The sequence below is a fragment of the Megalobrama amblycephala genome, linkage group LG8, assembly GCF_018812025.1.
Source record: "Megalobrama amblycephala isolate DHTTF-2021 linkage group LG8, ASM1881202v1, whole genome shotgun sequence".
NCBI lineage: Eukaryota > Metazoa > Chordata > Actinopteri > Cypriniformes > Xenocyprididae > Megalobrama > Megalobrama amblycephala.
The window spans coordinates 15,324,866-15,396,350 of NC_063051.1; the positions used below are offsets into that span (position 1 = coordinate 15,324,866).

General features: G+C 37.0%; 5 protein-coding genes across 13 annotated transcripts; 1 reads left to right on the forward strand and 4 right to left on the reverse strand.

Moving 5' to 3' along the window:
- Positions 1-11,194: 11,194 nt before the first annotated feature.
- Positions 11,195-17,695, reverse strand: znf326 (zinc finger protein 326). Of its 3 annotated transcripts, XM_048199620.1 has the most exons (14): positions 17,568-17,618; positions 17,053-17,086; positions 16,670-16,716; positions 16,478-16,550; positions 15,893-16,247; positions 15,648-15,810; positions 15,479-15,495; positions 15,364-15,409; positions 15,184-15,265; positions 14,719-14,866; positions 14,509-14,608; positions 14,228-14,358; positions 11,662-11,757; positions 11,195-11,575 (listed from the first exon to the last, which is right to left on the reverse strand). In XM_048199620.1, exons 3-14 carry the CDS (start codon positions 16,695-16,697, stop codon positions 11,468-11,470), a joined length of 1,347 nt encoding a protein of 448 aa, XP_048055577.1. In that variant the 5' UTR covers positions 16,698-16,716; positions 17,053-17,086; positions 17,568-17,618; the 3' UTR covers positions 11,195-11,467. The 3 variants fall into 3 exon arrangements, with proteins under 3 accessions (XP_048055577.1, XP_048055575.1, XP_048055576.1); XM_048199618.1 differs by lacking the exon at positions 17,053-17,086 and having other exon boundaries at positions 17,568-17,695; XM_048199619.1 differs by lacking the exons at positions 17,053-17,086; positions 17,568-17,618 and adding an exon at positions 17,441-17,526.
- Positions 17,696-18,399: 704 nt separating this feature from the next.
- On the reverse strand, positions 18,400-29,311 carry lrrc8db (leucine rich repeat containing 8 VRAC subunit Db). Of its 3 annotated transcripts, none has more exons than XM_048199614.1 (2): positions 29,021-29,311; positions 18,400-23,578 (listed from the first exon to the last, which is right to left on the reverse strand). In XM_048199614.1, exon 2 carries the CDS (start codon positions 23,574-23,576, stop codon positions 21,051-21,053), a length of 2,526 nt encoding a protein of 841 aa, XP_048055571.1. In that variant the 5' UTR covers positions 23,577-23,578; positions 29,021-29,311; the 3' UTR covers positions 18,400-21,050. The 3 variants fall into 3 exon arrangements, with proteins under 3 accessions (XP_048055571.1, XP_048055573.1, XP_048055572.1); XM_048199616.1 differs by lacking the exon at positions 29,021-29,311 and adding an exon at positions 28,683-29,006; XM_048199615.1 differs by lacking the exon at positions 29,021-29,311 and adding an exon at positions 28,435-29,006.
- Positions 29,312-32,965: 3,654 nt separating this feature from the next.
- On the reverse strand, positions 32,966-49,066 carry lrrc8c (leucine rich repeat containing 8 VRAC subunit C). 2 transcript variants are annotated; one of them, XM_048199621.1, is made up of 3 exons: positions 48,822-49,066; positions 42,581-42,722; positions 32,966-36,981 (listed from the first exon to the last, which is right to left on the reverse strand). In XM_048199621.1, the coding sequence occupies exons 2-3, from the start codon at positions 42,716-42,718 to the stop codon at positions 34,741-34,743; spliced, it is 2,379 nt and encodes a 792-aa protein (XP_048055578.1). In that variant the 5' UTR covers positions 42,719-42,722; positions 48,822-49,066; the 3' UTR covers positions 32,966-34,740. The 2 variants fall into 2 exon arrangements, with proteins under 2 accessions (XP_048055578.1, XP_048055579.1); XM_048199622.1 differs by lacking the exon at positions 48,822-49,066 and adding an exon at positions 41,833-41,902 and having other exon boundaries at positions 42,581-42,717.
- Positions 49,067-59,266: 10,200 nt separating this feature from the next.
- On the reverse strand, positions 59,267-66,306 carry LOC125273869 (E3 SUMO-protein ligase ZBED1-like). 2 transcript variants are annotated; one of them, XR_007186129.1, is made up of 2 exons: positions 66,112-66,306; positions 59,267-60,134 (listed from the first exon to the last, which is right to left on the reverse strand). XR_007186129.1 is itself a non-coding variant. In XM_048199629.1 (2 exons), the coding sequence occupies exons 1-2, from the start codon at positions 60,539-60,541 to the stop codon at positions 59,898-59,900; spliced, it is 537 nt and encodes a 178-aa protein (XP_048055586.1). In that variant the 5' UTR covers positions 60,542-63,458; the 3' UTR covers positions 59,267-59,897. The 2 variants fall into 2 exon arrangements, 1 of the variants encoding a protein (XP_048055586.1); XM_048199629.1 differs by lacking the exon at positions 66,112-66,306 and adding an exon at positions 60,242-63,458.
- A 74-nt stretch (positions 66,307-66,380) lies between these two features.
- LOC125273868 (kynurenine--oxoglutarate transaminase 3) lies at positions 66,381-71,311 on the forward strand. 3 transcript variants are annotated; one of them, XM_048199627.1, is made up of 14 exons: positions 66,452-66,470; positions 66,544-66,598; positions 66,672-66,736; positions 66,817-66,961; positions 67,041-67,190; positions 67,276-67,362; positions 67,446-67,571; positions 67,643-67,763; positions 67,849-67,925; positions 69,302-69,391; positions 69,473-69,659; positions 69,774-69,847; positions 69,936-70,022; positions 70,193-71,311. In XM_048199627.1, exons 3-14 carry the CDS (start codon positions 66,678-66,680, stop codon positions 70,250-70,252), a joined length of 1,263 nt encoding a protein of 420 aa, XP_048055584.1. In that variant the 5' UTR covers positions 66,452-66,470; positions 66,544-66,598; positions 66,672-66,677; the 3' UTR covers positions 70,253-71,311. The 3 variants fall into 3 exon arrangements, with proteins under 3 accessions (XP_048055585.1, XP_048055582.1, XP_048055584.1); XM_048199628.1 differs by lacking the exon at positions 66,544-66,598 and having other exon boundaries at positions 66,381-66,470; XM_048199625.1 differs by having other exon boundaries at positions 66,424-66,598.
- Positions 71,312-71,485: the final 174 nt, after the last annotated feature.

Sequence of the window (71,485 nt, forward strand, 5' to 3'; positions counted from 1 at the left end):
TTTAAAAATAAAATAACTGATCAAATTTTTTGGGTTAACTACAATTTAAATATTATAAAACAAACAACAAAAAAAGTACATTGGATTTACTATTCAGGCAGATAAACTTGTTAACTTCAAAGTGATTTGAGAATGTGTCCAATAGGAATTAAAATACTGGAGCATTCAGTAATGAACACAGAAGTCAGGCTGCTCTCCTAATCAGGAGTCATTCAAGGCTTGATGAAGCAACAGCTTTATACTTCACGCGCGGCCATCAGTCAGTCAGAGATAACACTAACCCGAACACTCCTTCTTCTTTCCCTCTCTTCCTATCCTTCAACTCTTTGGTCTCTCTCTCATGTTCTGTCTGGCACTCAATCTTTTCACATCAGCAACACTTAGCTTCCAGGCCTCACTAAGGCATGAGACTCTTTGTATACTTGACTGATAATAAATTTATGAACCAAACCTTGGAGGGAGGAGTATTAAACGAGCGAACGAATCGCCGCAGTTCACTTTGCCAAGCCGGCATATCCTTTTCATCAACAAAAATAACTCTTCAAAGGCAGTAAAAGCATGCTTAGAAAGTAAAGGGCCATTTGAGTGAGTATAGAGAGAATTGTAGAGGTAGGGGTGGGACAGATATGATCCAGTATGAAACACCCCCACTCTCATCTAAAAGCTAAACCCAGCCTTTGAAAAACATACAGGGCCTTTAATAATTCAGTCTTTAGAGAGATTGAGTAGCTTCTTTAGCGTAAAAATCTGCAATCTCCTGACATAAGATCAGCCCCCACGGGGGCTTCTTGCTGAGTCTCATGCAGTCTCCTTGAGTTCTCACATCACAACTGAGCACTGCGTTCCAAGACAGAATTCTGCTCTTACAGCATTCCCAATATCCCGCTCTTACAGCATTCCCAATATCCCAAGATTACCTTCCAGATCAATAATTATTGTTATAAACATTGACACATTTCACAAATAAATGAGTAACAATAAATTCAGTGAAAAAGTTTAATTTATTGACAATTATTGAAGTTGACTGCCAACTTAATTGCTGTGCCCCACCAATACTAGGCTGTAAATATTTTACAAATTTGCACCCTAAACACATTCATATTTTATCAGGTTTTTCAAGCAGTTTATTCTCAAAGCAAAGTGTTGGACTGCATAATTATTTCAGTTTAGCATGTTTTTCTTTTTTCTTTTTTTGACCTATTACTTACATAAATACAAGAATTTGAGTTATTGCTCCTCGGAGGGCTAATTTGAGCTAAGGCATGCATTAATTAATATAACCTAGATGGAAAAAGGATATCCCTAAATAAGCTCTTGGTGAAAATCCAGGATGATTGCCTTCTTCAAAGGAAATTGGGACAATTATTGCACAGAAAGGTGGTTCATATTTTATGCTCTAGGAATCGCTCCCTTCAATTTGGCAGGTAGCCTGCCTCCACACGAATCTCAGGAGAACATGTTTCACATCTATCAGTAACCACAAATAATTAGATTTCATTGGTGAAGAAGGTCAGAAGATGCATGCAAAACACAGAAGGCCACATTAAGTCAGATATCAATTCAAGGACACACTACAAACACACCATGTGTTATTAAAAGGTCAAACATCCAGTATGCTGATTAGGACACAAATACATTTGCAAATGAGATATATGAAATCTTAAATACTAATATAAAAATATTCAGTCTTTATTTTTAACCCTTTCTTTCCCATCATAGTCTTACATTTTTTAGTGTTAACTGCCAAGTTTTTTCTGCCAGACCTTGTTTTCTCCTTCTTTCTTTTTCTCTTTCTTTCTGTAACAAATGCATTGTCTGCTCCTGCTAACCCAATCCATCACTCCTATTCTGGCCATGAAAAAAGCACTTTCCTGGGGTGTGTTTTTTATTTTTGCCAGCACTGCTGTTCCTACAACACTCGAGAGACCACACTGATGGACACTCTGGTCAACGTAGGCAAGGTGCTGAGGGATGGAGGAATACACTACCTACGTGCATCTCCTCCAAACCCCCACACCAACACTCCCTCCCCCAGCCCATAGCTCTCTCTGTAGACCACTTCTATGTCCCCTGTGTCTCAGTGGACTGACTCATCCTTATGATAACCTGTGCACTATTAAATCCCCCAAAGGACCACAAGTCTGTCAATGTGCTGCTGTGACAAACAAGAGGGATGCTTTCAAGAAAACAGAGGTGTTGAGGTGTTTATGAGTGAGCAATCAAGAAGCAAATAAAAGCACATTCTAACTGACAAGAATTTACAATGACAGCTCGGAATATAACTAATGATCAACAAAATTAAAAAATTTTGTTCACATGTGTAAATGCATGTAACCAAAATTGAAAAATTGAATGAAATTTTTTTTTGTTATTCTTAATTTTAATCTTAATTTTATTTTTTTTTTATTTTTTTAAATGCAGCTTTTATGTATGACTAGATTAAATGGAGGCATGATAGTAGGAGTCTACAAAGCAAATATATGATTTCTTCACATTTATGTAGGAAATTGCTAATAATTCTACAAAATACTATTCCATTGGAATTGTTTTAACAGATGTCATTTAGACGTTTTAAAGCTTGCTTTTGTGCAAGCTTTGAGTGATGTGGAGAGATGTGTGACTATGTATTTGCAGCAATTATGCTCTATTAAATCCATTCAAATTAGAGTCTGTTCCAGGTTCCCCCTGACAAAGTGAAATTTGATTTCTAAAACGTTCTCTCGTCTTTGCTGCACAAAGAAGCCATTGGGGATAGAGGGAGTGATCGCTGGAGAGGGAAGTGGGCTGGAAGGCAAATCTAGGTGATGTGTATGTTCTTAGAGTGCCCCTGGGTCTTTCTTGGGTAGGCAGGATCTGACAAAAAGATCTGTAAGGAGGAAAAAAATCCTCCACTCTGCTCAAGCATGGGAAATTAAGCCCAGATAAAGATTCTTACTTAAAACACACCCTCAAATCTTTCTCTCCTCTCTTTTTCTACATCTTTTCTCCCAACAGTCGCAGGAGAAATTACCAATTGTTTCATTAGATAAACTCCCAGAAGTACCTGCCGTTAAAACCTGTAGGTTCTGGCACTGTCCCAGGCTGGCCTCCCTCGGGTATTTGTTCAAAGGGAAACTCCATTGCGCCTCCCGGGGATGTTTAACTGATTGCAACAATGAGTATTTAGAGTATTAACTTCTGTGGGAATTCAACAAGTTTGGTTCTGTCAGAAGCTGAATTTAACTGTCAGGTAGCTTTACTTTCAAAGGGTCCTGACAGGAAGTAATGACTATTGGCAGGTGTTTTTTATTTCTTCTAACAAACATGCAATTGCCATTGGTGTGGTGAGACATAGAATTTTAAGTCAGGAATTCTCTGTTTATCTCAATCAGTTTAGATGATAAAGCAATGATTGTCAGAGATTCCAGCAATGGAAATTGAATGCCTTGTTTGACTCTTCATATCAAAACCTAGATCATAAGAAGGATGAAGGCTTTTTTATGTGAGGGAGAATGAATTATTAAATGTTTTCTGGTGTGAAATACTAAGTTAAGGTATAATATCATTTAGGGTTTCACATACAGATGCAATTCATATTGTTTAGGTTTAACGTCTTTAAATATAGCAATATGAAATTGAAATAGATTAAATTGAATTGATTTAAAACACACTTTGTGATTAGATTTAGTAATCATGTGGGTAAATGGAAAAAAAAAATCCCTCCTGCTATGACAGTGACATATGATGGAATATAACAAGAGCTTTACAAAAGAGAACAGTTATGTGTCAGTTGACATCAAATGACAAAAACCTGACTGACACTGAAATAAATCTTTGAATATGTTCAAAAAACTCTTCTGCTGAATACGGCAAAGCTATACTATAGCGCCCTCTGTCTTTTGAAACTAGTACACAATATTTCCAGCTAACAGACCAAAGTATACTACAAGTCACATTTTTGAGACCAATAAAAATATTCTCTTTATAGCTACTCCAGCTTTCTGACCTCACACAATCATCAAAGGATAGCAAACTCACCACTTTGTATCCTTGAGAGTGGAGCGCTGCATGCATGAAAACTGTTATTAGTTTGGAAGTTCCATAATTCAATAAGTTTACATTTTGAATAATTTATGATGAATAATGTAAAAGTTTAAGAAGCTATACTGCACAAATAAAAGTTATTGCTGGGAAAAAAGGCATGTCTGCATGGTGCCCTGCTGGTGTGTAATTTGTGGTGAGCTATTCTGGCCTTTTCCAGCCCTGTTTGGGCCAATGATTTTCTCTTGTCTCTGTGTAGCACTGACCTTCTGAAAGGCAGCTGTGTGGTTAAAGCAGTCAATTTTCAAGGCCCTTGTAGCTTGAATCAAAACTCCATTATAGATTTTACCTCCAGGGGAACCGGAGGCCTTGCAAGGTTTTTCACAATTTTACCTGTGGAAAAAACCTAAAAGGACGGGCCACTCTCCAGAGGGCTGCTTAAGGTTTGATGGGGGATTGTGAGGGACTGAGAGTGCCAGGTGTGTACCCCAGGACACCAGCCTCATCTTCATGTGACAAGAAGGGGGGGCAGCGCAGAGCGAAAATGGAGCTTTAAAAACATTCGAATGGCACTGAACCCTTGACATGACAAGGCCAGCACCTGAGGGAGAGAACGAGAACAGAGCTCAGAATCTGAGAGTAGCTACATGGAGTTTAAAACACCTCCTAGCAGGAGAAAAAAGAAGAGAGAGACGGGAGAGAGAGAGACGGAAATGGATATATGGCGAAGAATGGGTAAGTAACAGACGGTGGGAAAGATGGAGGCCTCCGAAGAATACAAGTAACAGTTATTAAAAAAACCAACAGTTCTCTTCCCTTGAACCATGTGTACTAACAAGCCAGGCGGGGGCCAAAGACTCAGCCAGATCCTATCAGGACATCTGTCACTTTGTGGTGACAACCTCCTTTAATAAGTGACAGGGCCTTAGTGCTCGTGGGTGCATGCTGGGGGAGGGTTCCTCCACTCTGAGCAATAGCGAGGCCACTGCATCCATCAAAGTCATGCAGAGGATGCCCTTTTTAAAACAACTTGTCCCAATTACAGCCAATAAGCACCAAATGGTGCCCGGAACACCCAGGCAGGGGCATCTGACATCAAAGATGCCAAGTGAAAATGCCGTGTGAGGTTTTTGTGGCAATTAGAGGACGTAAGCTGCATTTCATCACCAAATGTTTTCGAAATAAGTCTTAATTTAGAGGTAGTGTGTAAGAAGAAAGACACTGAGAGAGAGTTAGTAAGGGAGGGAGGGGGAGATGCCCTAAAGAAATCATTAAAGCATAATTACTGCTCATCATCTGTGCAAGTGCTTACAAAGTGCCAGTTCTGGATTTGTGCTCTTTTCCCTTGGGCAACACACACACATAAACATACACACAGACACAAATAAATTCAAGGCCATACCCTAGATAAAAGTTTTACAATCAATCTCTCACTGGGTTTAATGCCCAATTAAAATTGGAGCTTCGGCATCTAGAACAGACTTGCCCTCGTCTCAAAAGCAACACTTAACATCTTTATATACCAGAAGTAGTTCTTTTTGGTCCTTTCTAATTGAATATCAACATGCATTTATTGCACAGTCTGTCACTTGTCTGTATACAGTTAAAGCATGTGCTAATGTTAGCATAGCGATAGTTGTATTGTCATTTTATGTATTTAAATACTTTGTCTTTATTCTATAAAGATGACATCTATCTCCAGGAGACATACTGCATTTTAAACAGAGTTTTGCAGCATGATGCAAAGAAACAAATTATTCTTCTTATATAAAGTAACCTGTGAACTCAATATGATGGGATTGCCATAACAGGCGTCTGTCAGATCTGATAAGCATCAGGCAAAGGGCCCTTAAAACAGTAGAGCAGACGAACAGATTTCAGACAACTAGTATCATGGCTTTCACAGTCAGACTATTACAAGTAGGGTCGCCAAGACTAAATTGGGCAATTTTAAACCAAGCGTACTACAAAAGTAGCCCAAGAAATGGGCTAATTTTAAACTGCTGTCACAGGTTGATTTGTTGCTGCAGGTTAAAGGCTTTATATATTGCATTAATTATATTTGACTGAAATGCTTGTATTTACATTACTTGATTTACATTCAACAAATGATAAAACTGTAAAAGAGGATGAGATACTGTAGAGTAAGGGAATTTTTGTGAGGGAGGGGCACTGGTAAGGAGCCTCTGTGCAGACATACAGTATATGACAAGGACTCCAAGAAGGAGAAGAGTAGAATCAGAACAAGCTACATTCATTGTCCCCTCTCCCTAAAATCCAGGCCCCATCATCCCCCTTTATCAACCCTCTGGAAACCAGGTTGACAGCAGAGGCAACACTGTTAAAGGGGCAGATGAGACTACCCTTAGGAATTCGACTACCACCACCTTTCAACTGAACTGTGGAATGGACTTCCTCTCGCACAGGACCTTGGCAATGCATAGATGCCATTGGCGCCCCTCAGAGGTCAACACTGAGAGGATAGCAGCTTTACTAGAACAGTGGTATGGTCTGAGAAGGACTCAGTGCTAATCAGGAATGCTAACAACCACTGGAAACATAGCATGCAGAAGAAGGAGCACCTTTTATTGCAGTTGTTTATTTTCCGAATCAATTAACAGTCACTCAAAAAGTGCCTGCAACATCTAAAATGGATACCTCCTTCGACAACTAAGGAAACGCCAAGGTCAGCACTTCCTTCACCTGCATCCCCAACTGCACCCATGAGAGGATATTACTCTGCAAATACATAGGGCTGGAAGGTATATCAAATGTATACAATATATCGATATATATTTTATAAACAATATAGGATGTGGCAATACCGTTTATATTGATACAGTAGTTTGCTTCTGAAAAATACTGCAGGACACAGAGTGAACTGCAGCTTAATCCAATTTATCCTAAAGATGAGGCAAGCTTTATATGTAGGGCTTCAAAATAACTTGTTACAGCTGTAAGTTATAGTTAATGCATATAGTTTAAAACAGCTTGCCCCGTCAGATGCTCTGACAGATACTACTTGTGCTGTGTAATGTGTATGAGATGTGTTTTCCTCAGTGCAAAATTATATATATATATATATATATATATATATATATATATAGCTATAATATTTGTTGGACATTAAATGTGCCATATGTAGAATTTTAAAACTACAAGTAAGTGTATTTTTATGATAGCAGTAAAGTTACTACTGTAATTGGGTAATCAAATGTAGGATAAATTAATTGCTAAGCTCAGATGAGTGAATTTGTGTTTCTCTTATCAGTTAACCATTTAGTCTGTGCTTTTGTTTTTAATTATTTGCATTTTTTTTTTTAGAGAATTTAACTTCTGCTTTAAAAAGCATAAGTTTGCGATCGGTTCATTTTCTCTAAAGCCAATTTTCACTAAAATCCACAAAATAACATCTACCCCCCGTTTTCACAGACAAGGCCCAAACTAGGCTATAGTCCCAGACTAAAATGCATGTTTGAGCTGTTGTAACTGAAAACAACTTGCACTGAAATATCTTAACATATGTCAATGTCATTGTTTTGTCTCAAGATGCACACCAATAATGTTTTTTTTTCTTCTTCTTCTTTTTTCTAGGGTATGTTAAAAGCTACTTAAATGCCCTAATTGAACTAAGGCCTAATACATGGCTTAAGCCCTATTCGGACGGGATTAGTTTTACATGGGGAGGTGGGGGTAAAGTAATTATTACCAGGGTTTCTCTGTGATTTTAGTCCCGTCCGAATGTGCCATCTCGGTAATCATTACGGACAATGTCAGTAAAGATTACGGCGACTTGTACCTTCTGCAAAAAGGTCCGGAAAAATTATCTCAGGTAATACTAATCCCGTCCGAATAGACTCGCTGTAAATATGTATGGTAAAATTCCGTCATTTCCTGTTTAAAAGTAGTTTTCTGCGCATTTTTCAAGCATGGAAGCACTTGAAGAAACATTCATTTGTGTTGTAGGTGGTGGGACAAGTCTGTTGCAAACCTCAAGTATTTTCTACATACCATTCAGAGCAAAAAGAAGATCGAAAGCACTTGTCAGAGGCACAAAACTAATTTTATCTTTAGCTAAGTGCCTATAACCATCATAATCCAATCAGAATTTAATTAATAAGTCATTTGACCGGACCTAACTGATATATATAGTTTATATATTTAGATTATATGTGTTTGCCCAAGGTTTGCGCACATGGTATGAGAAAGCAACATATACCCACATGACGTCAGGGAGGTGACGGCGGTGCGTAAATCGAGTTACCCCTCCCACTTCTGCTAGTTTTACTGAGATGTCTTGTCCCGTGCGAATTGGCCAATTAATATTACAGACGTCCTGAGGTAAAATTGCATTACTCCACATCCCCATGTAAAACTAATCCCGTCCGAATAGGGCTTTAGTCTAAGCTCTGTCTGTCAAACCGGGCCATAATAACATAGCAAATACTTCCCACATAATGATTTATTGAATTAATGGCTGTAATAATGAGTGCAAGATTGGTATGACCACTTGGTATGTTTCATTGCGTCATGATGACAAATTATACAATTGGAACGCAGAACGCGTACATTAGTTTTACACTCCAGGCAGAACTTCACAACGCGCATATAAATTATCTAGGCTAATAAATATTTAATAAAATGTAGGGATGCTCCGATCGGTCAGCCAGATCGGTATCGGCCGATAATCGCATTCTATGGCCCTGACATAATGCCGCTTTTGACTGTTGGGTCTGCTGCAGAGCTCGTGGACTCAGCAAAAGTGAGCATTGAGTGCTCATATTGGCTGCAAAGGGGGTGCTCGCTTGCATCCTTCTGAAACCTAAAATGACAAATGGGGACTTACGGTCAGAGGTGTAAAGTACTCGAGTAATTTTACTTGATTACTGTACTTAAGTATTATTTTGAGGGATTTTTACTTTACTTGAGTACAATTAAAAATCAATACTGTTACTTAATTAAATTTTTTAAGAAAAAAAAAGTACTTTTTACTCCTTACAAGTACTTCTTTTTTGGAGATCACTTAATTCTATTTTCCCTTGCTATTACCAAACCAATTGAATTGCACTGATGCCCAGTTTAATTTAAATGTTATTTATTCAATGAGATTCGTTTTCACATTCCATGAAATTGGTCAGACATGTTAATTGGTCCTTTGGAAGTGACGTCATGTCACATCAATTACCACAATGCACAGCACCTTGACCTCAAAAAATATACATTAACAAGAAGAGACAGTCAATAAAACGTTTCATTGTAACACCGGCACCCAGCAGCAGCCCTGCGTTTCCGCCATTTTGGGGTGAAAGTGACTCGGCAGTCCATGAGTTTCTATGGCAATATCAGCTGCTTTGTTAAAAAACGTACATTAAAGCTGAAATTTTTATAATTAAATACAATTAAATACAAACAGTTCTAAAGCAGGATAAAAACTTGTATGTGGTTCATTCACTTCATGTTTTTAGAGATTAAAAGCTTAAACAAGAATCTCTAGTTTTCATTCTTGCTGTTACTTTTACTTTTTTAATACTCAAGTACAATTTTAACGTGGTACTTTTTTACTTTTACTCAAGTATGATTCTGGCCAGATACTTTTACTTTTAATTGAGTAAAATTTTCACTCAGTAGGCTACTTTCACTTGAGTAACATTTTTGAGTACTTTTTACACCTCTGCTTACAGTCTTGTGGACTCTGCCATGATTATGAAGTTCATATCCAACAGACACTTAACTATCCATATGCCATGTAGTGCTGGGCAAAAAAAAAAAATCGATTTTTCGATTAATCGTTTTTTGTTAACATGGTGGCAGATCTAACACATTCAGACAGTATTCATACTACACTCCTGCTTGATAATATTTATACTATACATATGCATACATTTGTAACTTTTTGTACTTTTGGTTCATGCATTCTAGGATTAAAGAAAAGGCGAAGGAAGCCATAAAAATAATAAGGATTTTGGTATCTGCTAGTGTGCCCCAGGAAAAAAAAAAAAAAAAAAAAACAGACTCATACTTTAGAGTAGTACTGAGCAATATAGTTAAATAATAATAATCCTGTGATTTACTTACTTTCCAAACCGTAAGCTATTAAGTTTTCTTCCGTGAATTCAAAGAGGGTGATGATGACTGACTCCAAAGCACGCTCCAAAATAAATAGCATACAAGTAGCCATGATTCGTGCGTCATTCTCAAGTCATTCGAGATTTGTGTGAAAAACAGACCACAATTTAAGTCGTCATTTACTCGAAATTATTTCCTCCCCTGCTTATCAGAATGTCCGTTTGTTGTTTACATAAGCGCAGTTCAAAAAGTGCCCTAGACACCATATAAGGAGAAAACGGCGGAAAACTGTTCACAAACCTCATTGGTTATTTTTGTCCGTCGATTTGAATATTTGAAAGGAGATTTGCTTTCGTGTACACACACCATCTACACTTGCCATTTCATTATGTTACTTGAATATGTACCAGTAGCCTAATAGAAAAAAAAATAAGCTAAGTGCATTTGTGAACTTGGGAGATACAAAGGATGAAAACTACTGCCTGGTATTGGTTTCTTCCCTGTACATAGAACGCGGTCAAAAATAGCTTGTCATCATAGCCTGCTACTAAAATAAACTTTTGTATAGCCTACAAATATGTGGATATTTTATACATTGATATTTTGTGCATTTTGTTTATGTAGAAAATACATATATGTATTTTCTACATAAACAAAAATGCACAAAATATAAAAAAAATAAGAAAATTGAATTTTAATCAAATGGAATTGCAAATAATCTTAGGGTTTTGTCATTGCACGCACCACTTCTAAAAATAACTTTTTTCTTTTTCCAAGTAGTTTCTCATTTGTCCTACTGATACGTCTTCGCAAGTTGCTTAAAGCGGTCATTACTTTTTTCCTCCAGTAGAGGGACCTTCAGTATATTTTCTAAGCAGTTGTAATGCTCCACTAAAGTCTTGTACTTGTAGATGGTCCCAGTATTCTTCCTATAGATCGGTAAAGTGAGTAATTACAGCTGTTAAATATAATTTTCACAGCAAGCACATTTGGTGTAAAGTTAAAACTTAATGGTCAACAGATCTCATCTCAGAACAAACAGTGAAAAGGCAAAATTTCCAATACCAAATATTACAGGAAGTAACAAAATGTAACACCTTCACTCAAATGTTTAATACTGTAAAGTTTAATTGCAAAATATTTTTACTACAAACATGGACATATACAACAGAGATAGTTCAACTTGACTCAAGAAGACAGAATTAATCTCAGACTGCACTGTGAAGAGTACAAGAAAAAAAAAAAAAAAGACAAGAAAATCTCAGGACTTTTACATTATAAGGTCACCTGAGCATCTGAAGTTATAGAACAAGAAACTACCGTAGAAAAAGCCTGTCCCTCTTTTCTCTTTTTCTCCATTTAATACTCCTTATATCCATTCTTATGAGTCACTGTTCTCTTCTTCATCTTCCTCCGCCTCATCAGATCTTTCGGGGTCCAGAGAATCAGAACTTGTGTCTTTGGTATCCATTGCAAATGGGTCTTCTCCCTGTCAAATTAAAAGAGAAATACCTTTACACATTCTTTTAAAAATTAAAACCTTATTTTGTTTCAACATGCCACACATGTTGTTACCTTCATGTACTTCTCATAGCGCACTTTCACATTATCATTATTTATTATGGCTTTGGCTGTGACCACGCTGTCTCTTTTTAACTGCTCCTTGTAAGCCTTTTGAGAGGAAAAAAAAAAAAAAGATATACATAGATCATATAAATAATATATACAAGCGCTGCACAAGTAATTAAAAGATCACAATCTCAATTTCAAACACCCATGCAATCTTGTTCCTAACTAACAATTCGGCTATGTCTATTAAAGGTGCAGTAAGTGAATTTTGAGAAAGACTGTTGATATTTCAAAAATCAATTCAAACACACCCCTCACTTCAAATGTTCCACCCCAAAATGTACGTCCATGCAATCCAAGAGTGGATGTCTCAAAATAATGCTTTGCAAACAACGAGTACAAAATAACAAAAAAAACAAAAAACACACAGTACACAAGAGTATATACACAAGCAAAAGTTAGTTGTTAGTCACCAGCAGCACACCAGCTCCAGACAAGTAATGACACTCAGTGTCCCGTTACTATAGCCAACACTAAAACAACAGTAAATCTTGGTTCTGTGAAACATAGCAAAAACCAATGTTACTCGCATATGGAGCAGAAACAATGCACCTTTAAATCTTTGGAAAGCCTTCAAACATTCAAATCTGCATTGGCACCTCTGCTGACCAAGAGAGAGCTTCACAAACAGCCTTTTAAACCACACAGGATCATTATTTCTGTTACAATAATTCAAATCATCACAGAAGTACTGAGATAAAAGTTTATAGTTTGGGTATAAACACTGATGTCTACGGTAGCAATCAAAATAGAGTAAATCACCTTTTGAAAATAACTTGATGTTTCAAATAAATACTATCAATTACACTGTTACACCAGTAGGTGGCGACAAGTCATCAAAACGCAGATTCATCCAATAATTTATGTGCGAGTCATTGAATCATTCATTCAAACGATAGTTTTAAAACAATAATTCATTCAAATTAGTGTTGTCACGGTACCAAAATTCCAGTAGTCGGTACCGATACCATGAAAATTTTACGGTTCTCGGTACCAATTTCGGTACCACAGTAAAATCTATTGGAACTATTTTACTATTTTATATAGCCTATTTTAAAAACATTAAATATGATTTGGAGTGTGTGTGTTTGTGTATGTATATAGGCTACCTCAAGGAAATAAATTTTGAAATATAAAAAAATAAATAAATAAATGCTCAAACATCCATTGTGTACTGTTGAAAAAACCAGCATATGCTGGTAAGGTAGGTTTTGAAGCTGTATGCTGATCAAATGCTGGTCCTAAGCTGGTCCTGGACCAGCATAAACCAGCTCAAACCAGCATACCAGCTTCAAAACCTACTTTAACAGCATATGCTCGTTTTTTCAACAGGGGTAACAGACATGCGTGTTTATTTTAGCTATTTCGTCAGTGAAACAACACACTACAGCCTGTAAAACTATGAAATAAATATCGGTAAATAATGGTAACCTAAATAATAAGAAAGTTAAATATTATTTCAAAAAGCATTCGTTTTTTATTTCCACACAAAGACGCGTCATATATAGCCAAAGTCCCGTTATTATTTTGATATAGCCGCTTTGCGCTTTGAGAGGGATGTGGGACACGAGCAGGAAAGAGACAAACATTTCTCTTTAAAAATATATCTTCGTTATCTCCTGATGTTACAAACAACTGACACATTGTTGTAAAAGGTCTGAAGAGCGTGTTTTATCCTCCGCAGGGGCAAGACATTCAGGCTATGTCTGATTTAGCGCTGCCAGAGAAAACGAAAGTAAAAATCACTGGTGTGTGAAACGCGCTATACAAATAAACTTGACGCGCCTTATAAAGTCTAATAACAAGCACAAACTCTGTTAAATAGAAACTGACGTGCAAGCAAAAAGGTTTCTGTCCTACGGTGTTTTTTCTACTTTACCACAGTAAATAATGCGAATAGCCTATAATAGGCCTAAATGCGAACGAAAGAAACGTTATAATCCGCTGCGTGAGTGAAGATTTGGGAAAATAAACACAGATTCCATGTTCAGTGGAATAACTAATGGAATATTGTTAAATTCTCTGCTAATCAGGTGACCAGATCGCGATTCGGAAAACAGAATAGGCTACGAAGCTTAAATGTATGGACTCACGTCTCTCTCATTCAGCATGAACCAAAATGTTTCCATGGCTGCGATGTCACATTTAATTGCTAACCTATTATTTCTTCTGTAAACAAAGCTTTGTGCGTCACTCGTGTCATATTCAAGTAAATACTGGCACAACCCTATCAGTGGGTACCGAATATACCCGGATTCTCGGTACTACCGGTACTACAGAAATGCTGGTATCGTCACATTTTCAAAATTTCAGTACCGACTTGGTACCGAAGTACCGGTACTTTTGACAACACTAATTCAAATTATTATTATGTTTTTTTTTTTGTTTTTTTTTTTTTTTTTTAAATAGACTGCAGTGATTACCATTTTGTTAGAACCTTTGGTAAATCTAGTATATATATGAGAATGAATAAACAAACATAAAGGTTCAGGATATTTAGAGGAGACTTTACCATTTTGCTCTTGAGGTGACTGAGTGAATGAAGATGTTGCTGTACAGAGCTGAAAACCGCAGGAATGTAACTGTCACATGCAACACAGTAAACCACCTCCATCCTTCTCATATAATCATCTTCGGTCACCCCTGTAAGATGAAGTTTGAATAAAGTGTTAATCATCTTTGTAGTAGGTAGGCTGATAAAGCCTATTTCCATCAAGTGGCGAAAAAAATACTTGTGTTACAATATATAAATTTATTTATTTCATTATATGCATTTATGACATGATTTCATACCTTCCATTATTTTTGCCCACTCATCTTTGCTTCGTCCACAGGAAAACTTTAGTTTGTGTAGAGTAGAGACAGTTTTACGAAATTTGTGAACCATGCAATCCTGTGCAATATCAGAACAGGGTAAATGTACATCAACACCTATAATACAAATCCATACAAAAACATAAAAAAATAAAAAAAAAAAAAATAAAAAAAATTCAAAAGTCTTACATGCAAAAAACGGATGACCTTGTCATCAAATTTGGCTTGCCGTCTTATATAGTCAAGAGTCTCTCTGTGATACGTGCTTCCAAAGTGTTTCTCAATGTCTTTGTCTTCAAACGTGTGGAATTTACAAAAAGCACATGTAAAAGCCCACCTAAAAAGACACATTGTGTATACTAAGGTGACATAAATTTGCATTTACCTTGACATTTAATGATAAATGTGTGTACCTAATGTAAATGTATAATTTTAAATATTATGTAGTAGCAAGTGAATTTAAATTCTTTAGCCTTTCTACAGATGTCGCAATTCAACATTTCACTGCCTCTAAAAGGAATACACAAGAATTCCACAAGTTCTACCTCATAATACATATATTTTAAAAATATTTTCATATTTGAATAATGTATTAAAATCCAGCCAATTAATGTAGATGCAGTTTTAATACACAAGTGAAATGTCAGTGTTTACCTGTGCTTATCTCCATATTTTCCATGATTCTTCTCTCGTCGTCTTCTGCGCTTCTCTCTGGCTCCAACTTTTTTTTTAAGCTCTACACTCAAATATTAAACCATGCTTGCATCAAATTATGGTCTGGGACCTTTTTTCCCCAATATAATAAACAATAAAGGTATAAACACCATTACATACCATGCTCTCCATTTGATTCCTTGGTATTGGAAGAAATACAACTGTCCTGTGGAAAATAAAAACTGTACTATCACAGGACTGATTCTATGAGGCAGCTTTGGTTGTGGATTCTTACCTTTGAAATGTGTGGTCCTAAGAGAAGTAAACAAAATAAAGCATCATAAGCATCAATGCAAAGCATCATTTTTGAAAATTACAGTAAAGAAAGTGCAACAATGAAGCAGTGGAAACTTAGTATTGCCATTTTTAAACCATGTTTGGTCTATCAAAGCAGTGTCACATACCCACAATGCTGCTTATATTGGGAGCTGCTTTGACGATCCGCTTTTTAACCAACTTGCGAGGAGGCACTGGTTCCATCATCTTCCTCTTGGTCCCTCGAAACACTAGAGCAGGTGATGTTGAGTAGTATCTCTCCATGCAAATAGATGGGTTCTGACTTGAGCACTGCAGAAGAAAAGAGACTGAGAAAATTCAACACTAAAAGTCATTGATTTTGTTCATAAGATAAACTACACACCAGACGTACCCTTACACCTTGTCCTTCGGCCTCAGCTCCTCTTCCCCGGTAGTTTCTGTGCATATATGGGTGCATGTCTCTGCCCCGTGAGCCAATCGGCGCAGGCCGAGAATGTGAGGGAGAGTAAAAGCTGGAGGAATCAGAGAGATTGGATGCTGAGTATTGACTCTGTCTGCCGCTGTCTGAAAATGGAGACCTGGACCTCTGGGAAGACATGACGTAGGGACTGTCCCAGTTTGACAAGATGTCTGCAGCCCAGGTAGATGAACAGGAGTCACTGAACTCTCCATTAGAATGATCAAAAACGCTATCTGCATCTTCAGTGTTCAAGGCCCCATGTCCAAAAGACTCATAGGCACCATATCTGAGGACAAAATAAATGGTAGCACTTTACAATAAGACGTTTTTATATACTTTAATTATATATTAATGTAATGTAATGCATTTACATTTTCAACTTCAACCTTATTGTAAAGAAGTTATTTTTTAAAATAAAATAAAAAAATAATTACAGATTTTCAACAGTTTATATAAGAAAGCCATTTCTATTGCCTTCTAAGAAAAGCACAAGGCAGATCTTCCAATGATATTTACCTGTCAGAGCCATTGGTCTCAAAAGACTTGGAGGATGCAAACGATCCAAATAATGGCTGACTGTAGCATTTCCCTGGACATTTGACAAGTGAAAGTGATTATTCGGGAGTGCTGTGGGAATTTACCTCATTCAGAAACAATAAATACAAGACTGCTGTATATAACATTAGAGAGAGAGATTTAAGTAATTACCTAAATTTTCAGCTGATGATGGGAACATTTCATCTTTATTGTTAGCCCTTTAAAACAGATTGTATAATGTCATAATTAAAGCCCTGATTAAATATAGATTATTACCAGCAGTAAGACACAAGATGTAGCTGACTGCTACAGTCAGTTAAGCATGGGAGTGTGTTACCTCCAAAATATAAGCTTTTCTATAGTGCTTTACAGAGAATTGAATTTAGGAGTCATTCAATATGGGTTTTTTTATGGACCATAAATAATGATTGAACAGGGTAAACTTCTATAAAAGGTAAATGAGAGACCTTTTTTAATTATTTAATGCCAGGATAATAAAAAAAAACACACACGCATATATAAGAGAAGAAAATAAAACTCTTTGCAAGATTTACAATGTTAACTGTTCCGGAAATGGATTATCACAGCCTGTGAAAAAAAAAAAAGGTCCATGTTGTAGTTTGTGGTCACAAAGCAATGAAAATCTGTTTAATAATGATACTGTTTATGTAAGATAATACAAAAAAAATATGTGTGAGCATTTATGCCTAAAACACATTTGGTGGAAGCTGTTCAGGTTTGTTATATAAAAAAAAAGCTGTAGAACACACAAGCAATGCCACATACAAGCTACTCCAGACATGTTGTCATTTGAAACTTTTTGAATAATTGCTTCTTTAGCAAAACCTTCTCAAACATGTAAGTATTAATGTATACTTAAAAACCATAGGCATCATATTTAGTAATTAAAAATACAAATACCATAGTTAAAGGTCTAAATACCTTTGCAAGGCACCGTAAATACTGAACCCGGCTACAAATTTAAAACGTACGAATTCAATTATTTTTATTTATTTTTAAACAAAAGCAACGTTATTTCGAAATGCAATATAAAGGCCGCGCCACTTACCACATGAACGACAGTCAATCAGTCCTACCGCGCTAAATCAAAGCAGGTGTCACTGAAATCATTTCCCCCTGGAAACAATCTAACCTTGTCAGGCAACACTTTTTTTTGCAACAAAGCTGCTACTTCATAGCCAATTCCTATTGAAAGTTATCTTCCTCTAGAGGGCGCTTTTTCGAAACTGAGGCGGTCCCATTCATTCAAATCGTTCATGCTTTTGGTCTATGTTTTGGTCTCATTGAAGACATTTGTACTATAAAACATATACTTATTTTAATCTACCAAATGCAAGACTGATACAGACCTACAATGTAATTAATGTAAAACCGCCAGAGAAATCTCTTTAAAATGATTAAATACAAGCTTTTTCATTAATCACACCTTTCACACCAGCGCTGTGAAAGGTTACTTGTACCACGTGACGAGATTGTGTCCTTTTTAGAGCATCAGCAGCTTCAGCTGGACAATAATTTACACCCATCACAGTGTAACAAAAGCCATTCAGTACACTGCACATTCAGACAGATCAATTATTCAACTTATCAAATTGTTTATTTTTTCATAATACTTTTAACAATTCGTTATTGTTCTTCACCTCTAGAGGGAGCTAAACGACTGTGCAAGATTTCGGCTGAACGGATGTGTGTGCAAAACATCTAGCCAGGACCTTTCGTTCTGTGTGTTTCTGTATGTCTTGATAGCGTGGTCCTGTATTTATTAGAAAGTTTTAATTTTACCTTGACTTTAGGTCTTGGCTTTACCTCCTCATGGGGTTTTACTTTCCTTATGCTGTAATTTAAATGTAAACGATTTAAACAGCACAGACACCAAGGTATTTATTTTCAGTGTATTTATTGTATTAAAAATAGCAAGTTGCAAATTGAACGTCCTTTCAAACAAAACATATCTGATTAGAAGCAAAGCAGACTAACTTCATTCAACCTTTCCCTCAAAAACAGAAAGGCTAAACCATGAAGGGATGCAGTATCAGGCTACATTCAAGGCTGAAGACCAATACACCTTAAAGTAGCTTGCTGAAAAGTAAAACACAAAATTGCCTTCATTCTGAAAATAAGTACTCGGTTGGAATGAACAGTAAGTGTTTTGTGTACCTGAATGGACACAATTATTTCTGGTGGAATCCTTTGAAATTGTGTATTTCAAAGTCAAACTTTTAGTAGGTTATAAAAATGGAACATACTTAATAAATCTCTACATAAATGAAAACTAATTTTCATTCATAACATCAAACAGAACCATTTTAACAGTGCAACATAAAAGTTACATTTACAAAACCTACATAGTAATCTAATTTCAATTCACGCAAAACATTGAAACTCTAGATTCACATGTGGTTATGATTATTGTTAGTCACACATGTATCAAAAATGATTTTCAAGCCTCATCTGGCAAGACATCAACAAGTCTGAATATTCCTATGAGGTCACAAAGATACCAATTACAGATCAGACCCTGCAGCATTTCAGAGGGACAAATATAACACAGTGTGGGAAGAATAATTTCACAAAATTAGACTTCACAAGTCTTCTTTGAAATGTGAATAGGACAAAAATAAAACCATGAAGTTTGTGTCCTCTCGAACTGCTTTTGGTTTGGTTTGAAATGTCATTAGTTTTAAAATAATGAAAATACAATGGACGCTATCCAAATTATTCAATTACTATTATACCACTGCAGTCCATGTATGTTAAAGTTAAAATCAGCTGAAATCTTTCATAAACAACTGAATGGTTTGAAGCAAACACCACTTCATCAGAATGACACGTCCTCTTCATACAAATCAATGCCTTAAAAATAGAAAATGATTAAGGAATATTGGGGTGCAATAGTGAAACTATTATTATAGCTTTCATCATTTACTCACCCTCATGTCGGTTCAAACCTGTCAAAACAACTTTCAACTACTTTTGCGTTCCACAGAATAAATAAAGTCATATAGGTTGTCTGAAATGACATTAAGGTGAATAAATGATGACCATATTTATTTTTGATTGAACTATCCCTTTATATCTTGACCATGTTATAATCATTTCTATATGACACATTTGTTACTTTGTCAAGAAAAATATAACAAAACAGCAGAGGTTCAGGTTGGGATTATCAAACACATAATCCAATCATTTGACTGAATATCGGAACCCAACATCTGGCAAGTCACCTTTTTTGTGCATTTGCCTCAAAAGCTGACTGCATGGGCATGCACAGCGCAGAGTATGTCAATAGCAAGGTAACATAAAACATTGATTCACACAATGCAAGCATTTCCATTACTTTTACTATCCAGTAAGGTCTAACAGTTAAGCAGATGGTAGTCATACACATTTACAGACTAAGATATGACATCAGAATATATATCAGGGCAAGTTTACAATACATGTCTATTGGAGTTTTTGAGCAGCAAGGACCATGCAGTGTATACAGGTCTGTCCCATCATAATATGGTGTTATATACAAAACGTGCACAATTCAAATGAGGTCACCCTAACTTATGCATTACTTCTGTAAGCCACATAAAAAGATTATGTTAGAAGGAAAAGACAATTTATTGCCAAGACTTGCAGTGCGATGCACATTATTAGCTTTAGTTTGTGCATTATCAAATCCAAATTACACTTTGCTGCAAAAGCATTGGTATATTTTCAATGCAGAACATTGTTATTCCAGTTCAAAATATTTTGTTTAATAGAAAGTGAATAGGTGGACACGATCTTAAACAGAGAGATGGAACAGACTGTAAATGCAGTATAAAATATACGGTTTGAACGAGCCAGATGGATATGGTTAGTCTGTATCAACGCAAACATTCAGTTCTCATCTTAAATTACTTTAATGCACTCTTCCCTAAACCCATATGAGAATTCCTTTTTGAGGAATTCCAGGTAGACTCTTTTGTCACTTATAGTCAAATACAGTAGTTGTGATTAACTTTGTCATAAATGTCAGTTGTTCTGGGTTCTTTCAAACAATGAATACAATCATTAATGGCACCACAATGCACAATGCATGTGATGCAGACTGTGCGGATAACAGCAGGTGAAAACAATTAACAGAAATGCTACTGGAAAGTAACAGAAAAAAAATATGAATTATATCTACACTGTAACATGGGCAAGTAAAAATAATTTAAAAAAAAACAAAAACCCATGCAAATAATCTCAAACATTTGAATAATTCTTAAGAATTCTATGCACTAAGCATAGTTGAAGTCCACAAAGTTTTATATTGGCTTAATGGCAATTTGTTTTGGCCTGCACAGAAAATGATATAGAATGTTAACATAAGCTTTGATACTGGACTCATTCTTTACACCTGGAACATCCATTCATGCCAGCAGTCCTGGATAAAATGTAATTTAAAAAAAAAGAAAGAAAAAAAAAGTATTGAAACACTGGAGCTCTCTAATTCTGTTCCGCTTATAAAACCATGACTGGGCTTTAGATTTAACCATTCTTCCCTGATTCATAATCACACTCCATTAGCAAAAGTAGCAGTGATTTCCTGACTTATGCTCTCTTTGACATCTAGAGGCAGTGAATCAAAAAGGTGGTCCTCCACAATGAGACCATTTCGGCGCAATAGTCGGCACTGGCCAAGCTGTGCGGGTAGGCGATCCAGGCAGTTCCCCTTGAGCTCAAGATGAGTCAGCTGCAGCAACTGCCCAATTTTCTCTGGCAGCGACGAGATGCAGTTGTGTCCAAGGGACAGGGTACGCAACTTTGTGCATTTGAACAGCTGCTTGGGCACCACTTCCACCTTGTTTCCTGTGATAGCAAAGTGCTGTAGATTTTGGAGAAACCCCACCTCTGGAGGAATAACAACGATGGAGTTGTTACTAACATCCAGGTATCTCAGTTTAAGAAGATTGAATAGAGTGGTAGGCAAGGTCTCAAGTTTGTTATGTGACAGATAGAGGAACTCTAGGTTTTTTACGTGACTTATGGATAATGGGATGGAAATTATTTTATTGTGCCACAGTTTGAGGCAGTTAAGCCTTTTGAGGTGCTGGAAGCTGATGACCTCTTCAATGGTACGGATATTGTTCGATTTCAAGTCCAACTCCTGCAGGTTGGTCAAACTAAAAATTGCATGAGGAATCCTCTCCAGCTCACAATTGTGCAGCTCCAACTCAGCAAGGTTCATCATCTTTTTCAAGCTATTTAACACCAAGAGTTTAGTACCATCATTGTGAACCACAAGTTTGATCAGGTGGGGTGATAAGTCCGTAATGTTAGTTGGAATCTTGGTAAGGTTGCTCTTCAGATGTAGGATCTTCAGATGCCTCAAGTCCCTGAGGGACTCTAATCCTATCATTTTGTTATTCTCTGAGTTCAAGTTTCCCACCAAGTAGAGCTCTCTCAGGTTCTTCAACATGTAAACCCAAGTGGGAATCTCTGCTACGTCCGTAAACTTGACGTGAAGGCACCGGAGGTGATCGCGGAGGAAACTGAATGCAGTCTGTTCGACTTTGGCGGGGCAGTGGTAAAAGTGCAACTCGTGGAGGTTGATCATCTGGGAAATTTTTGCTGTGATACGTGCCTCTGGGATGAGTTCTAGTTTCAGGACCTCTAAATCAGTGAGGTCAAAGACCGCATCAGGAACACCTGAGAGCATGAAAAGATGCAGCTCAAGCTTATCCTGTGCATTCCGAGTCACGTGTTGCCGTAGTTTCTCAAAGGTCCACTCGTGGTTTAGGCTTATTTCCCGCAGTTTGTTCTCGCTTACCTCTGAGAGAAAGACACCAAAACGTTTTGAGTACAACTGGTCATACTGGTCCACCATGTGAAGGAGGAAAGCAAAGTCATTCTTTACGTCTGGGATATCACTAAAACTGCTTTCTTCTCGAACTTTTTCAAAGGAATACTCCTTAAGAGGCCGTCTAAACAGCCAAAAAAGAGTGTAAATGCAAACCAAGCCATAAACAAAAATTAGAACAATGTAGCTAACGAGAAGCTTTTTCAACATGAAAGCCATGTTGTGGGTGCACTTAAATTTGGCGTATCCAGTTAAATGCTTAATTTCTGGCTCACAATCGTGGTCGAATTTAATGGAGGTGACAAATGTCATGGTGTAACACAGAATCAAAATGAATTTGACAGTTTTTATTATTGTCTGAGCTACATAAAGTTTGTAGATCAAGTCGCTGTCTTCAACATGTGTGCGGAACTTCCTTACTTTCTCAAAAAGAGCTTTAGCTTGCTCTCCATCTTTCTTATCAAGTATAGTCATGCTTGGAACTTCAATGACTGGCTTCTCCGCAGAAAACTTGATGCCTGATTTTGCAAGCATGGGCGTGGACTGATTTGGACTTCCCTCTTCACTGCTGGTTGAAAGATGCTTTGGTAATGTGGAAGCTCCAGTCAATCTCTGCTTATTCTCTTCTGAGTCTTCACAGGCTGTCTCAGACAATGCCTTGGTTGTCCAAGGGGACTCAAAACACTTTCCCAAAATAGACACAAAATGCTCAATTTTGGAACTGGTCTTTGGATACTTGAACCAAAAGTTACTGCTTACCATAAGAACAATAGTGTGAATGAGAGCTAGATATGGAAAGTACTTTGAATACCATGGGAGGGCAACATGGTAGCACATCTGATTAACAAAGACATACTGCTGAAAATCCAGATTTGTTCGTAAACCTGTAGGCTGAGGTTGCCTGACAGCAGATGACTGTGGGAAGTGTTGGACAACACTGTCGGTTTGTTCTTTGCTTGTGAAAGGTGCAGCTGCCAATGTCACATGGCCTCCTTCTGTCCCTGAGCCAAGAACTTTCTCTGGTGGCCTTTCCGTGGGCACAGGGGTTCGGTCCTCCAACGATTCCAGAACAGGAAGGCAAACCACCTGATCTTTGGTTAACTGCATGGTCCCAGCAAATATGGCCAGCATAAGCATGACCACACCCAGGTAATCCATAAAGACGTCCCACCATGGTTTCAGTATCCGATAAGTTGGCTGGATATCATTTAGAGAGGCAACTTCTGTGAGGGTAAACATTCCTACATGAAGACATACAAACAAGTATTTAGTATACAGTATTATCAATGACAAATAAAAATGCCCATAAATGACAAATCTTTAAAAAAAATCTATTTTGAAAAAACACATTTAACCAATTTATTTACATTTTTTGAAATTTAAAAAAAGTGACGCTTTGAGCGTCACACTCTCATCGGATATGTCTTTGATTGGCTTCAATGATCAACAATTGAAAAACATATTGTAAATTAGGGCTGGACGATTAATCGAAAAGTAATCGAAACCGAAATTCAGAACCTCTAACCGACGTAATTTTCCCATGTCGGTTATTTCGGTTTTTTAATCCTGTTAATACTTCCCCCTTAAAAACATAACTGCGTGTGTAGCCACGTGACTCCGCCCCGTCCAGTCAGTGGCATAAAAGCAAAACACGGAGGTGAACGCCGGTTCAACACATAGTGATGGCTCGCGAGCGGTGAGCCTTGCGTCTTCACTAAACTTTGTCAGTTGTATTTGTTTTATGGTTTGGACATTCAAGCGATTAGACGATCGGATGTGTATTATTATATCGAGCTACCGCGCTCGCATAGATATATACATAATTATATCTATGCCGCGCTCGCGCAGCTGCATGTGGCACGAACACTCATACAAACAGCTGCGCAAAACGTGAAGATCGCGCGCACACAGAGGAACGCAGAAACTTGTTGTCAGCGCTGTCCTGTGATTTATCACTAAAATAGCTTAGAAACTCAAAAGTTATAGCATCTATTTTTTTCTACTTTTGAAGGAACTATTTACAACCCACAGCTTCACAATTAATAGAGAGACGGTATGACTAATTCACACACGCAATCACTACTGGTACTGTGCTAATTTATCTTTATCTGATTTACAACGAGCAGAAACCTGTAAGAAATGTTACAAACCATAGATAAAATAACTGCTGATAGTGAGCTATGATGTCAGATCACTCTTTCAACAGGAAAAAAAAATATCCCACCTTAATAGTCAATCATAGGCTATTTACAGTACAAACCTTGTCAGTGAACTATGAGGGCAAAAAAAAAAAAAAAAAAAAATCAGAAATAAAATAACCGTTCATTAATCGTAATCTAGGTAAAATGTTCAATTAATTGAGGTTTTGATTTTAGGCCATAATCGTCCAGCCCTATTGTAAATAGTCATCACTGAGGCTCTTCTCCGAGCGCTCACACAGATACACACAGGAGCATTTGAAAGTAGGCGTCTATCGCAGACCAGTATGCTTTGTATACATTGAATGTGATTATACACATATTAAACATTTAAAAACGTAATAAAAAAAAAAAAAAGTTAACAAATATTATGATTTAATTAATAAATGTAATTTTGGGGGAGTCACAAGTGTAAAAAAAAAAGTGTGCTTCATTTTTGCTCATTATTTAAGCAAATAAATCAAGTGTCTCAATGTTATGTGCATTGCTATGTGAAATACAGGCTTGACACAACATAAGTCTCACTCTCAAATTCTATTAAATCAATGTACAAATGCAAGGAGTGGCCTAATACAACACTAAAGATAACAAATGGTTCCATTGCTTGGGGAGACACCCTAGTGTCTCTGCCCTGTATCACTTTCCACAGCACAGAGCTTGATCAGTGCTCAGGCACTAAAGCACTGCATTAGACTTCCTTATTAGATTATCATCCTTAGTGGGCCTATACTGTACTGCATGAAAACAATAGTACTGCAGTGGTGAGTCTAGCCAAAGACAATGTTGTCTTTAATATCATGTTGCAAGACTATGCTCTAATATTCAGGCATTTTGCAGGGGTAGTATTGATGTGTGGAGCTCGACTTTCACATTGCTAAGACTTAACCATAAACATCCAATAGGCAAAACTGAGTGACCTTCTCACTGTCAAGGAACAATTGACTGAATGTCATGATGATTAATTAACTTGTATTTCACTTGGCTAATCAAGCTGTTATTTATATAAATCATAAATGTCAGTGTTTTGAGAAAGATTAATTCATTGCTGTATGATTGAGTTATTCTCCTTGAAACAGTCTGTTATCAGATTACATGTAGTATTATTTAATGCTTTTAATTTTTCTACCATGAGGCCTTAAGCGCATAATTTACAGCCTCTATGGTCTACTAATAAAACAAAGTCTAGACTTGCTTCACAAGACAATCACATTCCTTCTATTCATCACACCAACTATTCAAGTCACAAGCACTTTGTTCTTGTGCTTTGCCTGTCCTACAGATCTTTCGTTCAAGCCTTACACTGGCTTTGATGTCAACATGCCAACTGTAAGGAAGATGTAAGAATCTAAGAAGGATAAGCAAACGGTTTAAGTTTAAAATACATTATATTTTGTATTTCAGTTAATAAACATAAAAGTACAGTGTATGTGTCACAGATGAACATCTTTAAAGGGGTGCAATCCAATCCAGCTGTAGTAGCTGTAAATGCTGAAGTCCTAACCATGTGTTTTCCTCTGGATTAATTAGTCTCTAATTTAGTGCAATTACACAATAGCTTATTTTGTCAAGTCAGACTGCCGTAAACAATTATTACTTTCTTTCGCGTTTTGACTTGGGTTAAAAAGGAATCATGATTTCTCAAAAGGCACAAAATAATTATGTACTGATGCATATTACATGGCAGCATAGAGATGCATTCAAATCAAAACCCCAAATTCTGGCTGGATATTTCAACATGTTGATCTATTTTGGCAGATCTGTCATTTTATAAGTGTAAACATCTGTAGAGTCAATCCATATAAGTCTATCAAATAAAGTAGAAATTGAGAGCAGAGCCACCAGCGAGACTGTGGATAATATAAAGTCACCTAATAAATTTAATGCTCAAAGACTGGCAAAGTAGGGTTCAACAAGACTTCAGAGAACATCTGAGAATTGCTTTTCCTACTGCTTACTCAAAATAATTTGCTATACATCAGTTCGCAAGATCTACAGCTGGAAGGTTACACACACTAACCCTATGAGCTGAGAAGTGTTTGCAATTTTTTTTTTTTCTAGAATAGGCCTATTTTGTTCCCTCCATTGACAGCTACTCAACTACTACTTTGACACTTCAAAAGTAGCTTCAAAAGTAAGTTCATAAACAGATTGTAAAACTAATCCATATGAATTGAGAGGTTTAGTCCAAATTTTCTGAAGAGGCAGGATCACTTTATATGATGAATAGATTTAATGTAGGCTTTTATTCACATATAAACATTGATCAGTGAACATGAACAAAAGCTCAACCGAACCTGCTTGATGCGTGAGAACAAACCTGTTGCGGAAGCTCAAACATACTGCGTAACACACGAGAATGAACCTCACTGGTTCTTGCACGTCAAGCGAACATGCTTTAGCTTTTGTTTACCATAACTCATGTGTGCGTTGATGAATGTTTATGACAGAATTTTCATTTTTTGGTGAACTAACCCTTTAGGCTAAAGGCTTTGTGGCACTTACAATACGTAGCTGTGACTGCAATGTTTTAGTAGTCTGATATATTCACCAGTATTCTGAGTTCAGGATGAGACAACATGTTTGTCCACACAATGATATGTTAAAGTGTTTAGAATGCCTATTTTGAAAGATTTGCTATTTCGTTTGATGCTGATAGTGGCACAGAAATTTCATTTTTAAAGAAAAATTTAAGATAAATGTTTTCTTCTGAAAATGAATTAACTGTTTCCTAATAATTAATTTAATTATCTGAAAATACAGTAGGTAGTCTAAATTCAATATTTCAGAACATTTTTTGAAAATAAAACTAAATCTAATCAGTATGGATCAGTCTGGATGAGCGAATAGATTCGGACCAATAAATCAGAAATGCATCATTAATTGTGGGCTTTCACTAATTTTTACCAGTCTATTGTGATAAAAAGCCTCAGTAATAACCTCACCTGCGTAACACGTCCCTAACCCCCAAAAAAACACTATTACCATCACGGCTAGCCTTATTTAACCTCCGTCTGAGCATTTACCCCGTAACTAGGTCATGGCTGCAGCTGTTATTCTCATTTGCTGTGTCTCGAACAGAAATTTTAAATGACAATGCTACTAACCAATCATGTCTCTTCATGTTATCCAGCAGATTTCAGTGTTGGGGAAACCATTTGTGACCCATATGTACAGGTTTCTGTAGGTCAATGAGTTAAAAGTGTTGTGCAATAATAGTGTGTATGTATTTAACACTAAATATCCACACCAAAAAGGTTTATGTGGCAAATAAATATAAGCATAGTTTGTATGTGTAGAAAAAAAGGATGAAAGGCTGAAACTTAAATTGAACATCTGTTCATATCTGCCAAGATATGAAAATCAAGAAGTTGAATCTTGAATATCAAATCTAGAATAATAAATATGTTGAATATCTTCTGCCCATAAATATGATAATCCGATATCAACAAATGTGTCTCAAAAACACAGCAAAAGAGACTGGTAAATCTAAACCAAACTGGATAAATTCCCACTTTTTTTTTTTTTTTTAATTAACACTTTGACTTCTCCACATTTGTTGTGTCAAGTACTAACTACAGTTCTGTTGGATAAACTTTTGGCAATTGGCAACGATAAGTGTTCAACATAAAACAAATGATGTAATATGTATTATGTAGAATTTGTAACTTCTAATCAGAGACCTGAAATTTATGTAAATGTGTTATATATTAGCCTGTGCAACTGTTTGTATAGTCAATACAATTTGTCCGGTCTCATTCAAACACTGGCCAAAATGTCTTGCTTTAAATGCTCTGAACTACTCTGACCACCTTCACTAACATAACCTTAAGATATGATACTCGACTAAATGTAAAATTTCAGCAATGTATGCTTAACATAACGTAAAGTTATATACTTACTGTCTCATATAAACGTCATCAAACGTCATCCATGCCCACTTTAATTCCTGAGAATCTGAAACACATTTCATCCACTTGTCCTTGCAGTAATGGGGACACTGTTGTAGACAAATATACTGTCCGTTCGCGTGGGAGACGTCATTTTTGAGCGCATTTACGCCATTGTGTTTCTATACCGGGTCACGATATGTAAACGACAAAGATTTGCTTTCCAAAGACAGGTAAACAGCGAGCAGAACGCGACTTACAGGAATGGACTGGAATATTCCCTATGAACGCAATCCGGTGTCTTGTCATGTCTTCGTGGTTCTGTGCAGATTAAAGCGGTTCAGGCAGGAAACCATTAGAGGTCTGATGATACTGTTGTGTAAAAGCCGCAAAAGTGTCGGTACAAAAGGACAACTTACTAATCATTTACCAGAGAGGGCTTAATGCACATGTAAGGGTCCTCGCTCATCTCATTATTGTGGTACATTCAGTGCCGCGCGCACAGCAGCAGAGTCAACCAGTCTGCACCAGTTCCCTACACTGCATATCCGCCACATTTAAACCCCACACAAACACACATTTACAGGCTGATACATACCTCAAACCGAAGCTGTCATTTTAAAAACGTCAAAGCTTCCACTATGTCCATGTGTGTGCGATATGAATAATGAGAAATGTCTGTAATAAACAGAAATGTGCTGTCAAATAGAGGAAGTGTGTGGAGGCGGAGCTAAAGTTTACGGGAGGATTTACGCGCGAAACACCTGACCGGTATTCTGAAGTTACTAGGCAACCAAACCCCGTTTGTTACACTTGAACTGTTACAAGGTTGAAGTCACTTACCATCAATAGAGTACAAAATTGGGTCTAAAGTAACCATCAGAACAATGTTCAATTCTGTGAATTATATTATGTAGGTTTGATATAAGCTTGTATTTTTATGTATTTTCTAGGCTTGTATAGGTTATAAAATAAGTAGACACGTTATTAAATGTAAAAAAAAAAAAAAAAAATTTTTTTAAATGGTACCATGGTTGCATATTTATTCTAAATTAAGCTGTCATTCAGAAAGGCTTATTTCAAATATTGGTTTGTAAATAATTATAGCCTATTTATTATTTGGTAAAGTGGCATGTGTGATGAATTTGATTGATTGAGACTGATGAATGCAGTCAGTACTAAAATGTGTAAAAAATTAAATAAATAAATAAATAAAATTAGCATCAGAGATTGTTACAGATTAAGCATCGATTTAAAATAAAGGTGGCTAAAAATGTTTATGGTATATCAGCTAAATGTTGTACCTATTGATTTTGTCACCTTAAGCATGCATAGAACTATAGGTGAATATTTCTTTTTTTAAATATACAATTATATTTTTATAAAAATGTAAACAAGAGGCAAATACAAATACAAAGCCTAGTTATTACCAGACACCATTAATAGAACAATTAGGGAAAAACTCACCCTATATGTCAGGTAAATACAGTACATACCTTTGCATGCATTCTGTCTTGTTTATATGTAAATGAAATCCTTTATGTTTTACAAGTGAACCATATGGTTCTAAATAAGATTAAAGAGACTTTGCCTTCCCCACCCCACTGGGCAGCCAGATCCTGTGGGGTTGTATTTAATTGCCACATGAACCTTTTGGTGTGGGTCATATTTAGCCTTAAAGTGCAGGTGGTTGTAGATGTTTTGTTTGACTAAGCACCTGCGTATACACAGATGGAGACAAAAGACAGATATCCAAAAAAAAAAAAAAAACTCCCAGATCTAAGTCTCAGAGTTTGATTGAAACAGAGGGTGACAAGGTGAATCCCACATTCCAATTTGTGCTGCAGGCAGATTCTGGCTATGAGGTTTCTTGGCACTCAAGCTCTTGCCTCTTAAGCTATAATAGGTTGTTCTAAAGAAAATACTGTGAAAGACTGACTAAGCTTTAACTTTGATGACTCGTCTTTAAAATGACAATTTAATGCCTGGTTTCACAGACAAGGCTTAAGCCTAGTCCCAGACAAAAATGCATGTTTGAGCCAACTGAAAGCAACTTGCACTGACATATCTTAAAATATGTCAGTGCCATTGTTTTGTCTCAAGATGCACACCAGTAATTTTTATAAGGCAAAGGCATGTTTATAAAAAATACTTAAATGTCCAAATTGAACTAAGGCCTAGTCCTGTCTGTGAAACCAGGCCAATTTTTTTATAAAGAATAAATGGGAAAGACTGTGGAACAGCAATAAATATTTTAGTTATGCTTATAGATTTTGAATCTATACCTATTTATTTTGCATCATTTATTTTTCAAATCAGTTTTCCTCTAATCACAACCTTGCAAGTATCCTTGTGCTTCTATCCACAGCTTCACTTTGACAGCTGCTGCACATTGCCTTTTCATGGTTGAACAGAGATCCATCTTCTCTTCAGGGTAATTTTTCAAGATCATATACTGTCCAGGGTCATCAGCAAGATTATAAAGGCCTGAGGTCCGCTGCAGAACCTTCTCACTCTTGAATACAACACGAATCACAGACCTGCAAAAATTCTCCACAGACAACAGATTAATGAACTTACTCATCACTATTGCAACATGCTCTATTTTGCAGTAAAACACTTGCTAATCTAAATATTAATAATAATAAAATTGATTCACTCCCTGCGGTCCCCCCTAGGGGTCACGGCCCCCTGGTTGAAAGCCCTTAAAGGGTTAGTTCACCCAAAAATGAAAATAATGTAATTTATTACTCACCCTCATGCCGTTCCAACCCCTAAGACCATCGTTAATCTTCGGAACACAAATTAAGATATTTTTGTTGAAATCCGATGACTCCATAGCTAGCAATGACATTTCCTCTCTCAAGATCCATTAATGTACTAAAAACATATTTAAATCAGTTCACGTGAGTACAGTGGATCAATATTAATATTATAAAGTGACGAGAATATTTTTGGTGCACCAAAAAAACTAAATAACAACTTATTTAGTGATGGCCGATTTCAAAACACTGCTTCAGGAAGCTTTGGAGCATAATGAATCAGTGTGTCGAATCAGTGGTTCGGAGCGCCAAAGTCACGTGATTTCAGCAGTTTGGCGGTTTGACACGCGATCCAAATCATGATTCGATATGATACAACAAAAATATCTCAATTTGCATTCCGAAGATTAACGAAGGTCTTACGGGTATGGAACGGCATGAGGATGAGTAATAAATGACAGAATTTTCATTTTTGGGTGAACTAACCCTTTAAAGATCTACATTTGGGCTGCATTTGAAATAGCATACTTCCCTCTATAGTAGGCGAAGAGTGATAAAATAAGCATGTCTGAATTCACATTCAATTCACACCCGGATGGCCTACTTCTTCCGGCGTGATTCTTAAGTGTGCCTACGATGGACACTTTACTATCCCATGAGGCCACGGAAGAGGATTTGCAAATGGCGGTGACGCAACTGATGCTGGTAAGTCACGTGATAAGGGCAACATGGTGAATGTATTCATACTATGTAGAACATAATTCTTTAGTGACCGTAATGTAATTACTTATTCAAAATAAGTACCTACTCAAGAGAGTATGCGATTTCGGATGAAGCTTTGGTCCATGGAATCCTGCATGCTAAGGGTTGACAAGGGATAAAGCAAGATTTAAACATCTCCATCTTGTTGACAACATAGTTTAGTTGTACTCTCTATTTTAGGGTGCAAGTACTTATGTGCCTGCCTTAGATCTTTACATGGTGTTGTATTTCAGGATGGGAATTAAACAAGATATGTTCTAAAAGGGATTTGCTGTTCACTTTAGTCAAAGTTAGAAGTCATGCCACAAAACACAGAAAGCTGTATGCTTATTGTTGTAGCTATTGTTATTAAGCTGACCTCTGCTGATGCATAAAGAACTTGGTCTAATTTGGAGAACATATTATACAGAAAATAGAGATTTTCTCCTTCCCTGATATAAAATCTATCTTTTACCATCAAATTTACCATTATTTGTATCAAATAACCACATGCAACATGCAAAGGAGAGGTAATGCCTTTGAAAGTGGCTGAAGCTATAGTATGTACCCTCTTGGGTTTTCACTGTATACCAGGTCATGATACATCTATCAATAGCCATGTCCATCACAGCTGATCATGTGACAGAAACATGAGATATGATGGGAGACAACACCCACATACAAATTGTTGTGAATTCAAGTGATTATTTAAATGCATTATTTTTATGCATGTGAATTTGTGTCCATTTGACATTTAATTTTCAGTGTTTTAACAGATATGACCCAGACATATTCAAATAATGTCCTCCTCATCATACTGTCCTCTCTCCAAAAAACTAAATTCTAAAATTGGCATCTTGTTTGCAATTGCTTTTTTAATATCAGCAACTTTCTGGTGTGGGCAAGCATTTAGGAGGTCAGCAAATTATCCTTAAACATTGCATAGACTCAAATCCCTGTTGCATTTCCTGCACAATACTGCCACCTGGATGACAACTCTCCCTTGAGAATTACAAAACAAAACTGAACTCAACACAAGGGACAAAAAAAAATGCATTTTATTTATACCGTTTTACAAATTATAAACACTTTGGTAGAATGCAAATGATACAAAACAGAAAAAAATAAGGCATATGGGTGTACTGCATTATGTCAGCACCTATATCTAATGGCAAGAATCTACATCCTTCATTTTATGCATAGATTTGCACTTTGGCATTCATGCCATTATGACCTTTAACATGCAGACACAAGACCAAAACAGCAACTAACCTTCCAAACCCAAGACAGGTCTTGTGTTTAAAAAAAAAAAAGGGAAAAAAAACCTACACATGATCCAAAGCTATTCATATAGATAATATTACTGAAATACAACACGAAAAACACAAAAATGCCTGGTGATCTACATAGCTCAAGTATTCAGTCTTAACTTCTTATAGCGCCTTCTTCTAAGGTGTATGAATTCCGAGACAATACACGTGAAACACTGATTCAATACTTGTTTGTTATGATGGCAATGTAACTGGCAGTCTGTAGAAAAGGCCACATGCTGATCTCAGTACATCAGATGAGTCACCTCTCCCAAGGCAAGATCAGATCAGAGACAATGTAATTACCATGTACATGACATAAAGACACTCTTCTAAGATCTCTGAGTAGCTAAGAGAAAATACTTAGGAAACTTAAAGTCTACCTGATTTGTCTTGGTGCACCTTGCGAGATCGTTGACTATTTATTTTTTGCATAAAGGACAATATAAAAGAATACATTCTTAAAATGCATTTGTTTGTATATAATCCTAGAGCTTTTTTCCTTAAGTTTGCATGAAATAGAAACAATTACAGCGTACAATACAAGATTGACAAATACTCTTCTTGACTAATATGATGATTAAAATGTCTATTATAGTACATTGTTGGTTTACGAGAAAACATTTTTGTACAATAAAAGGCTAAGATAATGTAAGAGAAATCCCTTCTGCATCTGGATTCTGTCTTGCACTGGAGAAGTCAAATCAGAGTAATTGTTTAAACTAAGCAAACCACAGCAGGATAAAGAACCCTTTAAAAAAAGCTATATGACAGTTAAAGCTGGTACCATATACTGCAATGTGGTTCTCTTTATCTGCCCAGGATCTACTACCAACAGCTGTAAAACTTGTTTAACCTTAAAACAGTGATGCAAGGAAAAACATGTTAAGTCTACCTGAGAAACACATGCATAAGGATCCTGCTTTCCAAAAGGTTTATAATTAAAGTAAAATGCGGGGGGGGGATTACATGAACTGTAGGTTTTCCTATCATATATACTTCAAATCCTTGCAAAGTTTTATATACACATTAAACAAAAAGTAAAATAAAAGGAATGTTAAAGTTTCCAGTGCAAATTCTAATATCACTATTTCCAGTGCAAAACATTACAGTACTTGACCTGTAAAAGCTTAATGGATTATGAAAGCAAATGTCAGTCATATGTAGTGAAAGCATTCATTGGAACTGCATCCCACTGTCTATAAATGAATCCCTGTCGTAAGTTGTCTATTTTTATGACTTACAGATTAAAAAAAAAAAACTTTAGAGTCTTAATTTTTTTATTTTACTTGACTTCTTTTTCATAATATACAATATAAGGCATTAGAAGGTGTTTATCCCTAGATATTTCTATTTTTGCATTAAAAGGCCATTAAGCACAAGTCCAGCTTTAAAAATGAAATTGTAAGTACTCACCCATATAGATCACAATACATACTATAGGACGGAACACCTGGAGTCTCTTAAGAAGTCAGATTACAACATTTGGCATTAGAGCAAAGCAGTCACTCTGCTTGCATTTGCTCCCTGATGTCTGAAGGCAGCGTCTCAAACAACACGTCTTCTACAACAAGTCCATTGCGCTTTAAGGCGCGACAAGAGCCAAGTTCAGCTGGTAAGAACTCAAAATGATTACCCTTTAACTCCAAGTGAGTCAGTACACCTAGGAAAGAAATCTTTGGTGAAAGGACAGACAGCATGTTTCTGCCAAGCTTCAAAGTCTTGAGCTTCTTACAAAAGAAGAGCTCATCAGGAATATTTTCGATTTTGTTACAACTGACAGAGAAGTATTGAAGGCTCTGTAGAACGCCTATCTCTGGTGGAATAAAACGGATGTCATTGTTGGAAAGATCGAGGTAGCGCAGTTTGTTGCAGAGGAACAAGTGTGAAGGTAGGATCTCGATCTTGTTATGGCTAAAGTAGAGGCGCTCCAAGCTCCCGAGTTTTTTTATGTGTTCAGGTATAAAAGTGATGGCGTTGTGCCAAAGCTTTAGACTGGTCAGCTTACGGAGGTGCTGGAAGCTGAGGATCTCTTCAATGGAGCGTAGATTGTTCTCCTTCAGATCCAATGTCTGCAGATTAGTCAGGCTGAAAATGGCATGTGGTATGCGTTCAAGGTCGCAGTGCACCAACTCAAGTTCTATTAGATTCACCATCTTTTTCAGGTTGTTAAGCATGACCAGCTTGGTGCCATCATTGCAAATACAGAGGCGTTGTAGATGGCTGGCCACATCCACGATGGACTGAGGGATCTTGGTGAAGTTGCTCTTGAGTGCCAGGGTCTTCAGCGCTTTGAGCTCTCGTAAAGAGTCCAAGGTTACGTTCTTTGACGCATCAGAACTCAGAGAACCAATCAGATGGAGCTCTTCCAAGTTCCGCAACACATACAACCACTGTGGAAGTTCACGGCCATCATCAAACTTCACTCGCAACACCTTCAAGTTCTCCTTGAGGAACGAGGTGGCTGCACTGTGGATCTTGAGTGAGCACTGGTAAAGGGAAAGCTCCTGGAGATCCTCTAGTTGGGCAATGGCTGCTGGTATGGTAACATTATTAATGATCTCAAGCTTCAAAGACTGCAGCTCTGTCACCTCAAAGATGGTATCTGGGAGACCAGACAGCATGAAGAGTTGAAGTTCTAGCCTGTTATTGCTGTTGGTTTGCAGCTTCTGCCGAAGCTTGTCAGCAGTCCACTCATGGTTAAGGTTGAGCTGTTTCAGCTTGTTTTCACTCACCTCTGACAGAAACACTGCAAATCTCTTGGAATATAGGGGATCATACTGATCAATCATGTGCAACATGAAAGCAAAGTCGTTCTTTACATCTGGGATGTCATCAATTCCAGTCTCTTGCCTAACATATTCAAAGGAGTACTCCTTGAGAGAAATATAGAACAGCCAGTAGGATGTATAAAGGCATGTGAGTCCATAAACCCCAACAAAACACAAATAACAGTAGGAGAGCTTAGAGAACAAGTGGGCCATAGTATGATTGCAACAGAAGTACCGGTAACCCGTCATGTCCTGCATGTTCTCAGTACAGGTAACATTAAACCTAACCTTTGACACCAGAGCACTGTTGTACGCAATTATAAGGATAAACTTGAGCACTTTTACAACAGTCTGACGGACATACATCATATATAATATATCACCCTCCTCCACATGTAGGCGGAATTTTTTGACCTTCTCAAACAAGGCCTTGGCTTGCTCTCCTTCCTTCTTGTCAAGGACACTTGCTGCTGGCTTGTCAACAACAATCTTTTCAGGAATTGATCTTAAAGACTGAGTCTTCTCCAGGTTGCCCTCTACAATTGGAGTATCAAGGTTTGACCTACTGGCACTGTTCTTCTTGTTGTCCTTCTCCTCAGGATTCTCCCCAGACACTTCTGACAGTGCTCTCGTAGTCCATGGAGAGTCAAAACACTTTCCCAGGATGGATATAAAGTGCTCAATTTTAGAGCTGGAGCCAGGAAACTTGAACCAGAAATTGCTGCACACCATGAAAATTAGGGTATGTATGAGAACCAGGTAAGGAAAGTACTTGGCATACCAATGAAGTGCCTTTTCGTAGCACATTTGGTTTATGTAGTTATACTGCTGAATATCCAAGTTGGTCTTCAGTCCTTTCAACTCATGGACAGGCACTAGCGCTACATGATTTGTGGAAGGAGGTGGGCACATCAGCTCTGTCTGGTTTGGTGAGAACGTCCTTTGAGGAAGGCATATGATTTTGTCCTGCATCACCTAAAAGAATAAAAGAATATAGTTATCAGAATCAACACAGTAAAATCAAGACATACTGAGACTATTGCTGAGTTTCCATCCAAATGTTTTGCATTTTTGTATAGCACATTTCTGAAATCTGACTAAAGAAAATGCAAACATTGCCACCAAATGCATTATGCACATTATCTTGAGGGAGCTCGTCTGTATTATTTTTCATGGAGCTGCTGAATGAACTTGCACCAGGGAGAATTATATTTGCCATTCTGAAGCAATAAGTCATAGTGTTATTAAATGCTGCCAGGAGATATGCAGAATCACACAAGTGCATTAGCTCATATTTAATGAACACCATCAGACATCAGAATTTATGTGGATACTAGGGTTATAACGGTACACGTATATTCGTACTGAACATTTTTGGTACAGGTCTTAAGGTTCAGGACGCATGTGTACCAAATAAATGCAGTGTTGTTTTAAAGGGTTAGTTCACCCAAAAATGAAAATTCTGTCATTAATTACTCACCCTCATGTCGTTCCACACCTGTAAGACCTTCGTTCACCTTCGGAACACAAATTAAGATATTTTTTATAAAATCCGATGGCTCAGTAAGGCCTGCATCGCCACCAATAAAACTCCCTTTTTCAATGCCCAGAAAGCTACTAAAAACATATTTAAAACAGTTCATGTGACTACAGTGGTTCAACTTTAATATTATAAAGCGACAAGAATACTTTTTGAATACTACTCAATAGTTCACGTGACTTTGGCAGTTTAATTCATGCTCCGAACCACTGATTCGAAACAAAAGATTTGTTAAGCCTCAAAGCTTCAATAAGCAGTATTTTGAAATCGCCCATCACTAGATATTGTTGAATGAAGTTGCTATTTTGTTACTTTTGGCGCACAAAAAGTATCCTTTTCGCTTTATAATAATAAAGTTGAACCACATGAACTGTTTTAAATATGTTTTAGTAGCTTTCTGGGCATTGAAAAAGGGAGTGTTATTGCTGCCGATGCAGGCCTCACTGAGCCATCAGATTTGATCAAAAATATCTTAATTTGTGTTCTGAAGATCAACAAAGGTCTTACAGGTATAGAACAACATGAGGGTGTATATGAGTAGATGAGTAATAAATGACATATTTTTCATTTTTGGGTGAACTAACCCCTTTAATTGCTTTCCCTGAATATAAAAAATAAAGATGAAAGCTAATGAACCTCAAACACATCAGTGAACAAACAGATAAACCTCAGATAGTGTATAACAGTAGATGAGGCCCATTTGATGTATTGAATTTCCAATACCACACCACCTTTAGATTGCCAGGAACAATGTAACAGTATCAGATGAGAAGCATCTCTTTTAAGATAACTATTTTGGTCTCTGACATCAGTGTTGTGACTCAGACAGGAAATGAGAAATCATTACACTGGTCACTTGAATTCTAAAGGGAGGTGAAATACCTTTGGGTTAGCAGGAAAAAGTCCTCAACAACTACTCAATTTTGCATTAAATATTTTTAAAGGACACACCAGGCAGAAAAAAACAACAACTTTTCACTAGAAGTGAAAAGCAGTAAACAAAAGCATTCTGTATTCGTTTCAAGATGTGTGCCCTTCCCCCCTTTTCCTGCAAAACAGTTTAGCTCCTCTGGTAATTGCCATGTGGTTTCTGCCTGCAAAGGTAATGAAAAACAAGAAAAATCAGCTAAAAAGAAAGGAAAAGAGAATTAGCTCTATACAGCACTATAGTGTTTACAGAACAAAAGGCAGACTGCAGAGTAAAGCCTGCTAATGAAGCATCAGCAGCTCTGAACATGGCATCTCTGCAGTAAAATGGATGCGAGACGCAGCAGCCCCAAGTGGCTAATAAAAAGCGCATTATGATTATGCACTACAGGCCACTCAAAGTGCCTCCAGTCAAACATGGTCATTTAGCAAAAAAAAAAAGAGGCTGTTTATTCCCCCTTCAGAACCATGGGATTATGCAATGGCATTAGTAAAATAATTAATTAGGACAATTATTACTACCTTCACTGGGATCATCATTAAAATCCAGTTACAATTTACAATTTGCAACACATCAAACAGCTGTGCCATTCTTCGATGCACACCTCCAGGGACAGTGGGGATATCCCCACCCTAACAATGGGTTCCTGTTTGTTGAAACTAAAAATAATTTAGGATCATCTAGAGGAATTAAAACAGAAGGGCAAACTTGCAGCTTGTTAGCTCCACCCACTAGTTTATGAGCTCGGGTAGCTAGGCTACAGGAGTCATTTTGTGTTTATAGAGGGGCCACCATGAGGGGAAGGAGGGGTAATCTTTTCGTGTGTGGTGACTGGAATTTAGCTATTTTCCGTTAGCAAGCTCCCACTTCTTTATGCAGTATACACTGCCCAACAGTGGGCTGTTCATGCACAGAGGAAATCCATTTATGGTGTGAAGTCATTTATTATTCCATTGCTGTTTATCAAGGAAGACTGTATGTTTCAGTTCTGCTTAAAGTGGAAATTAAGCAGTCAGTCAAGTTAACATTATTTAGTAAATGGATTTCCACTCTAATAAAAAATTATATAACAAACACAATAAATGTAACTAAAAAAAAACAAAAAACGATGTTTTGTTATAGCTTTTGTAGCAAGGCTGCGGCCATCTTGCAGTATTACAACCTGTGACGTCACAGGGTTGGTTGTCTCTGTTGGATTAATAATGATTATTATAGTTTCGATTCTGGTCTTTGATTTTTTTGCTTAATTGCTGCAATCGTTACTAGTGATAGATAAATCCATAATATCTGTCTCCAAGAAGATGACCAATAGAGGGCTCCAGTGCTATTTGCAAGGCAATTTAAGGCTGATGATTAAAAAAATAAATAAATAAAAAATAAGTCAGGACTCCAGCAGTGAAAGAAAAGTTGGTTAAAACTTTATTGTACAGAATGCAAAAGGATCAAAAACAAGATAATGGCAAGATTAGGGATAACGTTTGGAGATTATCCTGATTGGTAAACGTAGAGTCAAGGTAAGAAATCATTATTTTGCGTCAGCTTGTTGTGGAATGACAGAGGGGCATTATAATGGTTGTCATTCATTTTAATTTCTGACAGTCATTTTGGCAACATATTGTATATCCAAGTATAACAATGGAAATCTTGAGGTGGTGGGGGTTGTCTGAATGTGTATCGGGAAGCGAAGCAACTGTTCTCCCTTTCAGTTTATGAAAATGTACTCTTTTGCCCTTTGCTTTAACACTGTAAAACTAATTTTACATCCAGGAGCAATGCAATAGTGGTCCAGTTTCCATCTTTCACTGTCTCTGTCTTTATCTTTCACTATCTGTCCTCCACTGTCTATCTCTCTGTATGTTCAACTCCGGTAAGACAACCAACCCTGTGACATCACAGCAAGTGTAGTACTGCATGATGGCGGCGCCCTTGTTAGAAAAGCTATAACAAAACTAGGGATGTGGAAGACTAGCCGACTAGTCGATTAAGCGATAGTGCTATTGCTAATCGACTTGGAAAATACTAGAAAAAAAAAATTTGAAGGATTTTGAAGGCTTACATGTTATGTCAAACAAGTATAACAATTAAGCTTGCTTGAGGGACAATACGGTATGAAGTTTTATAATCGGATTAAAGGAGAAACATTATGAATGAAACTTACTTTACACTTGAACAGTTGCTATATCAACATCCTAACAACAAGAAAATATGGTCAAGTAATGAATAGTTGTCAGAACACGTCAAGCTTTTCTTGCGATTTTGCCGCCTGTCATGTGTACAGATACTTTCCATACATGAGAAGCATGTTCATGTTCATGACTTACTTACAAACTTTTATTTGAGGAAATCTGTTTATAATGGGCTATTAGGTTTGAACTTATTTGTCCTGCAATGCCTATTGATTTATTGATTTGATTAAATGGCTAATGTTGCTTGTTTAAAGGGCACCTATTATGCAAAATTCACTTTTACATGGTGTTTGACCATAAATGTGTGTTGGCAGTGTGTGAGCAAAACCACCCTAGAATGTAAAAAAAAACACTGGGTGGATTTTTCTCAATCTCAATAATTCATAAGCACTGTCTCAGAACGCCCTGTTCTAAGATTGCTCTCACTGTGACGTAGAATTGCGCTAAGCCCCACCCACGTGGTTTGATTGACAGTCTGGTTTTGGCATAGACCCCACCCTCGGTGATCGGTCAACCATCCTCCATTGTTTCAACGACAGCCGGTAATGTCTCCTAAGAAACATAAGTGTTCTGTTGTGGGATGTAATAATGAACATAGTAGTTTTCACTTACTTCCGACATCAGAGCCACTGAAAACGCAGTGGATGGATTTTATTTACGAAGGAAAGGCGCCACTCAAAATTCCAAAATACATTTATGTTTGCGCAAATCATTTTTTGACTGACTGTTTTGAGAACGAGGGTCAATTCAAAGCAGGTCTTGCTTCAAAGTTAATCCTCAAGTGTGGATCGTTGCCTACTGTTCGCGATCCAACGTCACCTCCAGAAGAAGTAAGTGTATTTAATGTTTTTTGAGCAAATAGTCATTTCAGTCGATGTCAGCCAGTTCAATAACAAATGCGTCTAAAGTTGTTGTTGTCGTCGTAGAATGTCTGTGTATATAATTTAAACCTTGTTTGTATAGTGTGTATCCACACGTATATATATATTTTTTTTTTTTAAAGATATTGTATTAAAAACTGTGTATGTTTTCCGGGATGGTCTACCATACATGATGGAGTGACTTGAAGTTGTTTCATCCGTCTTGTAACCTTTGATACAACAAATAGCGTCAGACAGTTTTATGTCACGTATTATTTTTTGCAACAATTACAAATGTAAATAAATTAATACCTGTTCTATCTTCCTGCAGCATATATTTTCTGGTTCTGTAGCCATCTTCTCACATTTGCCACATAAGCACCTGTACGACAAGTAATGTCAACATGACGCAACCGTTCCCTCGCATAAATATAATTTCGTTTGTACTTAGCAAACGTTATCACAGTATTTGTGTTTGTAGTTTCAAAAAATTGCGCGAACGTTATCACAGTGTGTGTGTGTGTGTGTGTTGCACATCCATAATTGCAAAGGGGACGCGATTAAAACTCTATAAGTACATAAATGTATCAAATAACCATTCAGAGACGTCCTGCTCCATTCTCAATTGTGTTTCTTCTGCCGGAGTCTGTTCATCATCTGGGTCTGATTCCGGTTCAAACATGTACGGCTGAATGCCATACAAAACAGCGGGTCTCTCACTCTCAGCCATTCTGCTTCTACCGACTGTTTATTGCCATAGGTATGCAAGTTACGCCCTCATCCAAAGGCAGGGCGGGGATATGCAGCTCATTTATATTTAAGGTGGTATACACCAAAACAGCTCTTTTTAAAACAGGTCCCAAAAATGACATTTTCAAATGGTTATAATAAATTAACTGTGGTGTATTTTGTGCTGAAACTTCACAAATACATTCTGGGGACACCCAAGACCAATATTACATCTTGTAAAAAGGGGCATAATAGGTGCTTTTCAGCAGTAAAAATAAAACAGTAGCAGTCTTTTGGTATTTGGCTTAAGGAGAAAAACTGTAATATTTACCTGCAGAGTGCATCCAAACACACCTATCATGAGCATGACCACAGAAAGGTAGTCTGTGAACACATCCCACCAAGGCTTCAGAACCCGGAAAGCTGGTTGCTGTTCCGTGAACTGCCGGAATTCGGTCACTGGAATCATCCTCCTGTAAAGGCACAAAGAAGAATTATTAATTATGAACTGTCTATGAATATTTTGAATAGCATGATAAACTGTAGGAGGTTTTGTTTAATAACTTCAGTGATCAGCCAAAATTTATCAAAATACAGTACAATACATTCTCACAAAAGAGTGTTAACTCATTTAATTTAATAATATACATATATTTTATATTGTATAATGAAGAACAAAGAAACATTATATATTAGTCAGTATTTACACTCCAAGACTTAATGCAGGTTATCAATGTCGATCATTGCAATTTTGTTTCAGTTTTGCATTTAAATATGGTTGTCACTCTGAAGTGACAACTTTGCAGTGTGTAGTTAGGAGTATGAAAAATAAAACTTTTATTCATATTGTAAATGTTGATCACTTCTTGTTAAAACTTTAAACAAAACCTCTGATTTGCCACTATGTTAATGAGCTCAAAAGTCATGTCTGAGATTGGCTACCATGCCAAACGTTTCAGAAAACACACTGTAAATAGAAACCTTCGACTCTCTTCACACAGCATGCAGTTGTTCGGAGCGCCAAAGTCACGTGATTTCAGCAGTTTGACACGCGATTCGAACAACTGCCATCAGATTTCATCAAAAATATCTTAATTTGATTTCATCAAAAATATCTTAAATATCTTAATTTCTTAATTTTTTTTCATTTTTGGGTGAACTAACCCTTTAATAATAAATTGATGGATGTTTAAAATAAACAGTAATAAATTATCAATTTAAACTATTTGCAAATAATATTTTATTTTTAAAATATGCACACATTCACTCCTATTTGTATGTCTAATATGTAAAAATTGCAAAACATTTCTTGTCTTGTCGCATTCAGCACACCCTTTCACTGCTAAAACTAAGGCATAGTCTACACGTACATGGGTATTTTTATAAACAGATTTTTTCCTCCTTCGTTTAAAAAAAATAAATAAAAAATTGTGTCAACATGAAAATGGAAAAACACGCTTTGAAGCACTGTTAAGAGCATACCAAACCAACAACTGCTGATATAACCCGATCCGTAAAGCCATGTTGGCCAATCAGAAGCCTGGAAAAAAGGTTATTACCAGTTCAGGTTCTAACGTCACAAGCCAAAATCTCCGGTTTCACCATCTACGCGACAGCACTGCAACCAGAGTTTCTGAAAATCTTCACCCTGGCAGGAGTTTGCAAAAAGGTTTTGTTTCAGTGACCAGATACTACGTTTACATGTGGACGAACAGCCAAACTACATAGAAAATGCTGCGGTTTTAAAAATACCCGTGTACGTGTGGACAGGCCCTAAATTCACACTCGTCTTCTGTGAACAATAAGGCCTGCCTTCTTTGATTTCATTGGACATCTTAATTATTTTGACATTGACAAGTGCTTTTACACTGGACCAGCCAAAAAAGAAAACTAACTTTTTAAAAATGTTGTCACCCTAACAACAAATAAAGCCGTGTGTAATGAAGTGCAGCAGAACAGCATCAAGAATATCAAAAATTGAAGGGATTTTTGTCCCTAAATTTCTAATTATTTCAATGTCTATTTCAAAATGTCTATCCGTAACAATGTCAGTGTTACGGCCCTGCGAAGTATGTATTGTCTGTCTGGTAATTATTTATTATTGCATGGCTCTCTGGTTGATTCCTGATTCAATTACTACATTCAGCAATCAAATAGTTCTGAAAAAAAGGAATGTTGTCCAGATCAACACCTTATAACTGGCTGCTCATTCATTAGCTATGCTTTATATCCTTTCCCTCAGTGGACTCTCCTAGTAAACTAATTTAAATTCAAATCCATTAATTTATTTATTTGCCAAATTTCCAGGTAATACGCAAAATAATATTGCAAAAAGCAAATAGCTCTTTAGTCTGTGAATTAAACCTGGAATATTAATACCTTGATGTTTTATTGCAAATAAATAAATAAAATCTTGTTAAAACTTTAAACAAAACCTCTGATTTGCCACTATGTTAATGAGCTCAAAAGTCATGTCTGTGATTGGCCATCATGCTAAACGCTTCAGAAAACACACTGTAAATAGAAACCTTCGACATTCTTCACACAGCATGCATGCAAACAGCTTTTGTATTTTGACAAGACAACACTAGACTTAAAGGGTTAGTTCAGCCAACTGAAAATATTGTCACTTATTGCTCACCCTCATGTCGTTCTACACCCGTAAGAACTTCGTTCATCTTCGGAACACAAATTAAGATATTTATGATGAAATCTGACGGCTCAGTGAGGCCTCTATTGCCAGCAAGTTAATTTTAACACTTTCAGTGTACTAAAAACATTTAAAACAGTTAAAACATGTGACTACAGTGGTTTAACCTTAATATAATAAATCATTCCAAAGATGAACAAAGCTCTTATGGGTGTGGAACGACATGAGGGTGAGTAATTAATGAAAGAATTTTCATTTTTGGGTGAACTAACCCTTTAATAATAAATTGATGGATGTTTAAAATAAACAGTAATAAATGATCAATTTAAACTATTTGCAAATAATATTTTATTTTAAAATATGCACACATTCACTCCTATTTGTATGTCTAATATGTAAAAAAATCATTAGCTATGCTTTATATAATTTCCCTCAATGGTTAGTAAACTAATTTAAATTCAAATCCATGAATTTATTAATTTGGCAAATTTCCAGGTAATAAGCAAAAAAAAAAAAAAAAAAAATGCACAAAGCAAATATCTCTTTAGTCTGTGAATTAAACCTGGAATATTAATACCTTGATGTTTTATTGCAAATAAATAAATAAAAACGTCCTGAATACTGAAAGACAATGGATAAGGATCAAGCTCATCTTAAGTATTTAAGACACCTCATCTTAAGTATTCACAAAGACTAGCATATTATGCTGCTTTTACACTCTAATGATTCATAATGTAGGCAGTCCAGCAGGCTTCCTCTAATCTCTTTTGATGCATTTCTTGCATCATATCATACACAATGCATATTCCACTGGTCTTATTAATTATTGACATTAGTGCTGCATTGGCTTCACTTTGCAGCAGTCAGCCAGTCAAAAAAATTGGTTTATATTATGTACCAATAAAAGGTGTGTACAGATGGAGAGCATTGAAAACAAACAAAGTAGTGAAACACAGAATGTGACGAGGAAAGGGAGTAGTACTAGAACTAGTGTACATTTATTTCACCACCATTAATGAGTAAACTTACTAAGGAACCTTTCACAAAATGCAGAAAAGTACTCAGTTGCAGTTCTTCCCCTGATGTAACACAACTGAAATCCAATTGAAGTCAGGCAATCTAAATTATGCTTTCTGATTAAAATGTCAGATAAACTAAAACATCCTTTATATAATTTACATGCAAGACCAAACCAATGAAACAACACTTCACAGTCTGTAAAAGGCATCAGAGTCAAAATGTGATTGCACCAAAATAAAATGCACCTAAAAGTACACTATTACTGTGTATAATGGACAATTTAATACACTTTTAGGCACAACTGTTGAAGACTATATTTGCTAAACCTTAACCCTCCAACAATCCTATTGATAGTCAAATTTAATATTTAAAGCTAAACATGATTTGACTGATTTATGATCCTATTTAAAAGGAACACTCCACTTTTTTTTTGAAAATAGGCTCATTTTCCAACTCCCCTAGAGTTAAACAGTTGAGTTTTACCCTTTTTGAATCCATTCAGCCGATCTCCACGTCTGGCGGTACCACTTTTAGCATAGCTTAGCATAGTTCATTGAATCGGATTAGACCGTTAGCATCTCGCTCAAAAATGACCAAAGAGTTTTAATATTTTTCCTATTTAAAACTTGACTCTTCTGTAGTTACATCGTGTACTAAGATCGATGGAAAATGAAGTTGCGATTTTCTATGCCGATATGGCTAGGAACTATACTCTCATTCCGGTGTAATAATCAAGGAACTTTGCTGCTGTACCATGGGTGCAGCAGGCGCAATGATATTACACAGTGCCTGAAAATACGCTAACTTCTGTCAACCAACATAACCCCCTGCTTGCACAGGAAGCGTTCCTTGCAACCATGGAGACATTTGTGAGAGCCGCTACGTAATATCATTGCGCCTGCTGCAAATTTCCTTGATTATTACGCTAGAATGAGAGTATAGTTCCTAGCCATATCAGCCTAGAAAATCCCAACTTTTCATTTTCCGTCAGTCTTAGTACATGATGTAACTATTAAAGAGACAAGTTTTAAATAGGAATAATATCAAAACTCTTTGGTCATTTTTGAGCGAGATGCTAACGGTCTAATTAGATTCAATGAACTATGCTAAGCTATGCTAAAAGTGGTACCGCCAGACCCGGAGATCGGCTGAATGGATTCGAAAACGGTAAAACTCAACTGTTTAACTCTAGGGGAATTGGAAAATTAGCCTATTTTCAAAAAAAGTGGAGTGTTCCTTTAAATAGTGTCCTCTGAAGCCAATTGTCAACAAGCTTCACTATATTTACACACAAAAGGAAATTAAGGATATTTTCACACACAAAAAAAGTCCTTCACAAGTTTAGCCAAACGTGTACACACATACAATTGAAGGAAAGTGTACAACACTAGTAACTTAATCATCACAAACCAGTCAGCAAATGAAATAGAAAAAAAAAAAAAAACCTCAGCTGACCATAAATCCTCAAGTTGTGTACTTGCTGAAAATGTTAACCATTCAATGGTGCTTACATCAGAGTAAACACAATCAGTCTTCTACAGGTTAAAACATAAGTATCCACATACTGTTTGTCCTTTTATAAATATTTCTCAAGAAAAATGGCATCAAAGCTTGCATATTTAGATGCAATCTGCTTGTATACTGTGCACAGAATGAGTAGCCTAACCACAACCATTATAAAAAAAGAAACCCAGGGGTACAAGAACGTCGCTGTATATGCAACATGCTTCAACAGGCAGCCTTCTTCAGGCAGGGAAAAATATTTGGACATTTGTGAACAGCTGCAGCAGTTCAAGTATCTGGAACTCCTGATTCCTACTAGCTGATTTGTTACAAGATACATTCCTCATACGGGTTTGAAACTTGTGTAAAAAATCCTTACACTCCCAGGAGCAAAACATAATGATAATAATAATATGAATAAGTGTTAAAAGACAGAATACCATGACTTATATTAGTACAGATAAATACTATGTCCAATGTTCACACACTACAAGGCGGAAAATAATAAAATGCTGGCAGACTGAATGGAAATATCCAACACGTTCTGATAGACAAGAAATAAGCAGTGCAGAAATGGATGTGAGTCTATGCATGCTCCTGCAGACCTGCTATTTAATCTAATAGCTTTAAGTATCCTACTCAACTCAGATCTGTACCATCTCCTGCAGCAGCTCTTCCTGCCAGGAAATGTGGTGATTCTCAAATATAGTCGTGGAAAAAAACAGTACACGACTGAATCACATCCAGTCAGCAGGATGAAGCTCACTTTCAGATAGCTCAGTCATAGCATGCGCACGGACGAAAGATGTTTGGTAATGATACGTTGGGCTGATTTCCTCTACTGCTAATTACGGAAAACGAAATAAACAACATTAATTCACTCTCACAGGACAAAAACAACGCACGTTCACTCATGCGATTTTAATTTCATTTTAAATTCGCATTTGAATCTCTCAAGAGAAATTAAGTTATTTTGAGTATTTTAAATGGAGGCCTGTATCTAATGACTATGAGTAGCCTATATATATATTAGTATTAATGTAAAATAAATACAAACTAAACAAAGAATCATTCAGGAACTTCACTGATACAAAACTGGAAAGTTATTCTATGAATCTATATCGACACTTGCGGTCATCAATTTTCTTTTCAAGTGTCTGTTTTAGAAATGTAAACAAATTCGCTCCACCAACACGTACTTGGAACAATAACTGTACCACGTTTCCTTACTGAGGGGGTTTGAAAAGTTAAACGCTGTCCCGGGCGCGTTTCACAGTTACAACGATTATCCCACAATTACGTCATGAAGATAGAATAATTCAACATAAACATTTGCAATACTAATGTTTGGTCGCAAAACGCCGATAACGTGAAGCAAACGGTCCCAGTTTTCACTCACCTTTAACTGAATTGAAGGTGCGTTCTCCGTCTACAGCTGAAGATTCTAGCGGGGACTATAGCATGTCCTTGTGGCTGCGGTTCTTCTCAGTCTCTTCTGTCCTCCAACTGCTATAGGCTGAGCTGCCTGGGCGGGACTTCAGTACATGGGTAAACGAGAGACACAATAGCGCTCCCAGAACCGCCTTTCTCACTTTCCGTTTAGATTTTGCGTGTGTTGTGTCGTGCTACATCTGTCCATGACCCGTAAGCACCTCATTGTTACAGGAATTCTCAAGGGCAAGAGCATATCCTCCACAGTCCCACCATTTTAACTAACTAAATAAAACCATTTCCTATGCGTCACCCTTAAGTTAATTATGGTTTTAAGATTTTATGGTCATTATTTAAGAAAAAAAAAGCTGTGAGAACGGGCTGTAGAGATAATATTACAAGGCAAGGCAGTGGTTATTGTAAAACACTGTAATTCACACAGGGTTTCTGACCATAGGCTATTATCATTGAGTGACCTATACATTACATAGAGAGTGGAACTGCTAAACAACTATTCATGAAATGTAGGCCTAATAAACATTTAAAAATAGAGTAAAGGAACTTTTAAGGGTGTATATATGGAAACTAACGGCAATGAGCTATGAAAGTGTCCACAAACTATTCATTATGCCAGACTCCTCCACACCAGCCATAGCAGACATTAAATTTGTCATCCCACTGTCTCCATGTCTCATAGCCTCTGTACTAGATCATATGTTTACAGCGTGTCTGATTGGCTGCACCATCTGCCTCAGGCTTGCATGCATGCTCCCTCTTTGTTCTAAGGAAACCCTCTTTGACATTGGGTGGCAGAGACTTTAAAAGGCCTCAACTAAAAGTCTATTCACTGTAACGCTGGTCTTTTTTTTTTTTTTTTTTTTTTTTCAGCTCTGCGGTATCTTGGAAATGCAGCAGAGTTAGGTTAGAAAACTTACTGATATGTTGTGGAACTCTGTACAAGCTTTTGATATCAAATATTTCAGATTTTTTATATGCCTTTTAAAATAATATATATAAAACTTATATTTACTTATATTTACTTATTTACTTATTTATATTTATTTTAAAAGGCATATGCTCAGACAACATTTCAAAGAAGAGTGTCATGTCAAGGACAGAATTCATGACCAAATAGTTGTTTCAAAGTGATTTATTTCTTGCATGTTGGAAATTCCAAATATAGTCTTGTAGTCCTGTTGCTTCACTGAGATCTCACACTCATGTGTGATAAGACTTAAGCAAAATATGGTCAGGTCAAAGTGTCTGAATAATTTTTGGTTCCAAATTTTTATCAGTTTTACTGTTAGTCCACTGAAGAATGTTTGGGTATAATATGTCCCAGTTTAGTTTATTTTGCTATCCACACTTACATAAATGAACTATAGTGTCCTGCACCCACTAGTAAAAATATATCAAAAATATCAAAACTGACTGAATAATTTTTGGTTTGACTATATATATATATATATATATATATATATATATATACAGGTGCTGGTCATATAATTAGAATATCATCAAAAAGTTGATTTATTTCAATAATTCCATTCAAAAAGTGAAACTTGTATATTATATTCATTCATTACACACATACTGATATATTTCAAATGTTTATTTCTTTTAATTTTGATGATTATAACTGACAACTAAGGAAAATCCCAAATTCAGTATCTCAGAAAATTAGAATATTGTGAAAAGGTTCAATATTGAAGACACCTGGTGCCATACTCTAATCAGCTAATTAACTCAAAACACCTGCAAAGGCTTTTAAATGGTCTCTCAGTCTATTTCTGTAGGCTACACAATCATGGGGAAGACTGCTGACTTGACAGTTGTCCAAAAGATGACCATTGACACCTTGCACAAGGAGGGCAAGACACAAAAGGTCATTGCAAAAGAGGCTGGCTGTTCACAGAGCTCTGTGTCCAAGCACATTAATAGAGAGGCAAATAGAAGGGAAAGATGTGGTAGAAAAAAGTGTACAAGCAATAGGGACAACCGCACCCTGGAGAGGATTGTGAAACAAAACCCATTCAAAAATGTGGGGGAGATTCACAAAGAGTGGACTGCAGCTGGAGTCAGTGCTTCAAGAACCACTACGCACAGACGTATGCAAGACATGGGTTTCAGCTGTTGCATTCCTAGTGTCAAGCCACTCTTGAACAATGGACAGCGTCAGAAGCGTCTAAAGACAAAAAGGACTGGACTGCTGCTGAGTGGTCCAAAGTTATGTTCTCTGATGAAAGTAAATTTTGCATTTCCTTTGGAAATCAGGGTCCCAGAGTCTGGAGGAAGAGAGGAGAGGCACACAATCCACATTGCTTGAGGTCCAGTGTAAAGTTTCCACAGTCAGTGATGGTTTGGGGTGCCATGTCATCTGCTGGTGTTGGTCCACTATGTTTTCTGAGGTCCTAGGTCAACTCAGCCGTATATCAGGAAGTTTTAGAGCACTTCATGCTTCCTGCTGCTGACCAACTTTGTGGAGATGCAGATTTCATTTTCCAACAGGACTTGGCACCTGCACACAGTGCCAAAGCTACCAGTACCTGGTTTAAGGACCATGGTATCCCTGTTCTTAATTGGCCAGCAAACTCGCCTGACCTTAACCCCATAGAAAATCTATGGGGTATTGTGAAGAGGAAGATGCGATATGCCAGACCCAACAATGCAGAAGAACTGAAGGCCACTATCAGAGCAACCTGGGCTCTCATAACACCTGAGCAGTGCCACAAACTGATCGACTCCATGCCACGCCGCATTGCTGCAGTAATTCAGGCAAAAGGACCCCCAACTAAGTATTGAGTGCTGTACATGCTCATACTTTTCATGTTCATACTTTTCAGTTGGCCAAGATTTCTAAAAATCCTTTCTTTGTATTGGTCTTAAGTAATATTCTAATTTTCTGAGATACTGAATTTGGGATTTTCCTTAGTTGTCAGTTATAATCATCAAAATTAAAAGAAATAAACATTTGAAATATATCAGTATGTGTGTAATAAATGAATACAATATACAAGTTTCACTTTTTGAATGGAATTAGTGAAATAAATCAACTTTTTGATGATATTCTAATTATATGACCAGCACCTGTGTATATATATGTATGTATATGTATATATATATATATATATATATATATATATTGTTCTTTGGGTAATTAGGGCCCGAGCACCTCAGTTAATTATTCTTCTTCTGAGGGCCTAAACATGCTCGAAAACTCATGAAACTTTGCACACGTGTCAGAAGTGGTGAAAATTTTTGTCTAATATGGGTTTCAGAATTAGGTGTGGCAAAATGGCTCGATAGTGCCACCTACAAAATTTTAATTAAGCGCCCTTTGCGCTACGTTTCACGGGCAGTTATGAAATTTGGTAGACAGATGTAACAGCCCAATACCTACAAAAATGTCTTGGGTACAAAATCTGAAAACCCAACAGGAAGTGAGATATTTTGAATTTTCGCTGCAAAATTTTTGCAGTTTTTGCCATTTCCAGATGTTGTACTTTAACAAACTCCTCCTAGAGCTTTAATCAGATCAACATCATATTTGGTTAGTCTAATTTAAAGGCCTTTGCGGCATTAAATTGCGTGTCTGTGGCGGCCTGACAAAGTTCGATGTTCCACGTGTTTTATTAGAGTCCTGGCCTGAAGACATCTATATGGCAATATTCAGTTATAGTAGTGCCACCTGTGGGCAACAGGAAATGACATGTTTTACACTGTGATTAACTCCTCATAGAGATTTAACCCGATCAACATCATACTTGGTCAGTATAATCTTAAGGCCTTAGTGATGTTAAATTGTGAAGGTCTTGAGTTTTCGCTGAAGGGCGTGTCTGTGGTGACCTGACAAATTTTGATGTTTCGCCATGAAAGAGGAAGCTGTTATGACTCAGGCATACAGTGTCTGATCAGCCCCAAACTTCACATGTGTGATAAGTGTCTTGGCCTAAAGACATCTATATGCCAATATTCAGTTAGTCATAGTGCCACCTGCTGGCAACAGGAAATGGCATGCTTTGCACTGTAATTCACTCCCGGAAACACATTTGTATATGCCATGAAGTACCAAACATGCTAGAAACACATTAAATCATGCAACACTTGGCTAAGTGCTAAAGTATGTGATTAACGCCAAGAAACAGGAAGTTATTGTAACTCAGGCATACAATGTCTGATTTGCTCCAAACTTCACGTGTTTGATAATAGTCCTGGCCTGAAGACATCTACATGGCAATATTCAGTTATGGTCAAAGTGCCACCTGTTGAAAGCAAGTGTGGTATGTCGAAATGACTTTGCCATATTTCTCCTGTATTTACTCGCTTATATGCATGTCGCCCACTGTTCACTGTTTTCCTAAGGCCACGATGTGGCGCTGACCCTGGGTGCAAGGGCCCTTTCATCGCTGCTTGCAGCTTTAATTGTAATTATAATTGAGGGCCACTGTAAAAGGTTTATGCTGTGCATTTTAAAGGGATAGTTCACCTAACAAATTGTTTATTATCCCTGTCACTCCAAACTTGTAAGTTCAGTTTAGTTCAGTTCTGTCTCGTCTGTATTAGTTCTCGTTAGTCACTACAGTTTCTAATTAGTTAAGTCTTGTCAGCTGTTTCTGTTTAGTAATCATCATATGTATTTAAGTTCCTGCCTGTTCTCTGTTCATGGTGAGTCATTGTTGGTGTCTATGTTTATCACCAGTAAACGCTATTTCTTTGGTATCCTGGATCTTCCTTCCATGGACTAAGCATTACAAAACTACTTCTTCTGTGGAACATAAAAGATATTTTGAAAAATGCCTCAGTGATCTTGTCCAGTTCTGTGAAAAAAAAACCTGAAGTCGAGGCCAAGGCCATTTGGTCTGCAGGTGCAGTCTATCAGTATTTCTTATGTTATGTAATTTTCTGTGGTAGACTGGGATCCATTGTTTTAAGTCTTCTAGCTCCCTTAGTTCAAAAACAGCATTTCTGAACATAAGGCTGGTTTCTTCTTGACCCTTAGAATTGCACTAGCTTCTGAATTAACTTCTCCAGAGGCTGAAGCACAGCAGTTACAGCTGCTTTTTGATTCCAAACAGGAACCACTGAGAGTTTCTTTAAGAACAATGAATTTTACTGATCTATTGGATGAAAATGAAAGCAAAGTCATTCTTAACATCAGCAGTACCACTGTAGCTACTCTCATCCCACATTAGGTCAAAGGATACTTCTTACGGGAGTTTATGATCATCCACAAGAAACTATAAATGCTAGTTTGGCCTGTGCATCGCCTGTCCAGAACACCCTACAGCTCGACTAAATTTCTTTTGGGTTTTCACTTTGAACAACCGGGTCCCCTCGGACAATGCTCTGCTATGATGAGCCATAGCACTTGTGTAGGATGGAGAATATATGGCCAGAGGTGGTTTAGAGCTGGTGCTTGAGTAACTAAGCCAAAAATTGTTCACCTTTACCAATGCTTATGTCAGCAACAAAAAACTGTTTGGTTGATGACCATAACATACATTGCTGACATACTGCTCTAAGTCAAGCTTATAAACCCATGGAAAGAAATATTAATACCTAATGGTTGGTCAGTGTTAGTTTTATACAACCCGAATTCTGGAAATGTTGGGACATTTTTTTAAATTTGAATAAAATGAAAACTAAAAGACTTTCAAATCACATGAGCCAATATTTTATTCATAGAACATAGATAACATAAATGTTTAAACTGAGAAATTTTATTTTATACACACAATGAGCTTATTTCAAATTTGATGCCTGCTACAGGTTTCAAAATAGTTAGGACAGGGGCATGTTTACCATGGTGTAGCATCTCCTCTTCTTTTCAAAACAGTGTGAAGACGTCTGGGCATCGAGGTTATGAGTTTCTGGAGTTTTGGTGTTGAAATTTGGTCCCATTCTTACCTGAAGAGTTTGTGGTCGTCTTTGACGTATTTTTCTCTATAGGTGAAAGATCTGGACTGCAGGCAGGCCAATTCAGCACCTGGACTCTTCTACAACGAAGCCATGCTGTTGTAATAGCTGCAGTATGTGGTTTTGCATTGTCCTGCTGAAATACACAAGGCCTTCCCTGAAATAGACGTCACCTGGAGGGGAGCATATGTTGCTCTAAAACCTTTATATACCTTTCAGCATTCATAGTGCCTTCCAAACCATGCAAGCTGCCCATACCGTATGCACTTATGAACCCCCATACCATCAGAGATGCTGGCTTTTGAACTGAACGCTGATAACACGCTGGAAGGTCTCCCTCCTCTTTAGCCCGGAAGACACCGCATCAGTGATTTCCAGAAGAATGTCAAATTTGGACTCGTCTGACCATAGAACACTTTACCACTTTGAAACAGTCAATTTTAAAATAGCCTTGGCCCACAGGACACGATGGTGCTTCTGGACCATGTTCACATATGGCTTCCTTTTTGCATGATAGAGCTTTAGTTGGCATCTGCAGATGGCACGGCAGATTGTGTTTACTGACAGTGATTTCTGGAAGTATTCCTGGGCCCATTTAGTAATGTCATTGACACAATCATGCCGATGAGTGATGCGGTGTCGTCTGAGGGCCCAAAGACCACAGGCATCCAATAAAGGTCTTCGGCCTTGTCCCTTATGCACAGAGATTTCTCCAGTTTCTCTGAATCTTTTGATGATGTTATGTAGTGATGGGACGTTGATACCGGGGCTCCGATGCTCCAACGCAGTTTTCAAAGCACTATTGTATCACACGCTGTGCCGATGCTTGTGTCAAAATGACAATACCACATGATTGATGACATTTGAAGCTTCAAACGTCATGCAGAATCGGAAAGTCGAGACAGCTGGTTTGAAAAAATTGGTGCTTCACCTGATGCATAAAGGAAAATGCATTTAATCATATTTTATTGCTGGGGTCTCAGAGACCCTGAACAGAATATAAGGGTTAAACAGCTCTCCCAAAATATTGTTTTAACTACTCACGTCAGTTATGATCACATCATTGTATATTTTATATTATTGATCAATATGTGGATCCGTTGACCAGGTTACACATGACACGAGTGGTGGTCTCATTGTCACAAATTAATTTAGATCAGATTAGATAGAACTGATTCAAGACAAGAGTGATTCCGTATGTCACGGACTTCCGAAGCTTCGGTCACATGCTTTTTCAAACCGTAGATCTGCTCCGCGATGATGTAGAAAACAAGTCTGACCACCAGATGTCGCTAATGTGCACTGTGTTAAAAGCTTTGAGTAATGAACTGTTTTTCAGCACAATTTGATGAAAGCCTCAAATGCTTCAGAAAGCGTCAGTTTCCCATCACTAATGTTATGCACTATAGATGATGAGATTTGCAAAGCCTTCGCATTTTCACGTTGAGGACCATTGTTTTTAAAGTATTCCACAATCTTTTTACGCACTCTTTCACAGCTCTGCCCATCTTTACTTCTGAGAGACTCTGCCTCTGTAAGACATCCCTTTTATAGCTAATCATGTTACAGACCTGATATCAATTAACTTAATTGGTTGCTAGATGTTCTCCCAGCCCATTTGTTGCCCCCGTGCCAACTTTTTTGAGACCTGTAGCAGGCATCAAAATTTGAAATGAGCTCATTTAGTGGATAAAAGTGTAAAATTTCTCAGTGTAAACGTTTGTTATGTTATCTATGTTCTATTGTAAATAAAACAGTAGCTCATGTGATTTGAAAGTCTTTTAGTTTTCATTTTATTCAAATTTAAAAAATGTCCCAACATTTCCGGAATTCGGGTTGTATGTAGGCTAAATATGTTGTTTAAGGACATGCCTCTTCCACAAAGGTTGTTTGGTAAACACACTGTATGATCTTGTAGATCTACGACAATTGCAAACAAATAAACTGAGTGGTAATGACAGAAAACATCTCATCAGGGCTGAAGAACATGGTAAACAGACTGATAAATGTCTTCAGCTTCCCTGTTCTAGCAGCATGCACAGCTGATCAGCATTGATGCACTATTTACAGTATTTATCAGTTTATTTCAAACTAATAAACATTTAAAAAAACAAACAAAAAAAACATTTAAACATGATTTGTGCTAACAGGTAGATGGGGTTTACCCATTTATGTCAAATGATAGTCAACATGTTAAAATGTTGTGTGCTTTTAAAGTTTTGGTGCACACTGCACAAGTACATCCACAGTTACATTTTGCGGTTGTATGAGCACAAGTTGTATGAGCACAAACATGTTTTATATAAATAAAAATAAATAAAGCATATTTTGAACTTGTACTTAAAATGCCCCACTATTGGAGCACATATTGTTATGTTTCATTTACAAACATTTTTGAAGGTCATATTTATTGGTGTAGTCCTATTACAATCTTTATACAACTGTAAAAATTGTACAACGACATTAACAAATAAAAATTGCTACATGACAGTTGTGTAATAGTGTAGTTTGTGTTATTCCTTCTTTTATTGTATTTATCAAAACACATGGGTTTATATGAAGAAGAATGCCACAGATAAAAAACTGAAGACTCATCTCTATAGTGTGTGCTAAAAAAGTGACCTATTTAATTTTTCACTGAAACTATTCAGTGCTGACTGGAAGCCAATTAAACATTAAATGCCTAAGAGAAAAAGAAATACAGGCAATATGAATTCCCATTAATTTAGAATAATATTCCCCAAAAGGCACACTACTGAGATCATTTATTATTTAATGGCATGGGTTTTACGGACCCCTGGGGGGTCTGCGAAGGTACAGGATAGGGAGAAGTTACAGCATAATGTACTGATAAGAATTATATAATAACGTTCTTTTTTTTTTTTTTGCCTTTTTTTTTACATTTAGGGGTCCCTTCATGGGTTTGCTGAATCTTTCGACTGAGGAAGCGACAAGCAACTCCTAACACAACAAGCTTTCGCAGTATTTGTTTCATTCTATCACAGGGAATCAAGGTTACGTTACCAAACTATTCCCTTTCAATAACGGTTCACTCACATTGCATCACTCGATAACCATATATAGTATGACCAACACAATATTAGATCCAACCCGAATTCCGGAAATGTTGGGACGTTTTTTTAATTTGAATAAAATGAAAACTAGAAGACTTTCAAATCAGATCTCAAAAAAGTTGGCACCGGGGCAACAAATGGCTGAAAAAGTAAGAAATTTTTAAAAGATTCAGCTGGGAGCACATCTAGCAACTAATTAAGTTAATTGATATCAGGTCTGTAACATGATTAGCTATAAAAGGGATGTCTTAGAGAGGCAGAGTCTCTCAGAAGTAAAGATGGGCAAAGCTGTGAAAGAGTGTGTAAAAAGATTGTGGAATACTTTAAAAACAATGTTCCTCAATGTCAAATTGCAAAGGCTTTGTAAATCTCATCATCTACAGTGCATAACATTATCAAAAGTTTCAGAGAAAGTGGAGAAATCTTTGTGTGTAAGGGACAAGGCCGAAGACCTTTATTGGATGCCCGTGGTCTTCGGGCTCTCAGACGACACTGCATCACTCATCGGCATGATTGTGTCAATGACATTACTAAATGGGCCCAGGAATACTTCCAGAAACCACTGTCGGTAAACACAATCTGCCGTGCCATCTGCAGATGCCAACTAAAGCTCTATCATGCAACAAAAGAAGCCATATGTGAACATGGTCCAGAAGCGCCGTAGTGTCCTGTGGGCCAAAGCTCATTTAAAATGGACTATTTCAAAGTGGAAAAGTGTTCTATGGTCAGACGAGTCAAAATTTGACATTAATGTTGTCTATCACGGACGCCATGTCCTCCGGGCTAAAGAGGAGAGAGACTTTCCAGCGTGTTATCAGCATTCAGTTCAAAAGCCAGCATCTCTGATGGTATGGGGGTGCATAAGTGCATATGGTATGGGCAGCTTGCATGTTTTGGAAGGCACTATGAATGCTGAAAGGTATATAAAGATTTTAGAACAACATATGCTTCCCTCCAGATGACGTCTATTTCAGGGAAGGCCTTGTGTATTTCAGCAGGACAATGCAAAACCACATACTGCAGCTATTACAACAGCATGGCTCATCGTAGAAGAGTCCGGGTGCTGAATTGGCCTGCCTGCAGTCCAGATCTTTCACCTATAGAGAAAAATACATCAAAGACGACCACAAACTCTTCAGCAGCTGGAAATGTATCAGGCAAGAATGGGACCAAATTTCAACACCAAAACTCCAGAAACCCATAACTTCGATACGCTTCAGATGTCTTCACACTGTTTTGAAAAGAAGAGGAGATGCTACACCATGGTAAACATGCCCCCGTCCTAACTATTTTGAGACCTTTAGCAGGCATCAAATTTGAAATTAGCTCATTTTGTGCATACAATTGTAAAATTTCTCAGTTTAAACATTTGTTATGTTATCTATGTTCTATTGTAAATAAAATAGTAGCACGTGTGATTTGAAAGTCTTTTAGTTTTTATTTTATTCAAATGTTTTTTTGTTTTTAAAGTCCCAACATTTATGGAATTCGGGTTGTAGATTAAACATAAACTGTTCTTTCCTGTAGGCCAGGCCTATATGTTATGATGAAATTAGGTGATTCATGAATTGATATGAATGACGTATTTTTATTTAACTACTTAAATCACAGTGGTATATTAACTGATTTGTTGAACTTCCAACCTTGCAAACATGTATTATCATAACAACATAAAGCGCTGACAAATAAACCTAGTGTAAACATTAATATGAAAGTCAGTAACAAATCACGCAAACTAAAGTGCAGATTGTAGAAATATAAAAACAAATCTGTGGCTTTACCACACTCAGTATTTATTAGATAATTGTCACTGTAATAGTCATATGATACATAAACACTCCACACTTAAGTGCACAATGAGTATGGCACTGCCAGCCATAGTGATCCTACATTATGGTTCTCAGTAGCTCACAGGTTTTTTGCTATAGGAAAACCAGTATATCCACTTTTGCTGGTTTCAAGGATGAGCGGGTGCAGGTGTATTCCCTCCAGTGATAAACAGACGCTCTGAGGGGGCACTTGTGGCTGGTACACAAAGATACTTGCGGGCACAGTCATGGAAACATGATATTGTGCACCTTCCACCAGGCCAAGGAATCGTCCTCTCCGTCAATGACAGGGGTAAGCAGGTAACCGTTTAACTCTGCCTCCGCAACATCTTCAAGTTGCACAGGGAAAGCAGAAGAGGCCACACTGGTTTTGAAAAGGCTGCCAAGAGACTTCTTTGCATTTTCCCTGGAGGGCTGTGTACTTTGAGGCTTCTGAACGGTTTCAGTACGAGATCTCTTCTCCTGCCAGATGGGGGAAAAAAATCACATTAGTTTTGCAGTTGAATTACATATAAATATATATATGTGTTTATGGAAGTATCATATTCAAGGACATAATTATTATTAACCAAGTTATATGTATGTCTTGCTGATTCTAGCATTTCCATCTTCAGTTGGGTCTTAATGGCCAGGATGTTGTCTGCCCTGATGTACTGCATTTTGAATCTAGGGTCCATGAACGATGCAACATTCAAAAGCTCTTGGGTGTAGGGGTCACAATATTTGTCACTGAGATATGCCAGGACCTTGGTTTTAATCAACCTAGTCAGGTCAGTGTCCTCATCATCTTCAGCCAGAACTGATGTGGCCAGAAGCTGGAGAACTGGCTTGAGGTAGGAGATGCTCACATACTCCTCTCTAGAATTCATCAGTAAATTCCAGGAGAGGATGCAGTGCGTTGTGAGCAGACTCCAACACTTCAATATCCTGAGGGTTGTGATGAGGGAGAATGCATATCGGTCACCTGACAATACATGGTATGGCTTTGGCCTGTTCCAGCACTCTGGCAATCATCTTTTCTTTCGATCCATATCTTGTTGGGCACTCAGTTATGTGTGCTCAGGAAGTTTGAGCTCCCTCTATGCCTCAGTCATTGCTGCCTTCTTCCAACTGTGGGAGAAGTGCCCCACCAGCTTCTTGCACAGCCCTATCGCTCTTGACACTCTGTCATCCGAGATACAAACTTAACAATGGCAAGATGTAATCTGTTCCCCAAACACTGGAGCCTGGGGCATCATACCTTTTGCAATGAACTCTGTTACTGCTTGAGTAATTTCTATGTGCCGTTTGGAAGCACGTTCATATGGAGTTACACTATCAAACATTTCAGTCAGTGATGCCTGTTCGATGGTATATTTGGCTGGTGTTCGGCTTTTTTTAGCCATGCAACGATCGTACAGGGCTTTGTGGTGTTTTTTAAGTGCTGAATCAGGTTAGTAATGTTGCTCCATGAGGTAACAACGTTAGCAAGGCAGGTTTTGCACAATATCTGACGCTGCGCAGCATCTTCTTTTTTAAAGCCAAAATATTCCCACACAATTGACGTACTGTTCCTCTTTGACACTTAAGTTTCTGCAATGTCAGGTTCTGTCGAGCCTGAGGCCATTGCACAACGCCATAATGCTTCCTCTGCAGACTGTGCTTTACTCTCGTGTGTCACATGATCAGAGTGTAATTGCAGCCTTTGCGGTTAAAAAATCTTGTTTTATCATATCGCCCAGGGATGTCCCAGGGATGGCTCTGATCCGGGGGCCTCAACAGTGGGGAGTGCAACAGTGGGCACTTCAGGCTCAGGTTCTGCCTTGGGGTAGGGCCGGGCAGGTGCTCCCACTGGCTTGGCACGCTGCTGGGTCGAAAAGGACTTTGGACAAGCAGGAGTGGTTGCTGTGCTGGCTCATTTTAGCAGAAAGTGGCACATTGCACAGCACAGCTCCCTGATTGCAGCGGAGTTAGGGCCTGACTCATCCATGCAGTGGATCCAGCTTGTCCAGCTACTGAATAAGCCCTGGCTGCCAGGGCCAATGTGGCTCTGCAGGGCTTAGAGGGATGGGCCCTCCAAAACGTCTTTTTGGGGGGTGTTGTCATACCCCTTCTGCTCTGCACTGTCAACTGTGAGGGCGGATGAAATTGAAGAGAGGATGCAAGCCAAATAGGGGTCGCGCCACGACTTTGTCAGCTCCTCGTGCACCTCCGGAAAAAATGGGGCGGGTATCTAGCGGGAGGCTCGCTGGAAACAGGCACAGGCTGCAAGAAACCACTCATAAAGGATCTCCACTGTTTCTTCCTCCTGGGCTTGTGAGAGGAGAGGGTCGAGAATGGGGGGCGCATGAGGCAGGATCAATTTCTTTAAAGAAAGTGATCCACGAGTGCAGCAAGGTGAGATATTTGTCGTGCAGCATTTTGCAACAAACACCCCCTGAAATATTCTCTTTTGTCGCTGGTAAACTTGCTCAATCACTCTCCGTGTGGCCAAAGCAGCTATCGCTGCTGGGCTCTTCAAAACGGTGAGCAAGCAGGCTTCTTTTTGACGTTCTTCTTCCTGAAGTCAGTGAGGAGATGGTCTTCACACTTGGGGAAAGATTCTGGTGAAATGGCACTCAGCAGCGGCTTATATAGTCAAATGTACCCACCCATTTGGGCTCGCTGAGACACCATTGGTCTGTGCAGTTCAATGATTCAATCTGGCTTCAGTATTTTCAGGGAAAGGGATTTTCCATAATTTCAGCTATTGATGCAATGTGAGTCAATAGAAAGCTTTCAAAAGGGAACCCTTTAATATAGTAAAGCCATAAATTAACATAACAATGTTAGTTGGTGATTTAAATAATTCTAAGCTAAATAAAAATTGTATGAATTCAAATTACAATAAAAGTTGAAATATGATGGCTGAAAGATTAGCAGATCTTATTCTTAGCTAGAATTTGGATCAGCCACACTGCTAGAGATAGCATGCACTGGCGATTCATAGACAGTTCTATTCATAGGCAGTTTAAAAATAGAACCTCCAGTGCATGCTATCTCTAGCAGTCGCTGGGAAGTTTATCTCAAAATTAGAAATTTCAATGATTTGAAAGGATATATAAACAGTGAGGTGTGAAGAGAAAATTCAATTCTTCTTTACAACATTTGCAGGATTTGCCTCTACTTCAGTGAACCTAATAATATGACACACATGAAACTACATTCCAAGTCTAAGAGTATTCATTGTCTTGACTTAATACGAAGACTTTTTATAGAGAATCTTTAATGTGCTGAGCCTTTAATAATTCTTTACTGAATTATTAATCCTATTCGATTACTAACAAAAGTGTTGGCTTATATTTATCACGTCTCTGTGGTTACAGCGCCACCTGCTGTGTAAAAATACATGTTGACGAATGATGTAAAATGCAGAAAGCTTGATATTACTGCTATTCAGTTTTCCAAGAATATGTGGACATTTAAACATTGCCCTACGACTTTTGGTGACATATGCAAGAAGTAATACATTGTCTAGGACAGATGTGGATTTGATGCCTTTATCAATGATTAATTCAGACTGACTACAAAAAACAAAACTCCTTCGTGCCCGAGGCACGTTTTTGTTTTTCCTGCAGGAGACTTAATTTTCTTTTAATAGATCTTAATCAACAAGCGAGACAATCACAAACGTGAGTAAAATTGTTACTGTGAGCAAACTTTTTAATTCATGTACCCTTCAATATGTGCCAGTTTAGATGAAAACGCTTTTAATGCTTGTTTTTTATACTTAGAGCTTTTTGATAGATTGGTCACACACATATGCTTGTCAAGCTCTGTGACTCAATTATTTTATATATATATATATATATATATATATATATATATATATATATATATATATATATACAGTACAGTCCAAAAGTTTGGAACCACTAAGATTTTTAATGTTTTTAAAAGAAGTTTTGTCTGCTCACCAAGGCTACATTTATTTAATTAAAAATACAGTAAAAAACAGTAATATTGTGAAATATTATTACAATTTAAAATAACTGTGTACTATTTAAATATATTTGACAAAGTAATTTATTCCTGTGATGCAAAGCTGAATTTTCAGCATCGTTACTCCAGTCTTCAGTGTCACATGATCCTTCAGAAATCATTCTAATATGCTGATTTGCTGCTCAATAAACATTTATGATTATTTTCAATGTTGAAAACAGTTGTGTACTTTTTTTTCAGGATTCCTTGATGAATAGAAAGTTCAAAAGAACAGCATTTATCTGAAATACAAAGCTTCTGTAGCATTATACACTACCGTTCAAAAGTTTGGGGTCAGTAAGAATTTTTATTTTTATTTTTTTGAAAAGAAATTAAAGAAATGAATACTTTTATTCAGCAAGGATGCATTAAATCAATCAAAAGTGGCAGTAAAGACATTTATAATGTTACAAAAGATTAGATTTCAGATAAACATTGTTCTTTTGAACTTTCTATTCATCAAATAATCCTGAAAAAAATATTGTACACAAATATTTTGTACAATTGTACACATTAAATGTTTCTTGAGCAGCAGATCAGCATATTAGAATGATTTCTGAAGGATCATGTGACACTGAAGACTGGCGTAATGATGCTGAAAATTCAGCTTTGCCATCACAGGAATAAATTACTTTGTGAAATATATTCAAATAGAAAACAGTTATTTTAAATTGTAATAATATTTCACAATATTACTGTTTTTACTGTATTTTTAATTAAATAAATGTAGCCTTGGTGAGCAGACGAAACTTCTTTTAAAAACATTAAAAATCTTAGTGGTTTCAAACTTTTGGACTGTACTGTATATATATATATATATATATATATATATATATATATATATATATATATATATATATATATATATATAGTTGGTTTTAAATACCACTTAAAGGCAGGGTAGGTAAGAAATTTTGTTCCAAATTTGTTTAAACTTTCTATATATATACATGCATAATTAAAATGTAAGAACTCTGATAAAAAGAGTATAAAAATCGAGTGACTCTAGACCGTTTAATCTGTATTAAACACAGCTCATTATTTCCATCCGGGACGAAACATAGGATTGGCTTAGGCGGCTGTCACTCTCTCGCAACCATGGCAACCACCCTTTTGCCACACATGACCTGCCCACTTGCGCGCGCACGTTTGATTTGGGGAATCCAAGAGGCATGGATCCTAGGAATACCAAAACAATGGCAGAGAAACAGCAAGCTAAATTCACAGTATCGGCCTATGCAGTTAGTGAAGGCAAACCAGGCAAAAAAAGGAAGACAGTAACAGTACAAGAAAAGGCAATGAACAAAAAGTCTTTGGATAAACAAAGAAATAAAACGCGAGTTAATATCGGCGTGGCTTTCCAGCGATGGCGAGAACTGAGGGAACTCAAGGGGCTGAAAAGTGACTCCTTGATGGCTTTATTTCTGCTGGACAGGTAAATCTTTCTTTTTGTATTTTGATCATACATATTTTTTTGTTTATTTTTTCATGAAGCATGTGTCATTAGCACACGTAGCTGCGTAATATAGCTAACATAACATTACTTAGCGAGCCGTAGTAGAGACGATAAATAATGATAGCTATAGTGTTGAATTGTGCATAATTTTACCCTCTGTCTAACTCTTTTACCATGTTCACCTGTAAGTTTACCTGCACGTTTTTTTTCCGCCTTTGTTTTGTTTTTATATTCTCTACCTATGTTTACTGATGTCTTTATCTTGTATCTGTGTGTGTCGTACACACTTTGTTGTATGTGTGTGTTATTATTTTGTGTCTGCAATGCAGTTGTGAGTTGATATTTGAGTGTATGTTACTCTGTTTATCTGTAGAACAACGTATATGTTATGAATCTTACACGAAATTCATCTTCATCACAGTGTAAATGATGGTAATGGAAAAACGTGTATCATGCAACCTGTTTTTAGCTTTGCCTTATAGATAGCTCGTTAGCGAATCAAAAAATATATATTTTAAACTTTACCAATATCAATATGCTAGCTTGATAGTGAGTACTAAAATACATCTTGTTTGTTTATCTTCATAATTATAAAGTTATTTTTATTACATGTGATTCTGACATGATGTCACTACATGCCGTGCTCCTTCCTCTCCGCTCGTCTCAGGTAAATAATGCGTCTTCCAGCTCAGTGGTCGGAGTCACACGTTCATGCGTTTTGGGGGCGTGGCTTTGGAAGGAGCCCAGAAGGGAGGGGGTGGAGTGAATGGAAATAATGAGCTGTCTTTAAAACAGTCGTGAGAGGTCTACAGACACTCGATTTTTATACTTTCTTTTTCAGAGTAGTTACATTTTAATTATGTATTGATATATAAATAAAGTTTAAACAAATTTTGAAAAAAAGTTTTTTATACATTTTTTTGCCTACCCTGCCTTTAAAGAAGAAAGAAAAAAGCTTTTTCAATAACTTTTTTTATAACTTACGTGACGTTTTTGTGAAGTGAATGGCTATCGCAAAACGGACAAGCTGAGTTACAATAAACATCAGGCCTAAACTTAAATCGAAAATAAAAAAACGTAAAATTAAATATATGAGGTATAGGTATATTCTACTCTGGGTATGGTAAAATCCGCCACGCTGGCTGGAATATCTGGTCTGCGTTCCAGACCAGAACACAGAACTGTATCGGATCTTTGAAAAGAGCAAACTGATTGGTCCGTTTTAGAGGCGTGAGACGTTTGCGTCAGGCAGAATCTGCTCCAGTCAAACACAAAATACATTTACAATACAGCCAACCAATAAACTGAAAGGATTCTTATATCGGTGACTGCAATGTTTTGAAGTGAGCAATGCATATTTGACACGATTTTGACTTTTTTTTTGTTGCCAGAAATGAATATACTCCCTATTTTCAGATCTGCTTTACGCGTATTACAAACCAATAGATTTAGAACTTTATCATCTTGTCAAGTGAGTGCAAGTTTTGTTGAATTACTAATTTCTCGTTGACATTCCTTTATTTTGTTCTTTTACTTTTTTTTAGCATAAGATGGCATCCATAAAACATAAGAACGCGAAAAGAATAGAAGGTCTGGACAAGAATGTATGGTAAGAATAAAGAATATTTGCAAACATTTTCTCACAGACTTGTGTTAAAAATTCATAATAGTGTCTCTTGTGTTGTTTAGGGTGGCCTTCACATCAGTGGCAGCAGACCCTTCCATTGTTAATCTTGGACAGGGTTTTCCAGACATTCCTCCTCCCTCCTATGTGAAAGAGGGTCTCGTTCAGGCAGCAATGGTAGACAGGCTGAACCAGTACACTCGTGGCTTTGTATGTTCTGTCCACACTATATGATCATCCTATATTATGTGTTGAAAAAGCACTCAGATAGTTATGTTTCTGTTTTCAGGGCCACCCAACTTTGGTTAAAGCCCTGTCAAAAGTATATGGAAAAGTATATGACCGTGAACTTGACCCGTTTAAAGAGATCCTGGTAACAGTGGGTGGATATGGATCTTTGTTCAGCACTATGCAGGCTCTGGTTGAGGAGGGAGATGAGGTGAAAACATATTTAGCACTTGAATGTTATACTTTATCATTGTACTAGTTTATGCACTCTCTGTTTTCTCCCTTTCTTCATTCAGGTTATTATTATTGAACCTTTTTTTGACTGCTATGTGCCTATGGTGAAAATGGCAGGAGCCAAACCTGTTTTAATACCTTTGCGACTGGTAGGTTAGCCTTCTCTGTTATGAATGTAATGGTGATTGTCGTATTTACATGAAACATAAAGCTTGAATGACATGTTCTATAGAAGTCAACCGCAACAACCAGTATAAGTAGTGCTGACTGGGTTCTGGACCAGGATGAACTTGCTAGTAAATTCAACTCCAAGACCAAGGCTATCCTCATCAACACTCCTAATAACCCTATTGGAAAAGTAAGGTCACATATATTGCATTCAGTTCCAAAATGGTGTTTTAATATCCTAAAGCTCTCTTCCACTCCCAGATATTCAGCAGGAATGAGTTGCAAGGGATTGCAGATCTCTGCATCAAACATGACACACTGTGCTTCAGTGATGAGGTATATGAATGGCTCGTATATAAAGGCCATGAGCATGTAAAGATAGGTATGTGATATTTAACTTATCTTTTGTGTTATGGATTACTTGTGCTATAAAGAGGGGATAATTCTGCCGTATTCTCTCTGAACAGCAACCCTCCCTGGAATGTGGGACAGAACCATCACTGTCGGCAGTGCAGGGAAAACATTCAGTGTGACTGGATGGAAGGTATTTGACCATTATCTTCAGTCTTCTTTGTTCATATTTATACAGTTTAGTTTTACCTTAAAGGAATAATTCACCCAAAAATTAAAATTCTGTCTGTATTTACTTACCCTCCTGTCAATTTAAACCCACCACCTGTTACTTTTCTCAGTGGAATAATGAGAGTGATTTTTAATACTCCAAAAAAGTATGAAAACTCAATAAAAGCAACATAAAATGTTGATATTAAGAGCTATAAAATCTACTTTTAAAACCTTCAGATTAAAAAAAAATGATGGCATCATGGCAAATTTTTCTCCATAGTAGAACTCATTTTTAATAATAACTTAAAAACCTTTAAAGACAGACCTAACTGCGAGCTATGAGGTTGTAAATTGATTATATTTGCTTTTGTTGAAGCCATCAACACACAATATTTAAATTTTCCTGGTGAAAAACTACATTAGAATCTCCACCCCAAATCTCCAGCAATCAGAGAATCAAAACAAGCAAATAGACAGCAGCGTTTTGGAGGCCTGAAAATGCAAACTTTTGAAAAAGTTTCAGGACAACTTTACTCATTTTTATTTATTTATTTTTTTAGTGACATCAGCAACCACTGGCCTGGCATGCATAATGCAGTGTTTTTAGTTGTTTTTGCTGATTCGTGTCAACAGGGATCATTTTGACAATGTCTTCTGTATGAGAAGAATGCAAAGTAGAAACTTTTCCATGTTTAGTACATTATTGTTATGTAAATGTACCCAAATAACAAGCTTTTGAATACGATACCATTATTGTCTCCATGTAAACTACAAAAACAAAAATTTGTGAAAACGGTGACATCATGAACCTGCATATTAGTGTTTCTTCACAAAGTGACATCACCAACTACTGGCCTGGCAGAATACAGGTTTTTTTTTTTTTTTTTTTTTAATCCTTGTAAACAGGAATAATTTTGACAACATTGTCGTCTGTACATGAAAAATAAAAAATCTTTCCAGTTTTCATTAATTGTTGTCGTGTAAACTTACCCTAATTTGACAGTGATTTTCCTATGGGTTTTTATAATGCGGTTTTTCAATTTACAAGTTAAATAAGGTCTGTGGTAAACATAACTTGACGAAACTCGAAACTCTACAACATAAATGACCACACCCATATCAAAAGCATGAATTTTGAATCTGTTATGTTTTTATATATATATATATATATATATATATATATATATATATATATATATATATATATATATATATATGTGTGTGTGTGTGTATAATGTTTCTAATAAGTAAATAGATAAGAACATTTGGGGTGTGAGTGTTTGCATTTTATGTACAATACAACAATACAAATTTTTTGTATTTTTTCTTTCTTTTTTTCTTTTTTTTTTTTTGCAGTTAGGTTGGTCAATCGGACCTGAACACTTGATCAAACACCTGCAGACTGTTATGCAAAACAGTCTCTATACGTGTCCGACCCCATTACAGGCAAGTTATCTCTGTGTTATTGGTTTTGTGATGTTGCTATGCGCCATTCTATGTGTTTGTGACAATTGTACTGCACAATAGGAGGCTGTTGGCCAGGGTCTTCTTCGGGACTATGAGCTGATGGGTCAACCCGACTGTTACTTTTCCTCTCTAGCATTAGAGCTGGAAGGGAAAAGAGACCGCATGGCAGCCATGTTGAGACAGATTGGCATGACTCCAGTGGTCCCTGAGGGAGGATACTTCATGATAGTGGATGTCACAGCACTCAGTAAGTGGGTTTAAGTGATGCATGTTAATAAAATTATATTTAGAGGCAAAGGTGACATTGGTTGTGGGCGGTTTAATCTTATTAATGTTGTTCTGACTTGTCTGCTGAATATAGATCAGGACCTGTCACATATGGGAGATGAAGAACCTTATGACTACAAGTTTGTCAAATGGATGATAAAAGAGAAGGTATACTCCTTTCTGATTTTAGGAATATATAACAGACGAAAGCATGTACATAATTGTCTTTAAAATTAAAACTTTTTTTTTTTTAAAGAAACTAGCTGCAATTCCTGTAACAGCTTTTGTGGGGGAAGATTCAGTAAAGCAGTTTGAGAAATACATTCGTTTATGCTTTATTAAGGTAAGGAATGGGTTTACTTTAGGCTTAACATTCAGCTTTCTAAAGACTGCCAAATCCATATTTAGCTTTCTGAAACTATGATGTTGCAGAGATGATTTTCTAATAACAAATGACATTAAATGCCTTTCCAGTGCTGATGATATGTAATGGATTTTTTTTTTTCACTGCAGCAAGACAGTACCTTGGATGAAGCAGAAGCCATTCTGAAGAGCTGGAAATCTGATTTATGAGAGCCTGATAATGTAGTAATAAATGTGCAGCACTGGTCAGATAACATATTTTACTTGAATTTTATATTAACCTAAACTGTGGCTGAAGTGTCTTTAGAGCTTGTATTTACAGTTTTCTGGATCAGTCAGTTTTAAAGCCTGTTGGGATTATGGTTCAATTTTTAGATTAATATTTTGTCACAGGCTATTAGTTGTATTACATTTGCTGAATTTAATGCTTGTACAAATAAAATTCTTATTGACACCAAACGTTACTGTAGGTAGAATAGAATGTGCTGTTAGTTCAGACCTTGTGAGATGGAAACGGCATGTTTAATGCAGCACCGTGTAGTATCTCATTTAGCTGCATTTCTGATATCAGGTTCCATCAGTATAACTATATCTGTGACTCTCCATGCAGAAGTCAGGAATTATTTAGTTCCAGTGTTTGTTTTTGCATTAATTCACAATTTTTACAGTAAATCACATTTACCCACAGAGTACAATTCATGTCATGGCTGTGGTGCAGCAGTTAGAAACCAAAGCATGCTTTCATAGCAACATTCTAGCATGTTGAGCGATGGTGCTTACGTGAGAGATACATGTTTGATTCTGACCTGCAACATGTCCTGGTCCCATTTCTTTTGACCAATATTTTCCTGTCATTCTCCACTGTCTTGAACTGTTTTTTCCCCAAGACAATATCATTAGTCAACCTCAAGATGGCATTATTCAGCCAAAAATATGTAATACAGGTGGAACATTAACACCTGGTTTCACAGACAGGTTTCACAGTCTAGTCTCAGGTTAAAATGCATGTTTGAGCTGTTTTAACTGAAAGAAACTTGCACTGAGATATTAAAATATGTCAGTGCCATTGTTTTGTCTCAAAAACTTTTGTGTTCCGCCAAGAAACTTTGCGTTCGATCGCAAAGAGCTCAAAAGGTTTTGCGAGCAAACGCAAAAGTTTATGGAGGACGAAACCTGCAAAAACTAATAAAAAATAAATACATAAATAAATCCACAAAATTATACATGCATAAATATATAAATGTGTAAATAAATATATAAATCCACAAATTTCTGTGTAAATAAATATATAAATGGGCCATTCCACTGAATGGGTGACATTTGCTTGTTGTAACTCTTCAAAATTAAACTTTATTTTTTATTTTTTTCAACACTGAATCTAATACTACACACATTTAACTATTCAAAATGTGTATTGGTCAATCTCAGGCAACTTTATTTAAT

Excerpts from the sequence above, each read along its gene's own strand:
- znf326 (XM_048199618.1), bottom strand. Across the intron at positions 16,248-16,477 it reads GAGACCAATGGCTCTGACAG|ATATGGTGCCTATGAGTCTT; the intron begins GTAAATATCATT and ends TTTTGTCCTCAG. Across the intron at positions 14,359-14,508 it reads GTGGGCAAAAATAATGGAAG|GGGTGACCGAAGATGATTAT; the intron begins GTATGAAATCAT and ends TTCATCTTACAG.
- LOC125273869 (XM_048199629.1), bottom strand. The coding sequence starts at position 60,541 with ATGAATTCTAGAGAGGAGTATGTGAGCATCTCCTACCTCAAGCCAGTT. Across the intron at positions 60,135-60,241 it reads CAAGACATACATATAACTTG|GAGAAGAGATCTCGTACTGA; the intron begins GTTAATAATAAT and ends CCCATCTGGCAG.
- LOC125273868 (XM_048199625.1), top strand. The coding sequence starts at position 66,521 with ATGAATATACTCCCTATTTTCAGATCTGCTTTACGCGTATTACAAACC. Across the intron at positions 66,737-66,816 it reads GGTCTGGACAAGAATGTATG|GGTGGCCTTCACATCAGTGG; the intron begins GTAAGAATAAAG and ends TGTGTTGTTTAG. Across the intron at positions 67,926-69,301 it reads TCAGTGTGACTGGATGGAAG|TTAGGTTGGTCAATCGGACC; the intron begins GTATTTGACCAT and ends TTTTTTTTGCAG.
- lrrc8c (XM_048199621.1), bottom strand. The coding sequence starts at position 42,718 with ATGATTCCAGTGACCGAATTCCGGCAGTTCACGGAACAGCAACCAGCT. Across the intron at positions 36,982-42,580 it reads TGTTTGGATGCACTCTGCAG|GTGATGCAGGACAAAATCAT; the intron begins GTAAATATTACA and ends TTATTCTTTTAG.
- lrrc8db (XM_048199614.1), bottom strand. The coding sequence starts at position 23,576 with ATGTTTACCCTCACAGAAGTTGCCTCTCTAAATGATATCCAGCCAACT.